General features: G+C 44.2%; 1 protein-coding gene and 1 long non-coding RNA gene across 2 annotated transcripts in view; one reads left to right on the plus strand and one right to left on the minus strand.

Moving 5' to 3' along the window:
- Nucleotides 1-47,446: 47,446 nt before the first annotated feature.
- On the plus strand, nucleotides 47,447-49,284 carry LOC148394785 (uncharacterized; the record flags this gene model as incomplete). Its single annotated transcript, XM_088381336.1, has 2 exons — nucleotides 47,447-47,633; nucleotides 47,842-49,284. Coding segments are annotated over 2 exons (1,179 nt in total), but the record flags the coding sequence as incomplete, so codon positions are not given.
- Nucleotides 49,285-66,238: 16,954 nt separating this feature from the next.
- The window catches only part of LOC148394786 (uncharacterized), a 9,588-nt gene continuing 3,737 nt past the window's right edge, over nucleotides 66,239-72,089 (minus strand). The window contains exon 3 of the long non-coding RNA XR_015859475.1: nucleotides 66,239-66,817. This is a non-coding gene — a long non-coding RNA (uncharacterized LOC148394786). The remainder of the gene's footprint in view (nucleotides 66,818-72,089) is intronic.

Raw genomic sequence — 72,089 nt, forward strand, 5'->3', positions numbered from 1 at the left:
GACAATTAGCGCCAATCACGCAGGTGCACACAATCGGGATCAGGGAATACAAGACAACCGAAAACAGAGGAAGGAAACACGAACTGAAACGGAAGGGATGACAAAATAAAACAGGAAGTGAAGTTACGACACAGACAAGACAGAAATCCGGAAAAATAAATGTGACCGCATGACATAACCCCAACCCCTAGGGCCGGATCCCAGACGGCCCAGGAGCCTCAGGGTGAGCTGCATAAAAGTTCTCAAACAACCCCGGGTCCAAAATAAAACTAGGCGGCACCCATTGCCGCTCCTCAGGCCCATAACCCTCCCAGTCCACTAGGTACTGCCAGCCCCGGCCCCTTCTGCGCACGTCCAACAGTTCTTTCACCGTGTAGGCCGTCCCACCTCCTACCGTCCGCGGAGGCGGGGGCGGCGCAGGATCTGGCACCAACGGACTGTCCACTACCGGCTTGACCTTCCCGACGTGAAAAGTGGGGTGGACTGCAAGGGACCTGGGCAAGCGGAGACGCACCGCGGCCGGGTGCACGACCTTGGCGATGGGGAATGGACCCACAAAGCGAGGCGCTAGCTTCCTGGAGTCCCCCCGGTGGGGAAGATCCTTGGCGGACAGCCAAACACGTTGACCCCGCTGGTACACGGGCGCCGGACGTCTCCTTCGGTCAGCCATCCGCTTGACCCGGTCCCCCTGGCGGACCAGCGTGGCCCGCGCCGCCGACCAGACACGACGACAGCGGCGCACCAAGGCGTGGGCCGAGGTCACCGTCACCTCCGGCTCACTGTCAGGGAAGACTGGGGGCTGGTAGCCATACACGCACTTGAACGGTGACATACCTGTAGCCGTGGTGGGCAGGGAGTTGTGGGCATACTCCACCCAGGTGAGGTTCTTGCTCCACGAGGAGGGGTTTTGGGAGACAAGGCAGCGGAGACCCGTCTCCAACTGTTGGTTGATGCGTTCTGTTTGCCCGTTCGCCTCCGGATGATAGCCCGATGTGAGACTCACGGTTGCCGCTATGAGCCTACAAAATTCCTTCCAAAACCTGGATATGAATTGGGGACCCCTATCCGAAACAATGTCCTTTGGGAAACCATGAATCCTGAATATGTGGTCCATCATTACTGTTGCCGTTCGTTTAGCGGACGGCAGCTTGGGCAAAGCGATAAAGTGAGCCATCTTCGAGAATCTGTCTACAACAGTAAGTATGGTTGTTCGCCCATTTGAGGGCGGAAGCCCTGTGACGAAGTCCATGGAGATCTCTGCCCACGGGCGCGATGGAATGGGGAGGGGATGCAGCAACCCCAAACGGGCGCCGTGGGAGTTCTTATTCCGGGCGCAGACGGGACAGGCTGAGACGTATTCTCTGACGTCTGCCCCCATGGAGGGCCACCAGAATCGCTGCTGGACGACATACAGGGTTCTGCGCATGCCCGGATGACAGGAGAGTCTGGAGGTGTGAGCCCAATGGACAACTTGGGACCGTAATTGATCGGGAACAAACAGTCTGTTCTCAGGGCACCCCCTAGGGGGTGGTTCGTTGCCATTGGCCTGCTGCACCAGGCCTTCGATAGGCCAGGTCACTGCTCTTACCATGCAATGAGGAGGCAGAATGGGTTCGGGCTTCTTAACCTCCGGACCTGGGCTGTAGACACGGGAGAGCGCGTCAGGCTTGGTGTTTTGGATCCCAGTCTGTAAGACAAAGTAAAGTTAGATAGATTGAAAAAGAGTGATCAGCGGGCTTGGCGAGAATTCAATCTCTTGGCCGTCTTAATGTACTCTAAATTTTTATGGTCTGTCCAGACCAGAAAGGGCTGCTGTGCTCCCTCCAACCAATGTCACCATTCCTCTAATGCCAGTTTTACCGCCAACAGTTCGCGATCTCCCACGTCGTAGTTCTGTTCAGCTGGAGTCAGCCGTCTGGACAGGAACGCGCACCGATGGAGCTTGTTGTCACTCTTGGCCCTCTGGGATAGAATGGCCCCTACCCCTCGATTGGAGGCATCAACCTCCACCACAAACTGTTGTGACGGGTCGGGAAGCGTGAGGATAGGAGCGGAGCTGAAGCGGTTCTTCAGCTCCTGGAAGGCCGCCTCCGCCGACCAGCAGAATGGAACCTTAGGGGACGTTAGCGCATGCAAGGGAGCCGCCGTAGCACTGAAGCCTTTTAATGAACCGCCTATAAAAATTGGCAAAGCCCAGGAATTGTTGCACCTTTTTGCGGGAGTCAGGGGTAGGCCATTCAGTTACCGCGCTAACTTTCGCCGGGTCCATTTTTACTTTGCCCGGGGCTATGATGAAACCGAGAAAAGATACTGTGTTTGTGTGGAATTCGCTTTTCTCGGCCTTCACGTACAGTTGGTGGTCAAGGAGGCGTCGCAGAACAGTCTCGACGTGAGACCTATGGGTCTCCAAATCCGGGGAATAAATCAAAATATCATCTAAATATACATACACAAATCGATCCAAACAGTCCCTCAGAACATCATTTATCATGGCCTGAAACACCGCAGGGGCATTGGTGAGTCCAAATGGCATTACTAAATATTCAAAGTGTCCTCTGTGTGTTAAAACCCGTCTTCCATTCGTCCCCCTCCCGGATGCGCACTAGGTGGTACGCGTTGCGCAGGTCTAACTTCGTGAACACCCGGGCTTGCTGTAATTGGTCGAACACGGTCGACATCAGGGGGAGAGGATACCGGTTTTTGATTGTGATCTGATCAAGGGGGCTGTAGTCAATACAGGGACGTAGGGTGCCATCCTTTTTGCCCACGAAAAAGAACCCCGCACCCGCAGGCGACGATGACGGTCGAATCAACCCTGCTTGAAGAGAGCAGTCTATATAATCGTTCAGGGCCTGCTTTTCGGGTCCCGAAAGGGAATAAAGCCTCCCCTTGGGTATGGTTGAGCCCGGCAGGAGTTCAATGGCGCAATCATATGGACGGTGGGGAGGTAGGGAGGTAGCCTTGGCCTTGCTGAATACCTCGGCCCATTGGTGGTAACACGCGGGAACCCCGGTCAAGTCTGGAGTTTGCGAGTCTAGAGCAGAAGGCACAGCGTGCGGGTTAGATTTGATACAGGAATCGTGACAGTTGGGCCCCCATCCCGTTATTTCCCCTGATCCCCAGTCTATAGCGGGGTTGTGGCGTTAAAGCCATGGATACCCGAGAATGAGGGGGTTCATTGGGGAGGTCACGACATGTAGTCGTATATTCTCATGGTGGGGCCCAAGAGACAGCGAGACAGGTAATGTTATGTGTGTTATCTCAAAAAGTGCCTGTCCATTGAGTGCCTTGGCGTTCACGGGAGTGTTCAGCAGGTCAGTTTTTATTCCCCATCGGCGAGCAAATGCCCAGTCTATCAAGCTTTCATCAGCTCCTGAGTCTATTAGCATGTCAAGTTCTATCTCTTTTCCCAGCTGTGTAATCCTGCCCTTGAGGAGAACTCGCCCCGGGGACAGAGCCGCAGAGAAGGCGCTTACCTTCAGGGTCCTCCTCACCGGGCAGGAGAGGAGGAGGTGTCCGAGCTCACCGCAGTAGTAGCATCTACCTTCCCGGCGTCGTCGTATCTTCTCCTCCTCTGTCAACTTTACTCTGCCCAACTGCATCGGTTCCGACTCCTGGTGCTGCCGATCCCCGTCCGGCCTGGGGTGGTTCGCGTCTAGGGCGGAAGGAACGGCTACTGGCACGAAGGCGGGGGCGTTCCTGCTTCCGCGGTGCTTCCTCCACTCTTGCAGCCGGTTGTCGGTGCGGATAGCCAGAGCGATGAGGGCGTCGAGATCGGTGGGAAGATCCAGGGGAATTAGCTGATCCTGTATGGATTCAGAAAGGCCTCGGAGGAAGATGTCATACAGCGCCGTCGCGTTCCAGCCGCATACCGCGGCCAGCGTGCGGAAACGGATGGCGTAATCTCCGACGGTCTCTTGTCCCTGGGATATCTGACAGAGTTGCCGAGCCTTCTCTCTGTCAGCGGAGATCGGGTCGAACACCGTACATAGAGCCCCGACAAAAGCGGGGAGAGAGCGACAGGAGATGGAATCCCTGGCCCATTCCGCCGTGGCCCACGTGCGGGCGCTTCCCGTCAGGTACGATACCATATAGGCCACCTTGGAGCGTTCGGTGGGGAAATCCGCCGGGGACCTCTCAAAATGCATCTCGCACTCAGTGATAAAGGCCCGGCTAAGGCCGGGTTCGCCGGAGTAGCGTTCTGGAGGAGCCAGTCTGGCACCGCCGGTCCTGGTAGCTAAGGCAAGGGGAGTCACGGGGGAAGCAGCGGGTGTGCTGGAGGTCGCTGCTGGTCCCACGTTTAAAAGCGAGAGCACGTCCTGCAGTTGTTGACCCAGCTTTCCTACCTGGGCGGCGACCGCCCCTCTGAAATCTGCTTGGCTCTTCGCGAGCCCTCGGATCTCCTCGCCCAAATTGCCCACTTCCCTCTGGTGCTGGGCGAGCTGTGAGGCGTGGGAGCGCACTGCGGCGCACAGGTGCTCCGACTCTGCCGAGTCCATGTCTGGCCAGTGTGTACTGTCAGGCAGGGAACAAGGCGGAGGACTCGGATGCAGAGTCTTTCTTTTCTCTGATTTATTCCAACAACTGAAGATCAAAAAATACAACTCAAGGCGCCTCTTGCGAGGGAAACACTCGGCAAAAAGTCCAAACAAAAAGCGTCGCACTCGGGCGAGACAAAAAGGGCTATGGGGAACAAGGCACTAACAAAAGGCGTCGCTCTGTGGCGAGACAAAACGGAGGAATCTTACTGGGAGTTCGGACGTCAAGGAATCGCTGGTGGTCGGGACGAGGCAAGACACACTGGCACAAGACAAGGGGAAGACACGGACTAAATACACACAAAAGGGCTGGGACGCAGGTGCTGACCATTTGCGCCAATCACGCAGGTGCACACAATCGGGATCAGGGAATACAAGACAACCGAAAACAGAGGAAGGAAACACGAACTGAAACGGAAGGGATGACAAAATAAAACAGGAAGTGAAGTTACGACACAGACAAGACAGAAATCCAGAAAAATAAACGTGACCGCATGACAGACATTTAGTGAACTATTATCAGGAATGTATGAAAGAAAAATCTATATGAAAATGGTCTATGTCTGTGGCGATTATAATATAGATCTATTGAACCCACTGACTCCAGTAACAGAATTTATAAACTTAATGTACAGTATGAGTCTCTACCCCGCAATAACCCGTCTGACTAGAATCACATCTCAGTGCCACAATAATTGATAATATAATTACAAATGTAATTGAAAAGAAAGTAAAAACTGGACTGATAATAAATTATTCAAGCAACCACCTGCCAGTGTTTGCAGTGATCCAGAACTGTACAAAGAAAAAAAAGGATGCTATAACTTTTAAAATGTGTAGAATGAACTCTGGTAATTCAGTTAATTCATTTAAAAATGATCTTGTAAAACAAGACTGGAAAAAAGTATAAGTGGGTGATATAAATTAAGCTTCTAACACACTCATGGCCATTGTATCTGAACTTTATGATAAAAACTGTTGTAAAGAAACTTGTTAAACAAAATTCAATGGAAAAACCATGGTTGACAAAGGGAATCTTAAATGCTTGCAAGAAGAAAAACCTATTATACAAAGATTTCTTAAAGATAAGAACAAAGGAAGCTGAATTAAAATATAAGACCTACAAAAATAAATTGATTAAAATAATGAGAAACAGTAAAAGGAACTACTATAGCAAAATATTGGAGGAAAACAAGAATAACATAATAATTACATGGAAAGTGTTAAATGAGATTATTAAAAACAGAACTGGAAAGCCAGGATATGCTTCTTACTTTCTAAACAGTAATAACATAACTATAAATGATCTTACTATGATTGCAGAGGAGTTTAATGATTACTATGTTGGTATTGGGCCTACTTTGGCAGAGGAAGTAGCAAAAAAAGGTAGTACAAGTGACCTAATTAAGGATGTACCCATAGCCGAAAGTATGGTTCTAAGGGAAACGAATAAGGAGGAAATAATAGAAATTGTTAGAGAATTTAAAGGTAAAAAGTCAACTGACTAATAGTATAGATATGTCAACTTGTTAAAAATATTATTGAATGTGTGGTGAAACCCCTTACACATATCTGCAACCAAACTTTGACAACTGGTGTTTTTCCGAGTGAAATGAAAACTGCTCAAATTATTCCGATATATAAAGCTGAGGACAAACACATATTCTCAAATTACAGGCCAATATCTCTACTCCCACAATTCTCCAAAATATTGGAAAAAATATTTTATAAAAGGCTTGATGATTTTATTACAAAACAAATTATTCTGTGTGACCAACAGTATGGATTTTGAAAAAATAGGACCACCACACTAGCTTTGTTAGATTTCGTAGCTGAAATAACAACATATTGAAAATAAACAATAGGTTGTAGGTGTTTTCTTGGATCTTAAGAAAGCTTTTGATACTGTACATTATGAAATATTGTTAACAAAACTTGAAAGATATGGGATACAAGGTATGTCACTCACTTGGTTAAACAGTTATCAAACAGGAACCAATATCAAAAGTCAAAAGTCAAAGTCAGCTTTATTGTCAATTTCTCCACAGGACAAAGACACACAAAGAAACCGAAATTCCGTTCCCCCCTATCCCACGGTGACAAGACATGGCCCACAATAGACAATCAAGTAAACAAGTAAACAACAGCGTGCTGAATAAATAATGAATTAATAACACAACAAATAAATAAATGAGCGGAGCAAAAAGGAGCAAGTGAGCGTACAGCAGACATTCCAGAAAATAGCACAACAGTGCCGCACGCTACGCAGAAGGGGGTAGCGAGTTCAGGGTCCTAACAGCCTGGAGAAAGAAGCTGTTGGCGAGTCTGGTGGTCCGGGAGCGCAGGCTCCTGTACCTCTTCCCAGAGGGCAGAAGGTCAAACAAAGAGTGAGCTGGGCGACTCACATCACTCGCAATCGAGGTTGCCTTGCGGGCGAGATGGGAGGTGTAAATGTCCTTCAGGGAGGGGAGCGAAGCACCAATAATCTTATCAGCCGTATTCGCTATGCGCTGCAGGGCCTTCAAGTTCTGTTCAGTGCAGTTACCACCCCAGACAGCGATGCAACTGGTGAGGACGCTCTCAATGGTGCCACGGTAGAATGTAGACAGGACTGCCTGAGGAGCACATGCACGCCTGAGCTTTCGCAGGAAGTACAGGTGGCGCTAAGCTTTCTTTGCCAGTGACGCGGTGTTTGCGGACCAGGAGAGGTCCTCACTGATGTGCACCCCCAGGAACTTGGTGCAGCTCACCCTCTCCACCACAGCACCGTCGATGATCAGCGGTAGGTGTTTTGTGTGACCCTTCCGGAAGTCAACAACGATTTCCTTGGTCTTGTTGACGTTCAGCAGGAGGTTGTTGTCCCTGCACCACGTGGTCAGAAGGTCAACTTCCGACCTGTACCGAGTCTTGTCGCCCTTCGTGATGAGACCCACCAGAGTCGTGTCGTCAGCAAACTTCACTATGCGGTTGTCGCTGTAGGTCGCAGTGCAGTCATGCGTCAGCAGGGTGAAGAGCAATGGACTGAGCACGCAGCCCTGGGGGGCCCCCATGCTCAGCGTGATGCTGGCGGAGATTTTGTCGCCAACACGCACCACCTGAGGCCTCTGACAGAGGAAGTCCAGTAGCCAGTTGCAGAGGGAGGTACTGAGCCCCAGCTCGTCGAGTTTGCAGATGAGTCGCTGCAGCACAATGGTGTTGAAGGCAGAGCTGAAGTCCACAAACAGCAACCTCACATATGAGTCCTTTCTCTCCAGGTGGGTGAGGGCCGAGTGGAGGGCAGAGCAGATGGCATCCTCAGAGAACCGTTTGGCACGGTACGCAAACTGGAAAGGGTCAATATGTGCAACTTATGGACTGTAAATCAAAACTAAAGCAGGTAAAGTGTGGGGTTCCTCAGGTCTCAATATTAGGCCCCTTGTTATTTATTTTGTATGTCAATGATATGTGCAAGGTCTCCAAGTTACTCAAGGCCGTAGTTTTTGCAGATGACACAAACCTGCTTTGCAGTGGGGATGACCTGGATCAACTACTGGATACTGTGGGTATTGAAATGAAAAAATTACAGGGTTGGTTTGACACAAACTTACACTAAATTTAAGTAAAACAAATTATATTATATTTGGAAACCGTCCGACTAACACAGACAAACTTCTACACAATAAATAATATAGAAATAGAAAGAGTAAATGAAATAAAATTTCTTGAAGTGCTTATAGATAATAAATTAAGTTGGAAACCACATATAATGTATATCAAATCAAAGATTTCAAAATCATTAGCAGTATTATATAAAGTAAAAGACCTTATAAATCAGTCATTGTTAGAGTTGTGCTCACTCTAACTTATTTTGCAAGAACCACACGGGAGACAAGCAAGTCCTTTTAGACACCTGCAGGTGGAGAGCTCACCCGTTGAAGGAATGAAGTCTAAACTCTCCCTCCTGCAAGAGCATATTTATTAAGAAAAACAGAGTGGGGGTAAGAGTGGACTGGATAGAGAAAGCCCTTGTCTTCTAGCCAAAACATATCAGGGCGTGTTTTACGACCTTGTGTAGGATGGGACAAGCTAGGTTATTTATTACCGGTTGCATTCCAACATAATCATACGATAAGGATAATCTGAAAAACCCTGACATCTCCCTCCTGTTTTGTCATATGATTATGCCACCCCAAACAACAGACAAGTAAAAAAAAACACATATATATATGTATAATGAAGAAAGAAGGATAAGCAAAAAACGTGCTGGCCAGATGTTATTAGCAGGAAAAGTCTCACACGCCTTAGGCGACCAGAATGCTATCAATAAAAAAAAGTAAAAAGAAAAACACAGAAACAGTACATCATTGTATCCATCACTTGCGAAGCATTTTCGATGGTCAAATCATCAAGTTTCCATAAAACATGCTCAACAGAACAGCATCGACGCAATCCATGTTTCATTATCGTCGTCACATTCGTCATCTCTAAGAAGCTGTATATGAACTTGGGCTACAGTAGAAGACACAAACCTCGTCACAGCAGACTTCAAACATGGGATAACGCAGGTCGTAAACAAGCACAACACCACCAGCACAACAAGCACAGAAGACAGCAATTTCAACAGCAGTTGCCACCAGTTGCCAGAGAATAGCTGTTAGAGATTTGTTCACTCAAACAATATCTTGCAAGAACCACACGGAGACAAGTAAGTCCTTTTTGACACCTGCAGGTGGAGAGTTCACTCACTCCAGAATGAAGTCTGAACCCTTGTTCCTGCGAGGGGATATTTATTAAGAGAAACAGAGTGGGGGTTGAGAGTGGGCAAATGGCCGAAGCCCCTGGCTGATCAAAGCACAGCAGGGGGTCCTTCACGATGTTGTGTGAACAAAACACTTTGGTTGCTTCCTCTGCAGCTAGTCAATCAGTTCAAAAGATCTTAGCACTTTGTTCTACTACTTTTGTTAAGACAGGACAAGCGAGTTTAATTATTACAGGTTACATTCCAACATAATCATAGGATAAAACTAACCAGAAAACCCTAACAATAGCCATGAAAAGAAATCAAACTGATGTGGGACCTTGTCATTAGAAATGGCCTGCTGTAAGTGCTTCAGTGAATTCATGGCGTCGTTGATGTGGGTGTCATTCTCTCCTGGTATGTACGTATGTGCAACAGGAAGATCCCAATGATGTGGCACACACCACCTTGTGCTGCCGTCAACAAGTCCAGAACCATCCTGTTTTGCAAGACCATCAGTCTAATAGCCTGAATCTCTCTATTTTGTCCATCGTTGACTTGCAGTGAGCGATTCACAAAGGATTGAAAACAATAGTTCAGTGTCTCGATGAAGAGTGATTGTTTCCCAATCCCAATTTGAGGAAAGAGCGCAAGGACAACTTTGTCTCCGACGGACCATACTTTATGGTCGTCTGGAACGTTCGCACCCCAGACAGGGTCATGAGGGTCAAAGGTTGCAACTGCCCTGCGTCGACGTCCAGAAGAGTTGTGTGCTTCTGTCAGCTGATGATGTCGTATCCTGTCGGTGTGGTCCGTCACCCACACTGGTGCACACACTCCTGTCCAGTTGGCGGGCAGCATCGGATAAACCTTGCGACCACAAAGCCACCAGCCATTCTGTATGAAGTATGTTCCGTTCGATGATGCAGCCATGTTGGTCGGAGAGCCCTCACCACCTGAAATGGCTCTTTTATCTTGACACTCGTCGGTGATGTCCAAAGCTCCCATCCAGTTTCCTCCTGGAGAGCAGTCATCGTTAATACAGACGTGGGTCACGTTACCTTGGATGTAACATGTGTAATTCACTACAGCTGGTCTCTCTGTGTAGGCCACTTGCGGTATTGTTCGTCCTTTAACAGTCACGTTGAGATTTGTCCAAAATAGCTGATCACAGGCACCGTCTGCAAGTCCAGGGCGGTAAGGGTTGGCATCCTTGACTGTGACAGCACGGTGCGGATATCCAACTACTCCCATGGATGCCGTACATTTCGCTTCAGTGACATTCATTGCTCTGGCCTCCAAGTGAACTTGCGTGGAGGAAGGGGGGTGTTTCGAACACACATAACACCCCTCCTGTGTGTGAGCTCCCACAGTGAACTTGACATACCGGTACCAAGTGTTGGTTTCGTATGGGTTTCTGGGGTCCCATGACCAGTCCTCAAAGTTCTCATCGTGCGACCATCGTTTTCCACGGTCAACATTGTCACTTGGTCTGTTCAGATGAGTCCATAGACCATAGCACGCTCCAACCACAACGCAGCAGAGGATCCATCTGGCATATGGAGCCCTGTTGCTACTAGGATGGCAGAGACACCGGGACATCCCCTCGCCTAGCGGAGTGGGGATCGTTGTTTGCTTCACCAACATTGAGACGCCCCACCCTAAAGGATGAGGCTTCTTTGTAGTCAGGCTTCCCCACCACTCCGAATTAGGGGTCCAGCACTCTCTGCAACTTGCAGTGGCTGAGGTGAATCCAGTTGGGCCGTTGAGAAATCTTTACTGCCGTGGGAGTACCAAGCAAAACTTGGAACGGTCCCTCCCACCGTGGGCTGGCCCAGTTCTTTCTTTTGATGGCCTTGATGTAGACCCAGTCTCCTGGATTGATAGGGTTGTCCACCTGTGAGGGGGAGAGATCAGGCGGCAGTAAATTTGCATTTGACACATCTTTCAGTTTGAGCGTCCTGATTAGATAATCTGCCAAGGTCTGTTCTTCATCTGCTTTTTGCAAATCTGCAGGGAACACTGGTAGTCTATATGGTCTCCCATGTATGATTTCAGAAGGTGTTAGTCCTTCTAAAGTGGGAGTAATTCTCATATAGAGCTTCACTAAGTCGAGGCACTCTGGCCAACGTCTGCCTGTTGTTTCCATGCATTTTTTCAACCTGCTTTTGATGGTGAAGTTTGCCCGTTCAACCACGCCAGCGCTCGAAGGATGTCAAGCGCAGTGTTTTTTTAACGTTATCCCAAGGCCATGTTCTGCACAACTTGGTTCACAAAGTGTGGACCATTGTCACTGTAAATGGTTTGGGGGATGCCATGAGTTGGTATGATGGTTTTGCACAAATGGCTTTTGCCACTGTTAAGGCATCTGCGCGTTTAGATGGAACTATTTCCACCCATTTGGAAAATGCATCAATCATCACTAGGCAGTATTTGTAAGGTCCACTTTGTGTGAGTTCAATAAAATCCATATGCATGATTTGAAATGGATAAGACGGTTTTGGAAATGAGCCTCTCTTAGGTCTCATGTTTCCTTGTGGATTATGTTTCACACAAACAGGACATGCTTTACAATTTTTTTTTAAGTAACTATCTAAACCAAAGGTAGTGAATTGTTGATGTATGATGGACTTCATCCCTCCTGTCGACACATGGCAAGGTCCATGCGTCGCAAGCGCTGCGGCGTTAAAAAGTGATTTTGGTAAAACAGGCTTGTCATCGGTGCGGTGGACATTATCTGTATCCACTATTGCACCTTTTGTCGTCCACATTCGTTTTTCCACCATTGGAGCATTGCCCTGCATATCTGTCAGTATAGTTTTATCTATGCGTTGCGTGTCCTCTGAATCCATTAAAAAAAATGCATGGCCATGTCTCCCTGCTGCTGCTTCTTTCGCAATTTTGTCTGCTCATCTGTTTCCATTTGAGACTTCATCTCTGTTAGGGTTTTCCAGGTTATTTTTATCATAGGATTATGTTGAAATGCAACAGGTAATAAATACCTTACCTTGTCCTCCTTATCACAAGGTCGTAAAACATCCCCTGACATGTTTAGACTAGAGGACAAGGGCTTTCTAGCCAGCCTACCCATACCCCCACTCTGTTTCTCTTAATAGATATCCTCTTGCAGGAAGGAGAGTCCAGAGCTCTATTCGAACATTGCTGCACGCACAGCGACGAATGGACTCTCCACCTGCAGGTGTCCAAAAGGACTTACTTGTCTCCCGTGTGGTTCTTGCAAAATAAGTTGGAGTGAGCAAATCTCTAACATTCTCTGCCTGTGGTGTGAGCAGCACATTTACACACAGCTAGTTTAGCAGGTAAAAGAATGGCTTGCTACAAGTCTTTTAACAAGGAGGCATGGGTAACCGGCTTACCGGTTGATGTTGTCATCCCTCTGCGCTCCCATTGTTTTGCAAAATAGAACAGAGTAGAAAACGCATGCTGTCTGTCTGTGTATACAGTGACTTCCTTATCTTCCGCTAATTGACAAGCTCTCGTTAGTGCGATTAGCTCAGCAGCCTGTGCTGACGTGTTGTTTGGAAGCTTCTCTGCTTCAACAATCTGGTTTGGCAATTTCACAATTGCATAACCACTTTGATTGTTTCCTTTAGGATCCTTTGAACATGATCCATCCACAAACCACTTTTCCCCTCTGTCAAGTGGCGTGTCACTTAAATCTTCTCTGGGCAGCTGTAGATGTTCTGTAGCATCCAAACAGTTATGTGGGGTTCCATCCCCTGGCAACGTGATCAACGTTGCTGGGTTAAGGATTTTGCATCTCTTTATTACGATGTGTGGTTGTGACAAAAGTATAGTAGTGTAGGACAGATCTCTGGCTGGTGACCAAAAGTTCATTTTGCTTTGCAGCAGCAACACATCTACAGCATGTGGAACTAGCAGCTCCATTTTGTCAAAGAGCACCACATCTGCAGATTGTCTCACTGCAAGTGCTGCCGCGCATACTGCTTGGACACAGTCTGGCAAAGACAGAGCCACTGGATCCAATGTTTTCGGATAAAATGCAATTGGTCTTAGTTTGCTGACATGACTCTGCAGCAACACTGAGGTCATAAAACCATTCCTGCAGTCTGCTGTTTGCACAAAGGTTTTATTGTAGTCTGGCAAGACAAGAGTTGTGGTTTCTATCAGAGCCTGTTTCAGCACTACAAAAGCATCATCCGCTACTGGTGTCCACATTATTTTTTCTGTCATTGCCATGGGGACTCCATGCACAATATCCAGCAGCGGTTGTGTTTTTTCTGTATAATGTGGGATCCATGCTCTGCAGTAATTGCAGTACCCCAAAAATGACTTGTTTTTTTGTTTAAGGTTTCGGTGCATCTGCAATAATCTGCTTTCTGGTTCTTTGTATCTGTCTTCCAGAACCCGACAAAGTGTGACCTAATTAGTATACTTCCTGTCTGACCCATTGTAACTTATTTTGGCTCACTTTATTCCCTGTTTTGCAGAGATAGTGTAACAATGCTAAGGAGTCTGCCTTGCAAGCAGCTTCAGTTTCAGAGGCTACCAGGAGATCATCTACATAAACTAGAAGTTGGCTTTTGTTTGACATCTGAAAATCAGCCAAACAGGCCATGATAGCTTGAGTGAAAATAGTCAGACTATCAGCAAATCCTTGTGGCAATCTGGTGTATGTATAGCTTTGTCCTTTAAAGGTAAAAGCGAACCAAAACTGTGAGTCTGGGTGAATTGGCACTGAGAAAAATGCATTGCTGAGATCAATTACTGTGAAAAACTTCTGATTAGGTTTCAAAGTGTTCAGAAGTGTGTGTGGGTCAGGCACATTGGGTGCTCTTGTCTGAACTGCATCATTCACTGCTCGTAAATCTTGTATCATTCGCCAGTTAATTTTGTTGTCCTTTTTGGACTGGAAAAATGGGAGTTTTCCAAGGAGAATCCGAGCACTCCCTAATGATTCCTCCTGTCAAAAGATCATTTATAACAGGGGCAATCCCATTCATTGCCTCCTGTTTTAAAGGATATTGCTTAACTCTTGGACGCCACTCTGATCTTGGTTTGATCTGTACTGGGGAAATGGACTTTAAAAGTCCTACATCAGATGGGCCCTTGATCCACAGTTTTTCAGGAAGCCCAGCCAATTCCCCCTCCTCCTTTTCATTCAAACAAATGTCAACTAGTCAGGGAAGCGCACAAGCGCCTGCTCTGCCTACAGCTACTTCACACACTGTTTGCTTCCACACGTCACAACTGGTACTGTAGCTCCACCCATCACCTTTGTCCTCATAATCAGTCACAGATCCAGCAAGTTTAATTCGGGAACCCACATCTGCCCACGTTATACTGTGAGGTTTAAACAATGAGATGTGGGGTACAGCCGACAACTTGTATGTGTCTTTCTGAGGAGCGGGCAGGAGCACAGCAGCAGCTGCAAATTACCTGCGATCAGTGCACAGAGCAGTGATTGTTAGTTACTTCTGTGTCGCTGAGAAAACTTCCAATATAGTCATCTTGTGGATCAGTGAGAATATTCATGGTGACATGTAATTCATTACAAGTCATTTCTGATTCAGGTTGGGACAATTGTTTTCGAGCTTCAGTCAGCAATTTGCTTGGTAGCTTAGGATTTCGTTCAGGAGGGATGGCATAGGAGCAGCAAATCTGTTCACCTGCTTGTGCAGCATATGAGTCCACATCTCTCACTCTACATGCTCGCATGCCAGCCTTTACTGGAATTATTGCAATTCCCAACCGAGTCATCAGATCTCGTCCCAGCAGGTTTATGGGACATTTTGGGGATAGGACAATCGAAACTGAAGCCATGCTTCCAGTTTCCTTATCTCTCACTTCAACTGGATTGGAGATACTCTCCTTGTGTACCTGCCCATCAGCAGATTTCACCCAAATAGTACTTTGGGAGGCCTTTAGATTTGGGACTTTAGTTTTTATTACGGTTTTACAAGCCCCGGTATCACACAAAAACTCGACATCACTGCCTCCAATGTTTAGAGTAACATACGTATGGTTTTTCTTTTAATGCACTCAGAATGTCCCATGCTGTATGGACATCTACTATTTCTTCCTCTGTAGGAGCACCAGAGGTCAAAGGAGGGGGATCTAGTCATGCTGAAAATTTGGCTTTTCCTCTGCCCCTTCCTGCACCCTTTGATTGATATTGTTTTGCCCGATGACACTCCCTTGCAAGGTGTCCTCGTCTCCCACAGTTCCAACAGTTTGAATCTGATGGGGGGTTTGAATTATATGGTGGCCTGCGACCTTGTTGGCCTCTACCTCCTCCTCTGCCTTGCTGGGACCCTTGGAAGAAGACTGTTGTATCCTCATCTAGTTCATCATCATTATCTAGATGAAATACATCAGAACTTTTGCCTTTTTTGATCACTTTTTCAGCATGTCTGGCCCATTGCATAATTGTCACACTTGCAATATCCACTTCTACCAAATGTTTCCTCACCCAGTTGCCTATTTCAGGGCGGAAATTAGTGAGGAACGCATTTTTAAGCTGTTGTTGATAAGCACTCTCAGGTGCATCATTGAATGGGATGCCACTATGCACCCTGAATTCTTTTTCAAATCTCAAACGAAAATCATCAGTATCTTCGCCAGGCTTCTGTTTTATTCCTGCCAAATGACCATAATTTGCTCGTCCTTGAAATATAGTTCGCACTCTTTGCACGAGATCATTCCATTGTGCTGCATACTCCCCTCCCAATTGATTTCCCTCAACGGGATAGGGAAAAGGCCCATGATTATTTCTACCTGTATAATTTCCTCTAACCTTTGCCCAGTCTATGCCCAAGGAAGACATTGTAGCTTCTCCTGCCTCAAGTCCATTCAGTCTATAGGAATATATGATTCCAGCCATGTCCTCTGCCCATTTATCTGGGTCTTCAGCAACAGGGGTAACCCCTTCAACTGCTTTTCTTGACTCTTCCAAAGTCCATGGCCAGAAAACATATGTATGTGGAGGTTGGCCTTCCCCTACAATAGGGTTTGGCATCTGTTTCATTGGGCACACATCAACATTGTCTAAATTTTGAGAAAATCTGGCAGCATTGGTCATACTTCTTGTTCGTACAGGACTTCTAATAATGTGACCCTGACTTTTTTTGCTGTTATATGGGGGGGGGCTGCAGGTCTCTTAAGCTTGGATACAAGTTTTGCGTATGAGCGGAAGGCCCCTCTTGCTCCTCTGCTTGAGCTGCGCCTTCAGCTTCGGCTGGAGCCGTGGCCGCGACAGTGCGCCTGTGCACTGTGGCCTCATTGTCTTCCGGCCTGACAAACATAGTCTCAGCCTCATCACCTTTCATCTTTCTATCTTTTGGATTTGTTCTCTTCTCTCTTGTGAAGCTTTCAACCACATTTTAGCACAATCCAATTCTCTCTCTTTTCTTTTCTTTTTCTGTCCATTCGTCTTTCTATCCACACTCTCTTCCAAAACATTAACTACTATCTTCCACACTTCAACTTTCAACTTCCCTTCTACTCCATACTTTTTCTTCCACTTCGGCATATATAGCATACAATTAAGAAACCTACTTGCCATGTACTTCTCATCTCCATCAAGAGGTAGAGATTTACCGTTTTTATTTCCCATCTTAATTTTAATTGTTTTAGGTTTTACAATTTCTTTTTCTCAAAAATATTATTATTATTATTATTATTATTATTATTTCTTATTTATTTCTTTGAGGATCCTCAATGCAGGTTTAAATTGACCTTTCAACAAATTACTAGCCTGTATTATTGTCGTGGATCAATGCTAGAACTGCTATTTAGTCAATTTATCCTACCAGTCACACACTCAATCACACAAACTCCAGCACTTTTTTTAGGCCTATCCAGGGATGGGTGTAAAACCCTCCCAAACAGCTTTGGAAAAACGGGCAAAGGAAAGAATCTACGCCCTTCTTCAATTAAGAAAGAGAAGCTCTGTTTTCCTTAGCCCGTTCCTTCCACTGGGACTTGAACTCAAGCTGTTCTTTGGCCGGAAATACATACAAAGAAAAATCTACGCCCTTCTTTGATTAAGAAAAAAGAAGCTCTGTGTTTCTTAGCACGTTCCCTCCACTGGGACTCTAACCCAAGCCAGATCCCTCAGCTCGGAAGAACAGACAAAGAACAGTCTACGCACCTCTTTGATGAATAAAAAAGAAGCTCTGCTTTTCTTAGCCTGTTCATTCCACTGGGACTTGAACCCAAGCTGGATCTCGTGCACCTCTGCGTTTTACGTGTTTCACAACAACACAATCACAGAACCTCAGGCCTTTAACTTACTTGTCCCCTGGCTCGTTGCACTGCCGGGTCCCGTCAATCCACCTCTGTCAGACGAAGGCAGACCTATGATGCTGGCCCAGCGAAGAATTTCCTTCCCAGGTCTTTTTTTACCAGGTCCAGCTAATGGATACTGGCCCGTCGACGGTGTACAGCGTGTCGTCCTCCGTCAGCCAGATGGTGGGTATGAGAGGTCCCGGGTTTCGGCACCAAAATATTAGAGTTGTGCTCACTCTAACTTATTTTGCAAGAAGCAAGAAGAGACAAGCAAGTTCTTTTAGACACCTGCAGGTGGAGAGCTCACCTGTTGAAGGAATGAAGTCTAAACTCTCCCTCCTGCAAGAGCATATTTATTAAGAAAAACAGAGTGGGGGTAAGAGTGGACTGAATAGAGAAAGCCCTTGTCCTCTAGCCAAAACATATCAGGGGGTGTTTTACGACCTTGTGTAGGATGGGACAAGCTAGGTTATTTATTACCGGTTGCATTCCAACATAATCATACGATAAGGATAATCTGAAAAATCATTATATTCTTTGTACATTCCTTCACACTCCCATACATTATTTACTGTGTGGAGGTGAGGGGCAATACATACAAAACAAACAGATCCAATCTTTATTCTTCAAAAAAAAGCAATACGACTTGTAAATAATGCTGATTATAGAGAACCATCTAATCCTCTCTTTATTAAACTGAACTCACTGAAATGCAACGACCTAGTCGACTTTAAAACCATCCAACTCGTACAAAAAAAAAAAAAATCAATTGCCAAACCGTATCCAGAGGTTGTTTGAGTGGAGTGAAAGTACCTATTATTTGAGAGGAACACTTTTGTTTAAAAGAGATTTGGTGAGAACAAACTTAAAGTTACATTGTATAACAGTTAAAGGTGTGGAATTATGGAACACCAGCAGTGAAGAACGAAAGAACTGTAGTACCTTACCTAAGTTTAAAAAAATGTATAAGGACAAAATATTGACGGGATACCGTAATATGCAGTGAAGTTGTTTAAGTTGCTTTTGTATTTATTTAAAAACATTTTTTTTATATATATATTTGACTATGGTCAAATCTTGACTGAATCAAAGGGAAACATATGAAGTTACAAGGGGTAGAGTCAGATAAGTTTAGGCTTCCTTCTAATCCCTTTTGAACAAATATGAATTTACTATAAAGGGAAAATTATAATGCAATATCATTTTTTTCTTTTTTTATGTTCTATTGTACTATGGAGTTATCATTTTCTGTAGTTTTTACTTTTTTTCTTGTATTTCTTTTAATGTTCGAAATAAACAAACAAACGAACAAACAAAAAAGAGCATAACCATCCGAGCCAACCCCCTATACAGTCCTCAGGCTCCCCAACAATAGCGGTAGCAGTTTGCATTATTTTATTGCAATGTTTTTCCTTATTCAGATTTGTTTCAAGACTACAGTTAGACTTCACTTTGATGGTTAATGCAGTTATTGCAATTTTGTTGTTTCATCACAGTATCACAGTTTATTTACATTTCAAAAACCAGAAGCCATTCATTTCAAAAGTCAAAGTCAAAGTCTGCTTTATTGTCAATTTCTTTACATGCCAAGACATACAAAGAGATCGAAATTACGTTTCCCACTATCCCACGGTGACAAGACATAGTACTCAATATACATACAAGTAAACAACACAAAAAGTAAAAACAAGAAGGCACAAACAATAAATAAATAAGAGTGATGAATAAATAAATAAACAAAGAACAATAAATAAGAGGAGAAAAAATGGAGCAAGTGTGCATACAGCAGACACTCAGAATATAGCGCAAAAGTACAGGACGTTACGCAGGAGGGGGGAGAGAGTTCAGGATCCTAACAGCCTGGAGTATGAAGCTGTTGGTGAGTCTGGTGGTGCGGGAGCGCAGGCTCCTGTACCTCTTCCCAGAGGACAGAAGATCAAACAAAGAGTGAGCGGGGTGACTCACATCACACACAATTGTGGTCGCCTTGCGGGTGAGATGGGAGGTGTAAATGTCCTTCAGGGAGGGGAGTGAAGCACCAATAATCTTGCCAGCTGTGGTCACTATGCGCTGCAGGGCCTTCATGTTGCATTCAGTGCAGCAACCACCCCACACAGCGATACAACTGGAGAGGACGCTCTCAATGGTGCCACGGTAGAATGAGGTCATGATGGCCAGAGGAGCACTTGCTCGCCTGAGTTTCCGCAGGAAGTACAGGCGGCACTGAGCTTTCTTCGCCAGTGAAATGTGATTACAAATGTGATTGCACTTTAGTTTACATATATAAATGTTCAGATATTAAGATGTGATAGACAGTTTGCATGATTTGAATGAGGCAAAATAACATGCTTTTTTTCTCGAATATATTGTTCTAATCATTTGTTTCAGATGTACTGTAATTATTTTCTGTATAAAAATTAAATTTGGTGTTCAAAAAGTCTTTTTTCAAACTTGAGTCTTGAAAAAGATGGGGTCGTCTTATAATCAGGGTCATCTTATATTCGGGCCAATACAGTAATAGCATGAAATATAGTGAAATAGCATGAAAGCGTGACGATGACTTGGGGTATGTGGTCCTCCTCAGTTGTTGTTTTGCAGGTCAATTGATATAGAATACGCCACAGGAACAGCCTCAGTTTGTTCATCACTTACCAAAGTCATACCACCACGCATCGTATGATAGTTGCGTACACTCATTGTTAGGATTGATAGATATATGTTGATCCTATGCTTATGTTGGAATGTGACCTGTAATAAATAACCTAGCTAGATTAGTTTATGCTTATGTTGGAATGTAACCTGTAATAAATAACCTAGCTTGTGTTGTCCTACATAATGTCGTAAAACACCCCCTGATATGCTTTGACCAGAGGTCAGGGGCTTCAACTCCATCCTGTCCACTCTCACCCCCACCCTGTTTCTCTCAATAAAAATGCTCTTGCAAGAGGCCTGAGTCAGACCTCATTCGATCATCGCTGTACGCGCAGCGACGAATGGCTCTCCATTTGCAAATGCTTAAAAAGGGCATACTGTCTCCCGTGTGGTTCTTGCAAAAATAAGTTAGAGTGAGCACCACTCTAACATTTATCCTTACTCGACTGAATGAAGTTGGATTAAACAGAATCAGACAGATAAAATGATGACACTTGTGTTTCTTAACATCACACATACTGATGATCAGTTCACAAGAGCTGAAGCATTAACATGTCAGTCAGTTAGGCAGTCACTCAGTCAATCATCCCCTAATATCATGTAAAACTTCTCTAAATTCTTCTTTCAGGGCTGCTTATTACAATACCCCAGAATCATCGAATATGTTGTCGTTTTACGTTGTTGCTTCTGTCATAATTAGAATCAATATATGTTAACAACTCAAATAAGTCAGCACCTTTCAACATTACATTTGTTAATAAAATCCTCACTGCCTTTGTTCCGAAATATCCATTTCCATTAATAATTTACAGGGAGAAAGTGAATGTGTAACACTGATCTAGCATACTCAACCAACCTATGCAGCATAAGTAATAAAATACCATACACTCAGACGACACAATAAAAGACTTGACGAGAGATGAGTCACTTGTTAAAAATGTAAGTAAGCAAAAGCCATCACACATCAAAGGGGAAGGCAGGAAGTCAGAAGATACAAAAACAGCATCTTAAATACCGTATTGGCCCGAATATAAGACGATGTTTTTTTGCATTGAAATAGGACTGAAAAAGTGGGGGTCGTCTTACATTCGGGGTCTAGACATTATACCCATTCACTTGTGTGCAGCGGTAAGTTAAAGGTTGCTGGTATCGACTGAGTATGTTGCTGTGATCGTGTGTGCGCCGTTTGACTGACAGCTCTGGCGCGCTCCTTTAAGTTTGCCACGCATCGTACGAGTAGCCGTTACGCAGCGGCACGGCGACTAACAGTCGCCAGTAAATGTTATTTTGTTGTCTCGATGACTTATGTTTGGTGTGTTGCCGAGAGTATAGTGATCCTTCGCTACTTCGCATTTCGTTCATCGCGGCTTCACTACATCGCGGATTTTTTTTCCAAATTAAAAAAAACACTAAACAGTCAAAATAAAACTTCTAAATTGAGTGTTGCGTTTTGTTCAAGATGTCCGTCGTTGAGCAAAGAAAACAAAGATGTGGAGTAATAGTTGGTTCTTTATTTGGAAGATCCTGGGTTGCTTCACAGCAGTCAGTACAAGTGCACTTCAGCAGATGAGAACAACGTCAGACTCCAGATCAGAAGGTTTTAAACTCTCCGCAACCAGGAATACGGAAGGGAAGAAAAGGGAGGGGAATGAAGGAAAAACATATCCTCATAAGAATGTCTTGTTATCTACTGAATGTTTTGTATCAATGTGTCATAACGTTAATGAGCTCTGCCTTATGTGTAATGCAAAAGTTACCAAGCTGTGTGTACCGTGTCTGTGCTCTGATGGAGCAACTATGTTTGTATAAATTAATATAGAATTAATATAGAATATTTAGACATTGCTGTTGCTCCCTCTTCAGTCCCTCTTTTGACCTCGACAGAGGTCAACCAAAAAACAAGGACAAACTAACAAAAAGTGTCATGAACATAGGAATATTGGAACATCTGATAAGCGGCCGGTCAATCTAACTCATGGCTCTCAATTACAGTAGTAATCAGTCCGTGTCACAAAGAGCGGAATCAAGGAATACAACAACATCCATAAATCGTGTAAAACGAACACAGATGATACACGTGCTCACGCCAGGGTTGGGGGAATAGTGGCGGCTGTAGGCATGAGAGTATCGATGTCCGTCCAAGTGTCATTAGAATGTGCGTCGGGAATTTGTACCAATTGCATGGGAGTTCGTAATTTGAGCCATATCAGTGGAGAAACGATAAAGAGAGCAAGAGCATAAATACCTAGCATTAAGAGATTAAATGAGGGAGGACAGGGTGGGGGTTGCAAAGGTTATACATGATCAAAAACTTGTCAGCAAGAAACCGCCGTGAGGAGGAAGTCTCGCCTCAATTCTCCTATTCAACTTGTGTGAGTGAAAAACCTGCGGCATGCTATAATACAGGAAAAGGCTCACATGGTCCCTTTGCCTTAGGCGACCAACATGTTATCAATAACATCAGTCCGAGATAACACTTGCTCGTAGTAGTTCAGCCGTTGGGGGCTTGGCACGCCCACTGGTGGAGGGTCAGCACAGTTCTTTCCCCCTTTGCAGCTCTGCTCCGTCTGGAAGGAACCTGAAAACGTCTGCTGTGCTGTCTTTGTCTTCAGTGGCTCACGGTAGACTACCTGGCCATGAAAGGGAAGAGGATTATTGTGCCCCTTTTTCAATTGGGGAGTGGGGATGCTGTCGATGGTGGATCTGGATCTTTGCAGGAATCCTTTACAGGGGCACACTGGGATAGATGATACCACATGTCTCCTTTGCCGGCCAGCCGGACGGCATGTGATGTGCGCTCCACCACTGCAAAGGGTCCAGTCCACCAAGGCTCTGTCCACTTTCTCTTCAGGACTTTCAGCCAGATAGTTGGGGTGATTTGAATCTCGACGGCCCCATCTGGGTCCGCTGCAGTGTGCTCAGCAAACCTGGAATCATAAAACTGGACAATTGGTCTAAGATGTGTGTGTGTACGCTTACCACCATCCGGATCAGCAACTGGAAGGGCCGTAATTGGTCCAGGAAAACAGCGACCTTTCTGCAACTCAAAATGGGTGTGCCCAGTTCGAGCATTAACAGACATATGCACACACATCAATGTGAGAGGGAGTGCTTGAACCCAATTCAAATTCAGTGTATCGGTGCCTGTTTCAGATAATTTTACATGTAACAAATATTTACTATCAAATTCCCACGGTCGTATCGTCCCACCGCGCTAATAAACATTTAAGAGATGATGTCAGGCCTAGAGAACACAATCTTACTCGCATTTCATTTAAAAATCCTCCGATAGATACGAACCCTGATCGACCGATTACACTTAAACTTGGTTTTATGAATATTAGATCGCTTTATACGAAAGCAGTTCTCGTTAATGACCTCATCACGGAACATAATCTAAACCTTTTTGGTCTTTGCGAGACCTCGTTAAAACCGAATGAACTGCTGCCGCTTAATGAGGCCTCGCCTCCAAATTTTGTGAGCTCGCATGTGGCGCATCCTCGAAAAAAGGGTGGGGGTGTTGACCTCATCTCAAATTCCGAGCTTAGATTTAGGCCTCGTTCGATTAACGTATTTAAAACATTTGAAGTTCTCACTGTCCGATCCACCGCTTTACCATCATTTTATCTTGCTGTTATTTACTGTCCACCCGGCGCTTACTCTGGCTTCCTGGATGAATTTTCTGAATTTGTGGCTGAACTAGTGACAAATGCGGATAATATAATAAAGTCAAAGTCAAAGTCAGCTTTATTGTCAATTTCTCCACATGCCAAAGACACACAAAGAAACCGAAATTTCGTTCCCCCCTATCCCACGGTGACAAGACATGGCTCACAACAGACAAACAAGTAAACAAGTATAACAAAAGCGTGCTGAATAAATAACGAATAAATAACACAACAATAAATAAATAAATAAGAGGAGTAGAAAAAAAAGGAGCAAGTGCGCGTACAGCAGACATTCCCGAAAATAGCGCAACAGTGCCGCACGCTACGCAGAAGGGGGTAGCGAGTTCAGGGCCCTAACAGCCTGGAGCAGCTGTTGGCGAGTCTGGTGGTGCGGGAGCGCAGGCTCCTGTACCTCTCCCCAGAGGGCAGAAGGTCAAACAAAGAGTGAGCCGGGTGACTCACATCCCTGGTAATCGAGGTCGCCTTGCGGGCGAGATGGGAGGTGTAAATGTCCTTCAGGGAGGAGAGCGAAGCACCAATAATCTTACCAGCCGTATTCACTATGCGCTGCAGGGCCTTCAAGTTCTGTTCAGTGCAGTTACCACCCCAGACAGCGATGCAACTGGTGAGGACGCTCTCAATGGTGCCACAGTAGAATGTAGACAGGACTGCCTGAGGAGCACATGCACGCCTGAGCTTCCGCAGGAAGTACAGGCGGCGCTGAGCTTTCTTTGCCATTGACGAGGTGTTTGCGGACCAGGAGAGGTCCTCACTGATGTGCACCCCCAGGAACTTGGTGCAGCTCACCCTCTCCACCACAGCACCGTCGATGATCAGCGGCAGGTGTGTTGTGTGACCCTTCCGGAAGTCAACAATGATTTCCTTGGTCTTATTGACGTTCAGCAGGAGGTTGTTGTCCCTGCACCACGTGGTCAGAAGGTCAACTTCCGACCTGTACCGAGTCTCGTCGCCCTTCGTGATGAGACCCACCAGAGTCGTGTCGTCAGCAAACTTCCCTATGCGGTTGTCGCTGTAGGTCGCAGTGCAGTCATGCGTCAGCAGGGTGAAGAGCAATGGACTGAGCACGCAGCCCTGGGGGGCCCCCGTGCTCAGCGTGATGCTGGCGGAGATTTTGTCGCCAACACGCACCACCTGAGGCCTCTGACAGAGGAAGTCCAGTAGCCAGTTGCAGAGGGAGGTACTGAGGCCCAGCTCGTCCAGTTTGCAGATGAGTCGCTGCGGCACAATGGTGTTGAAGGCAGAGCTGAAGTCCACAAACAGCAACCTCACATATGAGTCCTTTCTCTCCAGGTGGGTGAGGGCCGAGTGGAGGGCAGAGCAGATGGCATCCTCAGAGGACCGCTTGGCACGGTACGCAAACTGGAAAGGGTCAATGGTGTGGGGGAGAACGGACTTGATGTGCTCCATGACCAGCCGCTCAAAGCACTTCATGATGATGGGCGTCAGTGCCACAGGGCGGTAGTCATTGAAGCAGGACGGTGCAGGTTTCTCCGGCACAGGAATGATGGTGGCAGCCTTGAAACACGAGGGGACGATGGCCTGCTGCAGGGAAACGTTAAAGATGTCCGTGAAGACACCCGACAGCTCCCCAGCGCAGTCCTTCAGCGCTCGACCCGGGATGTTGTCAGGGCCCGCCGCCTTACGGGTGTCAATAGCGGCAAGCGCCCTCCTCACACCGTCGGCAGAGAGGCGCAGGGGCTGCTCGTGTGGGGGGGGGAGTGGTCTTCAGCGGGCAAGTGCTGTTCTGGGCGTCGAAGCGAGCAAAGAAGCGGTTCAGATCGTTCAGCAGACGGACGTCGCCCTCACAGCTCCTCGGCGCGGGCTTGTAGTCCGTGATGGTCTGAATGCCCCGCCAAAGGCTACGTGCGTCCTTGCTGTCCTTGAAGTGGGTGGAGACCTTGCACGAGAACGCCTTCTTCGCTTATATCATGGGCGATTTCAATATCCACATGAATTTACCGTCAGAGCTACTTACTTCGGCGTTTCAGACTTTAACCAGCTCAGTGGCCTAGTAGTAGAGTGTCCGCCCTGAGACTGGAAGGTTGTGGGTTCAAACCTCGGCCGGGTCATACCAAAGACTATAAAAATGGGACCCATTGCCTCCCTGCTTGGCACTCAGCATTTAAGGGTCGGAACTGGGGGGTTAGATCACCAAATGAGTCCCGAGCGCGTCACCGCTGCTGCTCACTGCTCCCCTCTCCCCCAGGGGATGGATCAAAATCACATGGGGATGGGTTAAATGCAGAGGACAAATTTCACCACACCCAGATGTGTGTGTGACGATGATCATTGGGACTTTAACTTTTAACTGATACGTTTGGTTTTACGCAAGCCGTACAGGCAGCAACGCATAAGAATGGAAATACCTTAGATCTGATATTATCCCGAGGACTTGCAACCTCAAATATAACAATACTGCCATACACTACTGTTTTGTCTGATCATTACTTAATAAAATTTGATATTTTAGTTCTTTGTCAAAGACAAGAGAGCAATCAGAATTATAGCAGCCGTAATATTAACTCCATGACTGCAACTGCAGTATCTGAGTTACTGTCGCCGGCAACTGCCATATTTCCCGCATATATCGGCTCTATTGATAATCTTACAAATGAATTCAATGTGACATTGTTAAATGCCATCGACTCTGTGGCGCCGCTACGTCTGAAAACTCGCCGTAGATTGCCTACTACGGAGTAGTTCACAGATGAAACACGTACGCTTAAGCAATTATGTAGAAAGCATGAGCGCAGATGGCGTTTAACCAAACTTGAGGTTTTCCATCAGGCATGGCATGACAGCCTCCTGAAATATAAAGATGCACTTATCTTAGCAAAAACTCGTTATTTTTCGCAAGTCATTCATCTCAATAAAAACAATCCTAAATACCTATTTGATACAGTGGCTAAGCTAACACTACGCCAGCCGCCCCCCGATAGCTCCTTCCACTCAGCTGACGAGTTCATAAGATGTTTTGCTCAAAAGATTGGATCCATTAGGGATGAGATTAAGAATACCATTCCAATCGCTCAGTCGAGACCGCCAGTTTTAAACCTCACATTCATAGCAAAACTTCTTGAAAAAGTAGTAGTGCAGCAGCTTATTGATTACATGGTCGCCAATAACCGATATGAATCTTTTCAGTCTGGTTTTAGAGCTAATCATTCCACTGAGACAGGACTTGCTAAAGTGACTAATGATCTCCTCATAGCTATGGATTCAAACACTTCATCGGTATTGTTATTACTCGATCTTAGTGCTGCCTTCGACACTGTAGATTTCGATATTTTATTAGAGCATCTTAAAAGTTGTGTTGGTATTTCAGGGTCAGCACGAGGCTGGTTCTATTCCTATCTATCAGACAGGACGCACCGAGTGGTCCATGGCAATACGTCCTCTGAGCTCTATAATGTTACGTGCGGTGTCCCACAGGGATCGGTACTGGGACCAATTCTATTTAATATGTATATGATTCCGCTTGGGGACATAATACATAAATATAATATTAGTTTTCAATGTTACGCGAATGACACCCAACTATATATGCCGTTTTTTGATGACAGATCCGCGGGACTGTTGTAATCTTGAGGCATGCCTTGCGGAGATCAAGCAATGGATGTCTCTCAACTTCCTTCGTCTTAACCCAGATACAACTGAGATGTTGATAATTGGTCCAACTCGTTATCAACACTTATTTAAGGAAACCACTATAACTATAGATAACCGTACTATCACTCAGAGCGATACTGTAACTAATCTCGGGGTAATATTTGACCAAACACTCTCCTTTCAAAAGCACATTAAGAATATAACCAGAATTGCGTTTTTTCACCTTCGTAATATTGCTAAGATTCGTCCAAGCTTCTCGACCGGTGATGCGGAAACTATTATACATGCGTTCATCATGTCGCGCCTGGACTACTGTAATGCATTATTCTCTGGTCTTCCTAAGTCTAGCATCAAAAGTCTACAGTTAGTACAAAATGCTGCTGCAAGGCTGCTTTCACGGACAACAAAATTTTATCACATTACCCCAATATTAGCCAACTTACATTGGCTCCCGGTCCATTTAAGATGTGACTTCAAGGTTTTTCTATTAACCTATAAATCACTGCATGGCTTAGCGCCTTCATATCTCGTCGACCTAGTTGTTCCTTATGTTCCGTCTTGTAACCTTCGTTCGCAAAACGCGAGTCTTTTAGTGACACCGAGGGCCAAGAAAATGTTTGCAGGGTCTCAAGCATTTTCTATTCGGGCTCCAGAGATTTGGAATGCCCTACCAATGGATATTAGAACTGCTACCTCACTAGAAACATTTAAGACACGTTTAAAGACACATTTCTATGATATGGCCTTTAATTAACCTGTCGTGGCCGATTCGGCTAGAGTTTGTTTTCGCTCCCTCTCCCCATCCCCCCCTTCCCCCACCCCTCCCCGGCTGGGGAGGTGGTTAGGTGGCACCCAAGCTGACAGCGGCTATCTGGACTCTCGTGGACCAATTCAGGATGAGGGAACTGCAGCTTACCCTTCTCGAAGACACTGCCAGGACAATCGAGGGCACCTCCGGCAGCTCTTCGCTTTGACTTGGACATCCATTTTTTCATTGATTTTCATATTATGTATTATTTGTGCCCTCTCTGCATCCATTGTAGCCCGGTGATCCTGAAAGGGGGATCCTTCCATCTGTGGTCCCTTCTCAAGTTTTCTCATTTTGCCCTGGTAGGGTTTTTTGGAGTTTTTCCTTGCCCTTTTGGGAGCTTAAGATCAGGGGATGCTTTGAGAAAAATTGTCAATTTTTTGTCTATGTGAAGCCCTTTGAGACTGCTTGTGATTTAGGGCTATACAAATAAACTTGACTTGATTCATCATTTTCCCACGATCAATCAAATCCTACGTGTCTTTCGCAGCATCCCACTGTCTCAAATTCTGCTCTAGTCGTCACAAAGCCAACCTGTCCAACACTCTTGATTGAGTCAATTTTCCAAAATGTCCATTTTCATCTTGTGAGCTCCTCCACCTCTCAACAGCTGTACTCATCTCTGAAGATGATGTTTTTCTTCCGGAAAACAGTGCTTGCCTCCCCCAAGCACAAAAACAGTCTTTCTTTGTTCTTGCAATGCTCAAAGCCAGGTTATCTTGTTGGTCAAGGCTGTAGGTAGAGTCTTGGGATCGAGTTCCAGGGCACTGGGAGAGACAGACTGGGATACCAAAGATTGTCTACAAATTTAGTTGCCATTCATTCCCAAATAACTTGTTTATCAAATTCCCCTAGTGACATTGATCTCTTTTGCATACTGTAAGTCTTGTAAACTCATTCTGTTTTCAAGCTACATTTTAGCTGACGGTTTTCTAGTCAATTAACTCATCTTGTGTCTGTGTTCCAAATGGAGTCTTAATTTGTTCTTTTCAACTCTTGACTGCTATTTCCAGATATCAATATGATAGATCAATTGGATTTGTGCTGCAATTCACGAGCTTGCTCCAACTCAGCTCATTGTCTAGCTCCAGAAAATTCCTTGAACTCCCAGCCGGAGCTGTAGCTCTTATCTGATTCCTCCTTTCCTCTCATATATTACTGTGTCAAAAGCTTATCTAACCGTCTTTTGGAAATTATTATTGTATTGCATTGTAAAAAAATATATATCATGTGGGCGCTCGTTAGGCCCACAGTTACACATAGTATTGCAATGATTAGTCCAAGCATGCTTCTTTCACACCTGTTGGCAAGCAGTTAAATGTTCATCTCTCTGGGCGGCGGTTTCAATAGTCAATGTCATGTATGAATTCTTTGCCCGTCATCATTCATTCTCCCATCATCTTGTCTTAGTCTCACTCGCCATCACACACGGTGTTAGAGATTTGCTCACTCCAACTTATTTTGCAAGAACCACACGGGAGACAAGTAAGTCCTTTTGGACACCTGCAGGTGGAGAGTTCACTCGCTCCAGAATGAAGTCTGAACCCTCCTTCCTGCGAGGGGATATTTATTAGGAGAAACAGAGTGGGGGTTTGGGTAAACTGGCTAAAGCCCTTGTCCTCTAGTCTAAACATGTCAGGGGATGTTTTACGACCTTGTGATAAGGAGGACAAGGTAAGGTATTTATTACCTGTTGCATTCCAACATAATCCTATGATAAAGATAACCTGGAAAACCCTAACATCTCCCTCCTGTTTTATCATATGATTATGCGACCCCAAATAACAAAGACAAGCAAGAAAAAAAAACACATATATATGTATAATGAAGAAAGAAGAATAGGAAAAATAAAAAAACAACAATGATAGCAACACTTTCCAGTGAAGATGAGGCATTACCTTAATACCCCAGATCAAACTTATTGTGTAAGCGAAAAACCTGCTGGCCAGATGTTATTAGCAGGAAAATTCTTACACAGTCCCTTTGGCCTAGGCGACCAGAATGCTATCAATAAAAAAGAAAAAGAAAAACAAAGAAACAGTACATCAGTGCATCCATTACTTGCGAAGCATATTTGATGGTCAAATCAACAAGTTTCCGTAATACATGCTCAACAGAACAGCATCTACGCAATCCACGTCTCATTATCATTATCACATCTGTCACGTCTAAGAAGTTGTATATGTGCTCGCGTTTTCGTCAGCTGATGATGTTCTAGTCTGTAGGTGAGGTCTGGCGCACACACTCGTGTCCAGTTGGCGGGCAGCATCGGATAAACCTTGTGACCACAAAACCATGATCCGTACTGAACAGGCACGTGCACTCATAGGATGCAGGTGAGGCAGTGCCTCTGAACTTCTGGATGAAGTAGGTTCCGTCCGATGGTGCAGCCATGTTGGTAGTAGAGCCCTTACACCTTGAAAACGGCTCTCTCATCCTGGCACACAGCGGTGATGTCCAAAGCTCCCATCCAGTTTCCTCCTGGAGAGCAGTCGTCGTTAATGCATTTGTGGGTGCTGCAACCTTGGATGCAACATGTGTAGTCAGCAAGACTTGGAATGGTCCCTCCCGTCGTGGCTGGCCCAGTTCCTTCTTTTGATGACCTCGATGCAGACCCAGTCTCCTGGATTGATGGGGTTGTCGACCTGTGAGGAGGAAAGATCAAGCGGCAGTAAATTTGTCTTTAACACAGTTTGAGCGTCCTGATCATATAATCTGCCAAGGACTGCTCTTCATCTGTTGTTTGCAACTCTCGTATTCAATTGTCGTGCCCATTTAACTGGCAAATGGGAATGTTTGCGGGAAGAGTTTGAACACTTCCTAATGATTCCCTTTAACCAAAAACTATTTATGACAGGGGCGTTCCCATTTATTGCCTCCTGGTTTAAAAGAGATTGTCTCACACATGCCTTCTTTCTCCTCACACGCTCGCACCCACACAGGGTGCGCACACACACACACACACACACACACACACACACACACACACACACACACACACACACACACACACACACACACACACACAGACAAAGGGATTATAATCCATCTCTCATGTAGCTTCTTTTGATAGAATCTCCTATCGGTAACTGTATAGCAGACGTTTTAGCATATAATCCCATACTCTGCTCTCTCGCTTCTACTTTTTCATGTCGGTGCAGTCGTAGGTGGCCCCTATTGCAGTCATCGACTTGTTAACTGTCGCCGTGTGACTCCTATGCATGATTGTGTGAATGTCAAAAATTGAACGTACCCAACTTTCTGACCATCTAACCTCCACTGTGGTACAAAAAACCTTACTATTGTATTGAGTAGGTACATTGAGCAACCTAGCTTCCTCCTGACTGCCAAATGTCCTGTTCTAAAATTTATATAACTCGACCTCTACGTCTTAAGGTTGATGAGCCAAAATATCAGATCTAGCTCTTGTTTCCTACCGTTTTAGCCTATTTGTTTTATCCAAATCCGTTCAATCTCTGATTATAATGCTTTTCTCTGTAGCCCTACGTATTTTTCAAATGTTTATTTATTTATTTATCAAATCTCCTCAGTTCTGTCAAACTCAGTGCACAATGAACCTCCCTTCCACTTTGAACCAAGCTTCACCAAATTTGGTAACGCCGTACCAAGGAGTGCGATTTGGTTGTCGGACACTCCAAGTCCATATCTTTTTGCTGCACTTCACCCTCTCAAGTTGGTGTTCTTTTGTTGTTGCTTCAGAGCGACCCCATCCATCACTCTTGAATGAGTCCATTGTTCAAATGAGTCAATTTTCATCATTGTGAGTTCCTCCGCTTTTCACTGTCTTTTCCGTCCCCGAGGATGTTGTCTGTCCTCCGGAGTGTACTTGTCCTTCTCCAAGCACAACAACAGTCTTTTCTTGTCCTTCGCCAAAGGTCAAAGGTGCTTCAGAGCCAGGCACCATTTTGTAGTTGTTCACGGCTGCAGGCGAAGTCTCGGATTGGGTTTCAGGGACCCTGACACTGAGAATGACAGGCTGGGACATCAAACTTGTAAGACTATCGCCAAATGTAGCTGCTTCCATCAATTTGCTGGTAACATTTGTTTACCAAACTTCAAATTCTTCTAATAACAGCGGTCTCGTTTTTATATCGTGAATCTTGCAACTCATCCTATTTTTGAGCTACATTTTATCTATAGTTCCAATTTAATCGGACAGTATGTTGTCTTCAGTATCATTATTGAAAATCAACTCATTGAGGTCTGCGTTCCACATCAAGCCCTGATCTGTATGTCTTGACTTCTCACATGTTATTGTCATGCTTGCTCAAAAATGTGACTTAGAGTATGGTGCTGTGAATTCTCAATCTCCCCAATGAAATTGGATCCCACCTCGTAGTTCTTATCGTTCTCATGTTCCTGTTAGCCTGCAATTGTCCAAATCAAAAATGTTTTCTTTTAACTGTCTTTCTTTTGAACCTCTAAATCTCTCGTGTTGCTAATCTATCTACACCAGAACAAAAACTTTACCACAGTATAACACCAAATGTATTCGAAAATTCATTGTCATAAAGTGTTGTATTCTTACTATCTTCCACTATCTGTCCTACTCACTCCCTCCTTTTGAGGCTTGGCAACGCCCATGCCTCACACCTTGACAAACTTTTTGGGCGAATGCGTTCTGTACTACATACGATTCCATCATCATTTAGTTTGACTTCCTTTCCAAAACGCTTCTCAATTTCTCAGTTCACACCTTCAACATGTGTTACTGGTTCTCCAGTTTTTTCTCTAGTTAATTATCAATCCAAAAGCTACGTGTTTCTTTCTAACATTCAACCTGCTCAAAATCACTCTTTCATCAAAGTCGCTCTACTAATTTTCTATAGTAGTCGCCAACGACTTCAACCATTCAACCTCTCATTCAGGCAATCATTCATCAATGCTCATCATATGCATCTCACACAGTCTCCAAAAAGGAGTCATACTATCACATTGGTCCCAATTCATCCAAGCTCACCACACAACATTCATATATCATTTTCAACTCATGTTTCCTGGTAGAACAATCCACCAATTCCAAAAAAACTTAACTAAAACAAACAACTGGCAAATTAATCTGAATTTTTCTCTTTGTTTTTAAATTTGAAGAACTCAATCTCTCAGATTTAGCTTGCATTTAGAATTTTGTATAATCTTATAACACAACCAATCAATTATTCCCATTAAATGTAGCATTGCAAAATCTTAAATTCACAATTTAGCTCCTTCCAATTCCTGAAAGCATGTTCTGTTTTCCCATGTGGGCTTGACACTTAACATGCACTAGTGTGGATTAGTTTCTGCTCGCAAACAGACTTCTCTCTTTTCCTCTCATTTTTTTTTTTCGTCAAATTGTTTCTGTTCTGCGGTGTAAATTGAATAGACAACAGTCTAGCAAATTTCTTTATACTAAAAGTTTAGCCAATCTTCATCAATTTGGGACTTTAACTTTAACTTTAACACATACGCACACACATGCACAGCTCTCGTGTGCGGAAGGTAGGTCTCAGCAACAATGATTCGTCACAGGCTGGCCATTTCCTGTGGTCGATCATGAGCTGGTCCCTCCCATGCGCACGAGGACAGCACATTCTAATTTTATTTATTTATCTTCTAGAAGCAAGTTGCATTTCTTTACCACTTGATTTGCATATTTTAACTTTAGTGTAACACAAATTGATCTCTAGTCATTTGTAATTTGCCACGTTATTATTATTATTATTATTATTATTATTATTATTATTATTAAACTCCTCTTGCCCCTCGCTTGAGCCGCGGCTTGAGCTGCGGCCTTGCACCCGCTCACAGGGGCCTTATTGTCTCCTGGTCTGACAAACACTTGTGACCTCATCAGTTTTCATCTTTCTTGCTTTTGTCTCTTGAATTTGTTCTCATCTCTTTGTGAAGATTTCAACCACACTCTAGCACTTCTACTACTTCTTCCACATTTCAAATTTCCTTGTATTCCATACATATTCTTTCACTTCAGCATGTATTGCATACAATTAAGAAATCTACTTGCCATGAACTTCTCATCTCAAAGAAGAGCAGAGCAAGAGATTTACCGTTCTTATTTCCCATCTTAATTTTAGTAGTTTAAGGTTTTACAATTTTTTTTTTTTCATTTTTTTTTTCTTTGAGGATCCTCAATGCAGGTTTAAATTGACCTTTCAACAGATTGCTAGCCTGTTTTATTGCCGTGGATCAACGCTAGAACTGCTTTTTAGTCAATTTATCCTACCAGTTACACACTCAATCACACAAACTCCAGCGCTTTTTTAGGCCTATTCAGGGATGGGTGTAAAACCCTCCCAAACAGCTTTGGAAAAACGGACAAAAGAAAAAATCTACGCCCTTCTTCAATTAAGAAAAAGAAGCTCTGTTTTTCTTAGCCCGTTTGATTCCACTGGGACTTGAACCCAAGCTATTCTTTGGCTTGGAAAAACATACAAAGAAAAATCTACGCCCTTCTTTGATTAACAAAAAAGAAGCTCTGTGTTTCTTAGCACGTTCCTTCCACTGGGACTCTAACCCAAGCCAGATCCCTCAGCTCGGAAAAACAGACAAAGAAGAGTCTACACACTTCTTCGATGAACGAAAAAGAAGCTCTGCTTTTCTTAGCCTGTTTCTTCCACTGGGACTCGAACCCAAGCTGGCTCTTGTGCACCTCTACGTGTTACGCGTTTAACAACACAACACAACTTCAGGCCTTTAACTTACTCGTCACCTGGTTCGTTGCACTGCCGGGTCCCGTCAATCCACCTCTGTCAGACGAAGGCAGACCTAAGATGCTGGCCCAGCGAAGAATTCTCTTCCCAGGACTTTCTTCTCCAGGTCCTCCTAATGGACACTGGCTTGTCGACAATGCAGCACGTCCTCCTTCGTCAGCCAGATAGCGGGTATGAGAGATCCCGGGTTTCGGCACCAAAATGTTAGAGATTTGCTCACTCCAACTTATTTTGCAAGAACCACACGGGAGACAAGTAAGTCCTTTTGGACACCTGCAGGTGGAGAGTTCACTCGCTCCAGAATGAAGTCTTAACCCTCGTTCCTGCGAGGGGATATTTATTAAGAGAAACAGAGTGGGGGTTTGGGTAAACTGGCTAAAGCCCTTGTCCTCTAGTCTAAACATGTCAGGGGATTTTTTACGACCTTGTGATAAGGAGGACAAGGTAAGGTATTTATTACCTGTTGCATTCCAACATAATCCTATGATAAAGATAACCTGGAAAACCCTAACACACGGCCCCTGAAGCGGGCACATCCCGACCCCGCGCGCAGCCACAGCCCCGCTCGAGCGAGAGAGGGCCCGGCATTGCAACATCGATACGTCACAGGTTGGCCACCCCTGTAGCGATCATGCCGCCGGCCCCCACCCGCACGCGCACAGCATACGACCACGCGCAGAGACCAGGCCACACGCCCTGGGAGGAGCGCATGCATACACATCAGTCTCCCACTCTCAAAGGGCAGGCCAACTTTGCTGTTGCGCCCTTCGTCATGTTCACATTCGGCATCTTTCACTGTCTTCTACACAACATTTGTTGTCTCTTATTCTCGTACTATCTAGCCACCGTTCTTGTCACTTTCTGCCACACACGTCTTATTTTCTCTACCGCCAAACCTTGCTCATCTTAGTTTCTCTAACCAACATAAACACACCATTGTCCACTTCTCAATTTCCCTATTATCGCTCAACAGCCTCCTGAACATTCTCCATTACTGATTTCTTCCATAGAAAACACATCTCACTCACACACACTCATATACACACTCACTCATTAGGATCCTCTGCGCGCACAAACACATAAAACAACAGACTGACATTAAAATTTCATAGACATCATGCACAAACATAGCAGCAGTCAATTGTTCCAATCTGACAACCAATTTAGCTTCAGTTTTTTGTAACAATGCCACACATCAGTTTTGTGATCATCAGTAAGGAAGTCTCCAGATCTTTGAAAGTTCTTAATCCAATCAGTCATTTATTTTCGTTTTTCATCGCGCTCTTTTGGCGGAATGTTTTCCACTTGAATTGCAACAGTGGCAATAGTTGATCTCTCACACTCTTATCTGCCAATGGTAGTGCTTTCAGATCAAACCAATCCTTCTCTCGATCAAATTCACCTTCCATTTTTACAATTAATCCAAATTAATACTACTAATAATATGTAATAATAAAAACAACTCCCGTATTTTTCGGACTAAAAGTCGCTCCAGAATATACGTCGCATTAGCCATAAAATGCACAATAACGTGAAAAAAAACATATATAAGTCGCTCCGGAGTATAAGTCGCATTTTGGGGGAAAATTTATTCGACAAAATCAAAGTCAAAGTCAAAGTCAGCTTTATTGTCAATTTCTCCACATGCCAAAGACACACAAAGAAACCGAAATTTCGTTCCCCCCTATCCCACGGTGACAAGACATGGCTCACAACAGACAAACAAGTAAACAAGTATAACAAAAGGGTGCTGAATAAATAATGAATAAATAACACAACAAATAAATAAATAAATAAATAAGAGGAGCAAAAAAAAAGGAGCAAGTGCGCGTACAGCAGACATTCCCGAAAATAGCGCAACAGTGCCGCACGCTACGCAGAAGGGGGTAGCGAGTTCAGGGCCCTAACAGCCTGGAGAAAGAAGCTGTTGGCGAGTCTGGTGGTGCGGGAGCACAGGCTCCTGTACCTCTTCCCAGAGGGCAGAAGGTCAAACAAAGAGTGAGCCGGGTGACTCACATCTCTGGCAATCGAGGTTGCCTTGCGGGCGAGATGGGAGGGGTAAATGTCCTTCAGGGAGGGGAGCGAAGCGCCAATAATCTTACCAGCCGTATTCACTATGCGCTGCAGGGCCTTCAGGTTCTGTTCAGTGCAGTTACCACCCCAGACAGCATTGCAACTGGTGAGGACGCTCTCAATGGTGCCACAGTAGAATGTAGACAGGACTCCCTGAGGAGCACATGCACGCCTGAGCTTCCGGAGGAAGTACAGGCGGCGCTGAGCTTTCTTAGCCAGTGACGAGGTGTTTGCGGACCAGGAGAGGTCCTCACTGATGTGAAGTATATATAAAATAACTATCATATAAACAACAATATTATCAAACCATCTGTGTCACTCCAAATCATTAAATCCATCGATCAAATTCCTCGTCCTTTGTCAACAACGCCGCGCGTGCACCCTGACGTCAGCCCCGTCGTTATTCCACAGATCTACCGTAATTTCCGGACTATAAATCGCGTTTTTTTTTCATAGTTTGGGGGGGGGGGGGGGCGACTTATACTCAGAAGCCACTTATATATGTTTTTTTTCACAAACTATTACTTGATCATAAGACATCACTTACTTACAAGTATAGTTGACCACTTCCCATGTTATTTTTAGTATAGTTGATCACTTCACATGCTTTTATGTCTTTATCTTGAACATATTCAAAACATAAAAAATAGAGAAAACATCAAATAAAGCAATTAACACTTTAAAGCACCTTATCCAAGTCCACTGTCTGCTGTATGTACACTTGCTCCATTTTTGCTCCTCTTGTATTTATTATTATTATTTATTATTATTTGTTTATTTATCATTTATTCAACACTCTTATTTATTCATTGTTTGTGCCTGCTTGGGATTTTTGTGTTGCTTGTATGCATATGTGTACTATCTCACCGAGGGATAGTGGGAACGTAATTTCAATCTCTTTGTGTGTCTTAGTATATGAAAAAAAAATCGACGACGAAGCAGACTTTGATAAAACAACCAAATAAACAAAACAAAAAACTACATCTGAAAAAAAATATATTTTCAGATGAAACTGGATGAGGGCGCTCTAAATTTCACCGTTGGCCGTGACTCATCAACTGGGTGGGCTTAAGAAAAATGGCACCAAAAAGAAACTCATATTTTGCAGGTTACAAACTTCAAGTTGTAAAATATGCAGCTGAAAACAGTAATCGAGCAGCAGAAAGAAAATTTGGAGAACCGTGATGTACCAATGGATTACTATTTCAAGTGACGTCAGTGGAACGGAGCGGCGCGGCGGACATAAAGGACAAACGTACCAACGTAAGGACTACCGGCATCATTAGCGGTGATCATTTCTAAGTGACACGGAGGACAAAGAGTTTGAAGGAATTAAGGATTTGGAGTGACATAGAAGGTTTGAAAAACTATTATGGCTTTTACGCACGCCCGGTCCTACTCTACTGAGTCGGGGGCCGCCGCTTGGCCGAGTGGCTGTCCGCGAACGTCGCATGGGGCTCGGACATGGCCATTACGGACGCCCGGTCCTATGCCATGGAGCTCTCGTGTCTGGAAGTCCACGCCGTCACATGCTTGGAAGTTTGTTTTGTTTAATAAAGAGCCGTTTACCAAACCCACATCTATCCTTGTACTTTGTTAACGCTACAATATAGTTATATACTAGATCTGTGGAATAAAGACGAGGCTGACGTCAGGGCGCACGCGCGGCGATGTTGACAAAAGACGAGGAATTTGATCAATGGATTTAATGGATTTAAAGTGCACGGATGGTTTGATAATATTATTGGCTTATGTTATAGTTATTTGAAATATAGTTTATCTATCGTTATATGAGCCTGTGGAATATTTTGAAGTGCAGGCGCACTCAGCCGCGCGCACCCATTGTTGACAAAGAACGATCGATGGATTTAATGAATTGGAGTGACACCGATGGTTTTATAAACATGTTATTTATGTAATAGTTGTCCTTAATCACTCTATATGTTACGGCAGGCCCGTTCTCAGCTCTTTGTTTGTGTTTGTCACGTTAGCATACCTATCGTTTAGCCTGTTGTTGCTATTTAATGAATTGGAGTGACACCGATGGGTTTATAAACATGTTATTCATGTAATAGTTGTCCTTAATCACTCTATATGTTACGTCAGGGCCGTTCTCAGCTCTTTCTTTGTCACGTTAGCATACCTATCGTTTAGCCTGTTGTTGCTATCGTTTAGCCTGTTGTTGCTCGTTCATGACTGTTTTTGGTGTGGGATTTTGTCGAATAAATTGCCCCCAAAATGCGACTTATACTCCGGAGCGACTTATATATGTTTTTTTTCACTTTTTGGGGCATTTTATGGCTGGTGCGCCTTATACTCCGGAGCGACTTATAGTCCGGAAAATACGGTAGCGTTAAAGTACCAGGAATGACGTGGGTTTGGTAAACGGCTCTTTATTTAACAAAACAAGAGTTCAACGAGCCAACAACTACTGAACTGTAACGATAAAAACATATACAAGTTGCTACACGAAATAAAATATATCAAATAACTATAACATAAATAGTTCACCGCCACACGGCTCCAAGCACTGGCGTGTGGCGGCGTGGACTTCCATCCCCGGAGGTGGCACTTCCAGCCAGAAGAGAGCTCCGTAGAGTAGGACCGGGTGTGCGTAAAAGCCATGTCCAAGCCCCATCCACCGTCCCCGGATAGCCACCCGGCCTAGCACCGGCCCCCGACTTCCATCCACTGAGGTGAAAGAGAGATCTGTAGAGTAGGACCGGGCGTGCGTAAAAGCAATAACAGTTTTTCAAACCTTCTGTGTCACTCCAAATCATTAAATCCTTCAAACTCTTCGTGTCACTTCCAAACAAAGCCGCTCATGATGCCGGTAGTACGTGGGGCCCTTCGTCATCCCGTGATCGAATCTTTGTCCTTTATGTAAACAACTGCCGCGCCACGCCACTGACGTCACTTGAAATTCAAATTACAGTAATCCCTTGTTACATCGCGGTTCGTTTATCGTGGTTTCACTTTTTTTTTCTGAATTTTGAAAATTTGTGAAAAAATTCACATATAAGTCGTTTCTCAGTTTAAATCGCCCCCCCCACCCGAACTATGAAAAAAACGCGACTTATCCTCCGAAAAGTACGGTATTGTAACAATTATGAATAAAAACTGCAACAATATTACAACCAGACATTCAAGGGCCAACGCCCTAAATATGTCTGCTCTGCTTTATAGCAACAGAGCCAACACCCTATCGCCCTCCACAATACAAACAAGACAATACACGAGCACAACAGCACAAAAACACTCACAAATGACATAACATAAAAGAAAACCCCGGATTCCCCCTCGGAGGTTTTAACACAATATAAAGAAAACTCCGGATTCCCCCTCTGAAGTTTTAACACAATATAAAGAAAACTCCGGATTCCTCCTCGGAAGTTTTAACACAATATAAAGAAAACTCCGGATTCCCCCTCGGACGTTTTAACACATTAGAAAGAAAACTCCGGATTCCCCCTCGGAAGTTTTAACACATTAGAAAGAAAACTCCGGATTCCCCCTCGGAAGTTTTAACACATTAAAAAGAAAACTCCGGATTCCCCCTCGGAAGTTTTAACACATTAGAAACAAAACTCCGGATTCCCCCTCTGAAGTTTTAACACAAAAGAAAGAAAACTCCGGATTCCTACACTACACACACCTGCTCTCACATCCTTACCTAAGGGTATAAGGGTGTGCTTATACCCTTTTGCCAGTTTGCCTGTATGCCCCTATGACCCACAGTGCCTGTTACTTTTTTGCCAATAATTCAGTAAAGCAATCAAAATTGAACCACGTCTTCCCTCCTGTGTTCTGACGGACACCCGGAGGAGAAAAGAGCATAACCATCCGAGCCAACCCACAGGCTACCTACAGTCCTCAGGCTCCCCAACAATAGCAGTAGCATTATTTTATTGCAGTGTTTTTCCATATTCAGATTTTTTTCAAGAATACAGTTACAGTTAGACTTCACTTTGATGGTTAATGCAGTTATAGCAATTTTGTTGTTTTATCACAGGAGATGGGTTTATTTACATTTCAAAAACCAGAAGCTATTCATTTACAAATGTGATTGCACTTTAGTTTACATATTTAAATGTTCAGATATTAAGATGTGATAGACAGTTTTTCCATGATTTGAATGAGGCTAAATAACATGCTTTTTCTCTCGAATATATTGTTATAATCATTCGTTTCATTTTCTGCATAAAAATTAAATTTGGTGTTCAAAAAAGTTTTTTTCAAACTTGAGTCTTGAAAAAGAGGGGGTCGTCTTATAATCAGGGTCGTTTCATATTTGGGCCAATACGGTAATGGGTTAATAAATAAAACGGGCCAATTTCAGCTAGTAGATCACCATGCCCACCTGGTCCATAGAGGGCACCTTTCTAAGCAGAGCCCGAGTTGTGATGTGTCCACAATGCAGTAATGTTTTACTAATTGGGATTTGCACCCATTGCATAAAAAAAAAAGATAATTTAGTTCGTTTCAAGACTTCTAGTCTAGCCAAGACTTCACTGTCAAACACTCACATTATTTTCTTCTCAATACCTACACAACAAATAAGAAAGGTGATATTGTGTGTTCTAAAGTAAATTTTGGTCAACCAGAGAATCACTTGATCACAGGGTGACAGGGGTCAAACTTATTTTGGAACTTTTACTCCTTCCTAAGGAGTGAAAGCATGCAGTCACAATCATATGTGTTGACTAGTACAATTCTAACCAACTAGTTTGTGGAAAGGGAATAGCTTGGAGTAACGTTTTTTTTATTTTACATTTTCAAAGGGTGGCTTTTCTGAGGTATTAGATCCATGAACTGGTAATGCTGTATTGAATATTTTATTGACTGTCTGCTTGCCCCTGCTGACCTGCCTGACATGCTAAGTTCCCATCTCGCTGGAGACGCCACGTCGCTTTTCATCAGGCCACCCACCCGTGAGGCTCCCCTGCATTTCTTGTGAATAAACTCACACACAGTGGGGGAGAAAGAAAGGCCAGGACACAGGGGCACTGGGTCTGATGAGGAGAAAATAGAAGTGCAATCACACACATGCACACATTCTTTCTATGATGACCAGCATCTACACAACTTTTGTTGTAAATGTGAGTGTGAATACCTGGCATTTATATGCGCATACTTAGAGTTAAGTCAATTTGATTTCCCTGAAATCATATTTTCGAATTACAGTTTGCCGTAGATGCTCTCAGTGACCTTATTTACACCACAAAGACCATAATGTTAAAAAAAGTTTTTAAATACCTAAAATACCTCAAATACCTAAAATGACTTCATTCTGTGTGAGTCTGTCAATTGTAGTGCTGCAATAATACTGGAATTTCGCAGACTTACTGGAGTTGTGTAGTGTGTGCAGATTTTGCTGCATGCTAAGTTTGCAAATGATATTGCAATTGAAGCAATAACACCCTAATTACACATTTCTTATCGCAATTGCCTTTTTGAACACGTAAGAAACATTTGTACAACAACAGTTTGAGAATGATAGTTTTGTGAGTAATGCTTTGAAGCACTCTCCCACCAATGATCACCCCCATCTGACATCCTTCTGTCTACGGCTCATTACAAGCATCAGGGATTCCTAATGTGTTAAAACTCAGTGGGGTGGAAACGTCAGCTAACGGACTTAAGGTCCCCAACGGTTTTAACTTATTCATGCACGTGTTGGCCTCTTCTAAAGACAGTTTAGCGCTGACTCTAGGACAACAGGGTCTAGAAAAAATGACTGAAACAGGGTCACTTTTATGTCATTTATAAGTAAGCCAGTTGTAGCATCACTGAAACAAATGAATGGGGTTACTGACGTATTTTTTCTCTGATACATTTTCAGCTCTGTGTCTTTAAACATACATTTTTTTGCACAAACATCTGCCTTGTGTTACTGTAATGGTGGCACTAAAATCTGGGGAAAAGAAATCCCAAAGTGTTTGCTGAGTCTTTCAATAGAATCAGTTCCTCCATTTTGCTGTACAGTTGTTTTTGGAATTGTTTTATACTGATTAAAAGTAATGACAAGTGCTGTGCATTAAATAGCACAGTAATTGTCAGGATTGAATTGAGCCAGGGCGACCAAATGCAGCTTGAACCAGGATTTATTGAAGGGAAGGGGGAAGGTGAACAAAGGAATCGTCAGAAAGAGGCTCACGGACAGCGAGCGGGAAACGGGATTCCCCTCGTACCAAGCGCAGACTAGGAAGAGGTTCTGACCGTGAGCCGACACACGAGACCCGGCGAAGACACAGCAGGCGTGGACACAAACGGGAAGAAACAGGAGACACAGACGGAGAGGAAACACACGGACAGGGTTTAAATACATCAGGGAGCAGGTGACAGTCATTGCGGTAATGAAGGGGTGTGGCTGAGGGAAGTTGCCGGCTGAACGTCCTCTCTCACGGGCGTGACAGTACCCCCAATTGTGTGGGCACTCCTTGGCCTCTGCTGGCGTGTGGGCAAGTTTTGTGCCATAATTCCTCAATTTAGAAGTTTTATTTTGACTTTTAAATGTTTTTTTAATTTGGAAAAAAAAACCTGCGATGTAGTGAAACCGCGATAAACGAACCGCGATGTAGGGAGGGATTACTGTATTATGTTTCCATGCTTTTAAAAACAACCTGCTGTGTAGGCTATTGTTATGAATATATTCATAGGTCATGTTCATATAGTTTTATTAGACTCTACTGTTGGATTTTGTCCACAATTTAGGAAGCACGTTATCTGCGCCTCACGGCAAAAGCCATTGCCAATCACCTGTTATCCAATTTACTCACTGCGTGCTCGTTTGATTTCTTCACATTTAGGAAAATGCTAAGACACTGAAGCACAAATAAGACTTACACAGGTTGGTTGAGTTCAATCACAATTCTTGTTCAGACAGCTCTGTTTTCAGGAAAGTACAATACAGCACTGGGCCCTTCAAGAGCGGAAAGTCTTGTTGGATTCTGTCCACAATTTAGGGAGCGCGTTATCTGCGCCTCACGGCAAAAGCCTTTGCCAATCACCTGTTATCCAATTTACTCACTGCGTGCTCGTTTGATTTCTTCAGATTTAGGAAAATGCAAAGACACTGAAGCAGAAATTAGACTTACACAGGTTGGTTGAGTTCAATCACAATTCTTGTTCAAAAAGCTCTGTTTTCAGGAAAGTGCAATACAGCGCTGGGCCCTTCAAGAGCGGAAAGTCTCCATTCAGAAAAGGCAAAGTCCAAGGTTGTTAGATCAGTTTTATATTCAGTAGCACATTGTGGGCTGGGATTGATGGGCGATGAGTCTTCGGGGTGGGGCAAGTTCGAAGGAGAGTCTGCTTCCATGGGAGTGGTGCTGGTTATGGGCGATTCGGTGTGTTGGTGGGGGGCTGTTGGTGTGTGTGTGTGGAGGGGGCTGTTGTCTTCCATCCCGTCTCTCGGCCTTGGCGATCATCTTTGGCCGAGTTCTCGGGTGGCTCCTTCTGGCACCCACTGGTTTTATCTCCACGTGACCTTCCTGTGAACATTCTTCTCCAATCTTGGACATACACTGTCGTACCGCATTCAACCGTATCTTTGCTTTGTTAGGCAAACTATTTCCCTCTGTGCAGAGCGTTCAGTAGTAATCAAAAACCGGCGTCTAGCATTAGTCAAAACATAAGATGCAATCAAGTACTGAACGGTCAAGACGACTCTGGCCGTGTCCATGATTCAGAGAAAAAACATCAGGCATGCATTCCACAATTCCTTAAGGGTCATTAAGGTATTTAGGCAATATATCAAAAGTCATTTGTTATTTCAAAGTCCTCAGAAATATATATATCAGATCATAAAGTTATAAAAACCTTTCTCATCACCACTTATCAAAAATGTCTAGTTATGTCTTCTTTATTGATTTGGTGTGTAGGTATAATTATATGCTTCATATGTTTCTTTTATTTATTTAATATGTGAATATACTTGTCTGCTTATGTACTTTATTCAATGAGGTTTGAGCATATCTGTTTTTGTAGCTAGGCAGGACTTTTTGTATTTCGACCTCATTCCTTCAGTCTCCATTCAGAAAAGGCAATGTTCAAGGTTCTTTGATCAGCTTATATTAAGTTGCGCATTGTGGGCCGAGATTGATGGGTGATGAGTCTATGGGGTGGGGCAAGTTCGCCATGGGAGTGGGTGCTGGTTATAGGCGATTCGGTGTGTGTGGGGGCTGTTGTCTTCCATCCCGTCTTTCGGCCTTGGCGATCATCTTTGGCCGAGTCCTTGGCTGGCTCCCTCTGGCGCCTGCTGGTTTTATCTCCATGTGACCTTCCTGTGAACATTCTTCTCCAATCTTGGACATACACTGTCGTACCTCATTCTTTCAATTTTGTCATTTTGCATGAAATTATGTTAGCTTTTGGCTGTGACATCATTAATCTATTGCTGTTCTTTTGATACTTAATGTCTTTGCTTATTCTTAGGTTAATCATGCTTCCAACCGTATCTTTTCTTTGTTCGGCAAAATATTTCCCTCTGTGCAGAGCGTTCAGTAGTAATCAAAAACTGGGGTCTAGCATTAGTCAAAACATAAGATACAATCAAGTACTGAACGGTCAAGACGACTCTGGCCGAGTCCATGATTTAGAGACAAAACATCAGGCATGCATTACACAGTTCCTTAAGGGTCATTAAGCTATTTAGGCAATATATCAAAAGTCATTTGTTATTTCAAAGTGCTCAGAAATATATATCAGATCATAAAGTTATAAAAAACTATTTCTTATTACCATTTATCAAAAATGTCTAGTTATGTCTTCTTTATTGATTTGGTGTGTAGGTATAATTATAAGCTTAAAGTGTTTCTTTTATTGATTTAATATGTGAATATCCTTTTCTGCTTATGTACTTTATTCAATGAGGTTTGAGCATATCTGTTTTTGTAGCTAGGTAGGACTTTTTGTATTTCGACCCTATTCCTTCACTACATATATAACTACTTCTTGTGGATCGCTCTCACACTCACTTGAAATATGCATTTTTTAGTGCGACTTTCATTAGGGTAATGAGGCATAGTAACATGCTTATACTGGCCTCACTAAACGTGTAAGGTATTCAGCTATCCAGCATGTGTAAACAGCGAGGTGAGGAGAACAAAGGGAATGGCGCACGATCCTCTGATTTTTCCTCTCCTTTATTTTACACAAATGTGCATAACAGAAAGCTGTAAAACAGCATTGCCCTCGTGGGGAATCACAACTGTGAAGCTTTCGAACAAACTTAACTTTTTCTCGTTGAGCTAACCGCTAGCTTCAACTCCTCGTAACGTCTCACTTTCTCGCTGAGCTAACCGCCAGCTTCAACTGCCTCGTGACGTCTCACTGAACTCTCGTTCCAAACGGGAAAAGAACCGTAAATATAGAGGATATGCACGTGACGTCACAGACCGGCTGACGGTTTGTTTGGGTGGCAAAAAGCGGCGGATGCTGGGTGGTGCTAATAGGGCCAAGGCTGGATTGAGCTTTAGAGATACGTGTACTGGGGCATTTTTTTAGCATTTTATCGGTGGCAGGTCGTGGCAGAGTTGTTACGGTGCAACTTTGACCATGGTGAAGAGTTGTTGTGCCATTGGATGTGCCTAGCGTTTCCAAAAAGGTGATACCAACATGCGGAACATGGCCGCAACAGCTCCAAGCTTTGGAAGCCAACTATCCATTCTTACATCTGCTCAGATCACTTTGTGGGAGGTACGTAATTTTGTTTTATTGACGTCAACATTCATCTGTGAGGTATTGCTCGGATATTCCCTTTTTCTTGCTGCTACTCGGCCATGACCTAAGGAATGCATAATTACACAGCTTCATTACAGTATGTTTGTCCAATTGCTAGTTTCTAATAATTTGATTGTTCACATATCTACAATTATAAGTCAGAATTGTTAGAGATTTGCTAACTCCAACTTATTTTGGAAGAACCACACGGGAGACAAGTAAGTCCTTTTTGACACCTGCAGGTGGAGAGTCCATTCGTCGCTGTGCCTGCAGCGATGTTCGAATAGAGCTCTGGGCTCTCCTTCCTGCAAGAGGATATTTATTAAGAGAAACAGAGTGGGGGTATGAGTGGGCTGAATAGAAAGCCCTTGTCCTCTAGTCTAAACATCTCAGGGGATGTTTTACGATCTTGTGATAAGGAGGACAAGGTAAGGTATTTATTACCTGTTGCATTCCAACATAATCCTATGATAAAGATAACCTGGAAAACCCTAACAAGAATCATCCATTGTCACTGGCGGATACAGGGTACAGCCACAGCCGGATACACCCAAAGATCAGTTTGGCCCCACCTCAAACACCAAACTGGATTCGCCAGTTTCCATTTTTATTTCAAGTTCGTCTGAAAAACAATATTTACTGTTTCAGGTGCAAAGAGTGATGACCCTCTTAATCCTGCCTCCGTGCCAACTTTGTTCTCGTTCACATCTTCTGAGAAGAAGAAGAGGAAGGAGGCATCACTGCACCGCCACAAACGCACCGAGAGGCTTGATGTAAGGAGGACACCAGCGCAGGATGCAAGCGTAAGCATCCCATCAGAATGTTGTAAATATACCATTCTATATGAATCTTGAACATAGCTGTTTAGATGTATTTTCATTTTTTGCGCTACAGATAAAGATAACTCATTTTTCATAATTGATCTTCCTTCTATTGTTTGAATGGACATCAACATCAACATAAAGTAAAGATGTTAGTACATACTACATAGTAATTTAGTATGTCAACTATTAACATTTTTACGTCTTCCCAGATGTTGAACCGGATGGCAAGCCAGGCGTGTCAACACAGACAGACGTGGAAGTGAGGCACATCAATGCAAAAGAAACAGAGATTGATGCTCTCCGAGCTGAGGTGGAGGCACTGAAGAAAAAGACGTGTCTGCTAGATCAGCACACATTTGAGAATGATGATAAGGCAGTCGTATTCTACACTGGTCTCCCCAACTATGCAACACTCATGCACTTGTTCAACTTCCTCCTTCCTCATGTACAGCGCTCCGTTCGGAATGTTCTTTCTCCCTTCCAGGACATGCTCATTTTTCTCATGAAGCTTCGTCTGAACCTGTTCATGCAGGACCTTGGATACTGTTTCAACATCTCCCAGTCAACTGTCTCCAGGATATTTTGTAAATGGCTAGATGTTGCGCATGATAGGCTGGCTTGGCTCATCAAGTGGCCAGACCGGGATGGGCTTAGGAATATCATGCTAGAAGTCTTTAGAACCGGTTTTCCTAAGCGTCTGGCTGTCATTGATTGTTTTGAAATCTCAATAGAACGAAGTGTCGACTTCAATGGTCATGCTTCCTCTTGGAGCAACTACAAACAAAAGAACACTGTGAAATACCTTGTTACAATAACACCGCAGGGCAGCATCAGTTTCATTAGTTCAGGCTATGGAGGGCGTGCTTCAGACAAGCAGATCACAGAGGAAAGTGGCCTCCTGGATTTTCTTTTACCGGGTGACCAGGTCCTAGCAGATAGAGGATTCACAGTGCAAGTCTCAGCTGGCATCAGATATGCAGAGGTAGTTATGCCAGAGTTCACTAGGGGTAAGAAGCAGCTGCAGGGGAGGGGTGTGGAGCAAAGTAGGAAGGTGTCGCATGTGAGGATTCATGTGGAGAGGGTCATTGGCTTGCTTCGGCAGAAATATGTGATTCTGGAGGGAAAATGGCATAAACTGGCATTGCTCGGAAGTGAGCAGGATAAGGTGGATAAGATCATCACAGTATGCTGCTCTTTGTAACATGTGTCCATCTGTCGTCCCACAGTGGGGTGAGTAAATGGCCAGTGAAAGAGGCTCAAAGTACAGAGATATGGCTGTCAAACTGTGACTATGTGTCGCTTGTTAGAGCTGGGATGCAATTGTGTCCAGTCGTCACATTGTCTTGTATTCGGTTGACACATTCACGATGCGACATATGTGTACTTGTGAATGGTGTTTATGTGATGCTTGATGCTGTGCTTCAGTGCCATCAGTTGTAATACACCCATTTTCGCTGTTCACTCGTGTTTTTCGTCAGGTATGGCAGGTAAATATCATTGGACTGGAAGACTGTTCGCCTGAAGTATTAATTCCATTGATGTTTCCTTGCTTTTATACTGTTTTTATATTTAATCATGTATGCTATTTTATCTCTGTACGGCGTCCTTGAGTGCCTTGAAAGGTGCCTTACAAATAAAATTTATTATTATTATTATTGCCGTAATTTTATTCCGTCCAATACTGACAAGGGACACACAATCATTTATTTCCCAAGGCATTGCTGAACACTGCCAGCTGTCACCATCAGAATCTATTTGCATACATTTTATTGCAATCAAAAACTGCATTTCAGAGACACTGGAACACACATGCTTGACATACATGACCTACATGACACACGTGACCTGCATCATGATCGTTCTCATCTCACGATGTCTAGAACTATCTAGAATTTATTACTGCCACTGACCATCGACGGTGCTGTGGTGGAGAGAGTGAGCAGCACCAGATTCCTGGGGGTGCACATCAGTGAGGACCTCTCCTGGACCACCAACACTGCATCACTGGCGAAGAAAGCTCAACGCCGCCTGTACTTCCTACGGAAACTCAGGGGAGCAAGTGCTTCTCCGGCCATCATGACCACATTCTACCTTGGCACCATTGAGAGCGTCCTCTCCAGTTGTATCGCTGTGTGGGGTGGTAGCTGCACTGAATACAACATGAGGGCCCTGCAGCACATAGTGAACACAGCTGGTAAGATTATTGGTGCTTCACTCCCCTCCCTGAAGGACATTTACACCTCCCATCTCACCCGCAAGGCGACCACGATTGTGTGTGATGTGAGTCACCCCGTTCACTCTTTGTTTGATCTTTTGCCCTCTGGGTAGAGGTACGGAAGCCTGCGCTCCCGCACCTCCAGACTCACCAAGAGCTTCATACTCCAGGCTGTTAGGATCCTAAACTCTCTCCCCCCTCAGCTGCATAACGTCCTGTACTTTTGCGCAATATTCTGACTGTCTGCTGTATGCACACTTGCTCCATTTTTGCTCCTCTTATTTATTTATTTATGTTATTTGTTTATTCATTATTTATTCATCACTCTTATTTGTTCATTGTTTGTGCCTTCTTGTTTTTACTTTTTGTGCTGTTTACTTGTATGGACATTGTGTAATATGTCTTGTCACCGTGGGATAGTGGGAAACGTAATTTCGATCTTTTTGTGTGTCTTGACGTGAAGAAATTGACAATAAAGCAAACTTTGACTTTTCAACACATGAGCGAGAATCTGAGACAGAGCGACCTTCACCATGATGCTGCTCTAAAAAAGCTCAGTCCTGTGCCACTCACCACCAAGAGAAACTTTTCAGCATACGCGACAAAGTCGCAGTAGAGGCGGTTGCACACATACATTTGAAGCTGCACCTGATAGTGATACTCATGAGTCAGTATCCAAGGTCCTGCATTAACTTCAGGTGAGGCCGCTCATCTGAACCTACTGCCAGACTGCTGGGTCGTTCAGGAACTCATCCAGGGATGAGTCTCTGGCTTTGTAAGGGCACTTCACCTCCACCACCCCTTCCCCACAACAATCACAGTGCACAAGATGGTCCGGACTGGTGGCTATATACGGCACCTCAGTAGACACTACAAGGGCGGTCTTGATTGATTGATAGAACTTTATTCATCCCACAGCGGGGAAATTCACTTGTCACAGCAGCACATATGAGCGCAAGAATAATGAGTGCAAGAATAAAACAAGTGCCAAAATTTCAAAAAAGGGTAAATAACAGACAAGGACAAACACAAGTGCCGCTAGTAGAGACGAAACACATTCATTTTATCAGGTGCCACGCATGTTGTAAAGTCTGACAGCAGGGGGAATAAAGGACCTGCGGAACCATTCCTTCCTACACCGAGGGTGCAAAAATCTGCCGCTAAAGGAGCTGCTCAGGGACCGCACAATCTCATGGAGGGGGTGAGAGGTATTGTCCATGATGGAATTAAGCTTAATCAACATCCTCCTTTCACCCACAACCTCAATGGAGTCCAGGGGACAGCCCAGGACAGAGCTCGCTCTTCTGACCATCTTATTCAGTCTCCCCCTGTCCCGGGCAGTACAGCCTGAGGGTGGGCCCCTGCAGATCACAGCCCAGAGGATGGCTTACCCAACACCACATGCCTGTGGCTCTTCTCCACTGTGGCTTTGTATTCAGAAAGCGTTGTCGTCTCTTTCTGTCGCCCCCAGCTTATAGCTGGTGTGCGAAGTGGGGATGGCTCACTAGTGCATGTTGAATGCACCACTGACTTCGAGGGTGCATCCACATTTGTCGCCACCACAGCTTTGAAATTGGATGCCGTCACTCTACCCGCCGTTTGTGCCACAGTCTGGAGGCACCCTGCTTCCTTGAGAGGCGAGCAGCATTCTCAGAAGCTTCTACTGAGCATGACATCCCTTCCAGAACCTCCTCTGCCCTTCTCTCCAGCTCCTCTCTCGGCTCACCCACCAAGGCAGTATCATACAGCCTAGAGAGCAGCTGAGGTGGTGGCTGGTATCCAGGAGGAATCCTGAGAGCTGCAGCGTCAGGACAGGCATCTCCCAGTCCCCTCAGGAATGCCTCCTGCTCCAGTTCGCTGGGAGGGTTGGCTGGCTTCAGCCGCTTGGAGTCGCTTCCTGTGAAAGAGGAAACAGAAGGAAATCATTGATGTGAATTGCAGTGCGGGTTGCTAAGTAAAGCATGCGTGACACATGTTGGGTTGACAACATTTAACAGAAATCAATCTCAGAGGCGGTAGGTCTTTTTGGCTTGGCGTTTTCTTCTGCGCAGAAGGACGCACCACAGACACACAGCAAGTGTGGCAGTGATTCGCAGTCTGCTCTGAGTTTCGGCCGTGCCATTTATTGAGAGAGAAACAAAGGGGCAAGTGTACATGGTCGAGTAGGTTTCCAGACAGGAAAAACATTCCATAGTTATATCCCATTCCCACAGAACAAAGGGGATACTCTTATGGACGGGGCAGTATGGACGTCTCATGACCATTAGCTTAACAAAGACGTAGGGAATACATCGCTAGGGAATACATCGCTGTGTCGTACTCATGACTTCATCTTAAATAAGACCTTTGTCTGCTTCAGCCATCCCATGACAATCTCATGATCTGTACATGTCTAGCTAACTGTGGGGCTTATTGTATAGCGCGGCTAATGACTGCCATATGCCCCCAAGTCATTTTCACGAGGCCAGATACTGCGGAGAATCTTGCACACAAAAGTTTTTACATAGAATCCAATGATAAAAAGTATATAATTTCCAACATTCCCCCCTGTTTATCATTGGAATTCATGGGAAAACAAAACATCAACTAATAAGTACATATGTGTATACATGAGTATATGCTTACACAATATAGTATAGCACCATCGAAAAACATGAAAGTTTACATTCCAGAGTTTATCAGAACTACAGCCCTTCATCTGGCTTTGGCTATGTTCGTTATAATGGAATGTATTTTGTTCTGGATCGTCAAGAAAAATAGACAGGTAGGCGATTTACGCAAGGCGATCCCACTCATCTTGTTCACGCTGGGCCAACCTGATATTCTGGACAGCAGACGCTGATGTGAACCTTTTAGTCATGTGACAAATTAAATTAATGCCACATGTGGTCATTTGATAAAGTAATGAAGGACATAATATTGACACAATATCACAGCATACTGCAAAGTTGAAATGCTCTTAGTTTTGCCCCCCTTGCATATGTATGTGACTGTCGATGCAAAGTCCAGTCCACTGTATGTTCAGTCGTGAATTGCTCTGGGATCACTGCCCAGGGCCTGCTGTCCATCCAAGATCTTTATGTCCACTTCACCGTCCTCAGAGTCTCTTCCCAGGCCCCGGTCAGCGTTCAGGAGTTCCCTAGTAAACGACATCTCCATAACCAGTCGTCAGCAAACAATTCTTCTCCTTTGGGGTTGTTCGGGGCACGGGGATGATTGGTGGTTGTCGTCTCATCGGAGTGTTCAATAGAACCTCCGAGCGTCCCTGCATCTACTCCTATGATCCAGAAGCCCGCGTGAACCTAAGACAAACAAACAAACAAACAACACTCCCCCCAGGAGTTATGAATTATCTCCCTTATCTCTCATCATGCTGTCAGTCTCGCACGATTTCTCTTGTAGCAGAGTAACTGCTAGCCGTTCAAGTTAGCCTTTCCTGCTCCAGCTGTCACTGTCTGAAGTCCTGTCAATCACGTCTCAGCAATCACTCTTTCCCAGTCCAAATACTAATTTTCTCTCCAAATTTCTTCTTTGATTTAGGTTTTTTTTCTCAATATCGTCAAATTGGTACCAGTCTCGTCAGTTTTGTCCAACCAATTTGTGTATGTACCTTATCTTCGTCGAAATGTGTTCTCAAATACTTTCCCTTTAATAGCAGCTTCAATGCATTCATGTGTTAAGAAATTTTCCCTATTCCTTGTTTCTGATCCAATTTCCTATTTTATTTAATTACCTTTCAAACATTTGTTGTCTATTGTGCTGCAGTCTAATCCCTATTAGCTTTATGATTTGTCATCATTCATGCTTTTCCGTTGATAGACCTTAACCCTTACTGTCGCTAGATTGTTACCACGCTTTGCTTCCATTCCAGATTGTTATCTCCCATTAACTTTGCTTTCGAGATGCTTCTTCTGCTCCTTCCATCACTGCCTGTTGAATTCTGGCATGTCCTGTTAAAGCCTCAAAAACAAGTGAATCCGAAAAACATTGAATGTCACAATTAAATTTTATATCTACTTACTCATTCAAACGTAACCCCACCCCCCTTTGACACATTCACCCAATGTGTCATTAGGCATCCAAAAAGGAACCAGCAAATGTCCTACCACATCATCATATGTCTTGCAGCCAGTCCTGTCGAACCTTGCACTCATCCAGGACCGTCATCCCCAAGTTCCTGAAAATTGACTGTGCGCCTCACACTCGGCAATACCAACAACGGACACTTGTACTCACAAAACCACACAGGCAACGAGTATCTACTAAATGAAAATAGACACACAATGAATCATGGCGCACGAGGATTCCGTCCTGAAACTTCTCAATCATCATAAAAATCAATAGGGTTAGGGTTAACATTTTCACGTGAATTCAACATAATCTTTCCAAGACTGCAATCGACAACCTGCAAAAGTAATGCAAGTTAAAAAAACAACCAGCAATCTGCTCCTCGGCTGGCGGTTGATGCTGCAATAAGTCAAGTGGCACACAGAAACAAAGCAAAGCTCGCACTTGCCACAAGCAAGCTTAATGGTTAATATGTATGGTTGTCATCTACATAGTCTGTCACCTTGTCGGGTGAGTCCAGGTTCGTCATGTCATATGTCCATCGTCCTAGTGTTCGATATCAGTCCTGTCTTGTCCATCCGTGTTGCTGAATTCGGCCTTCTCCATGAACTATTTTTGTTGTTCATGTTGCCTTTGATTAACCATCGGCTGTTAGTCATCACTCTTGGGTGTTCCCGTCTCAGGTGAGAGGAATCTTACCCTCAACTGTGACCCTTTCATACCAACTCCAAAATATTTTGGCCTTTCATACTGCCCTCAACACACACACATGTTCCTAACCACACAAGCACCAATCCATTTGCATCTATCACTCATACAACAACAAACAAATTTAGTATGTGTAAGTGAACGGGCAATCAGCGAATATTGACGGTAAATCCTTCATTTCTGGATGTTCTTCCCAAGTGAATATTTCGTACATTCGTACCGGACCTTTACCGTAAAATTGCCAATTAAATGCCTAAAAATTCAGTTATTTGTTCTGCTGAGCATGTTCATGGATGAGCATGGGGAAAGAAGCAGCCTCAGCAGGTCCTTAAATAATCTTGTCCTACTCCATCGTTCTGATCGAGCACCTGGGTAGAGATACTCAAAAGTCTTCCTCCAACAGTCTACTCTACTACATTATTTTCACTTTGCCATGTTAAGGCATTTGTTTTCCGAGTCCTATCACATTTGTCATCGCGTTCACTGTCACTTGGTGTGAGTCTTATGCAGTGTTATTCTTAACTGTCAAAAGTTTTCATGGCTGTTATTCCTTGATCTTATCAGACTTTTTGTTTTGACACCAGAATTTTCCTGTGAGGTGTGATTAACTTCTACTTTATTAATTACCTCCATTGAACAATCTAATCACCTTTTGACTGCATCCTAGTAGATCCTAATGCCCTATTTCCCTTCTCCAAACTGTCAATGACTAAATGTCTAATTGTTAAGCTGGATGGGCTAAATGTGATTCTACTCTTATTTCTTGCAATTTTAGCCTATCTGTTTTATCCAAATTTATCCTCTGATTATGATACTTTTTCTTTCTTCGTAACACTACACACTTTGTTCCTTATTTATTTATTTATCTTTTAGCACGACTCCTCAGTTGTGTCAAACTCAGTGCCCAAGCAAGCTTCCATCCACTCTGACCCAAGCTCCACCAAGTTTGATAACGTCTCAGCAGCTTGATGCATCTTTCAGGTCTTGTGTGTCTTTCGCCGCACCTCATTGTCAGGTTGTTGTTATCTTTGGTTGTAGTCTCAGAGTCAACTCATCCCTCACTCTTGGATGAGTCCATTTTCAACTGAGTCCATTCTCATCTTGTGAGTTCCTTCGTTCTTTGTACTCCGCCTCCGAGGATGCCGTTCTCCTCCAGGGCGTTGTGCTTCCCCCCCAAGCACAAATATAGTCCTTCTTTGCTCTTGCAAAGGTCAAAGGTGCCTTAGAGCCATGCACCATTTTTCTTGATGTTCTCAGCTGTCGGTGGAGTCTCGGGATCGAGTTTCAGAGTCACTGATGGATACTGAAAAAGACAGACTGGGATACCAAACTTAAATATCATCTTCCAATTTGACATAAATTTCATAGTGCCTTCTGTTAATCAAACTTCAAATTCTACTATTATCAATAATCTAATCTACTTGAGAAGGACAGCGCTTTTCCTTCATGAGCGCTCGGATGTATTGCGATGGACCTCATTTGAACCATTTTAAATTGACAGATTACCCTAAACTTAAATTGCAAGCCTTAACTGTGATTTCTCTCAATTATACTGTAATTTCTAGAAGCTCCTCCTATTTTCAGGCTACTATCTATCTTTGTTTTCCTAACTTTGATTTCTTGCAATTCTCTCTATTACCTTTCCACCTTTCCTGATTTGAGCCTTCAATTTCTGATAAAGTTTCCAAATTTTGCCTAGTATCATCTCTATTTTGACCTCAGTATTAATGGTGTTATGCTCACTTTACAGATATTACTGAACTGTCCTGAATTTATAATTCACTGCCACTACATCGAAGGCCATTTCTCAGCTGTTCACTTTTTCCATGTTCCTGTTAGGCTCCACTATTCGAATCTAGGATGTGATTTTCATATAGAGTCTCTTTTAGGTTCCTATGTGGATCATGTTTCACACAAACAGGACATGCTTGAATTAAATTATTTTTTTCAAGAATCTAAACCAAAGGTAACTAATAGGTAACTAATAACTCATCTCCCCCGTGTTGTCACATAAGTGACACAACAGGCGTTGCCTTAAAAGTCATTTTGGCAAAACAGTTTTGTTATTGACATCGTCAATAACACCTTATCCATTATCACACCCTTTGTTGTTTGAACTAATATCATTTTCAATCTTGTCAATCCTTCTGCTTTTGGTATCCACGCGAATGTATCTTTGACTGCTAACGGCTGTCCATGAGCCACTCCTGTTAGTGGCTTAGCAATTTCAGCATAGCGTGGAGCCCAAGCTCTGCAGTAATGACAGAGAAAAAACATCAGTTGTTCTTCGTGACAGGTCGTGGTGTGTCTAATATAACCTGTTCCCTGCTCTCCCTTTCGCTGAGAGTAAACCAAGATAGTTTACTTCTGGTTTTTACGCATCCTAACTTCTGTTACTTGACTTCACTTCCTCTCTGGCCTAGATGGTGCATGAGGAGAAAGGAATCTCATCCTTACACTTCCTTTGTTTCAAAAGCAATTATCATCATTGTAGACGAAAACTTGAATTTTTATCTATTCGAAGCCCTTTGAGACTGTTTGTGGTTTAGGGCTATACAAATAAACTTGAGTTGACTTTTAGATGAAAGCGTAAAACGGGCCATTCAATTCATGATAATCAGTCAACCACTGTGAAATAAGCCTATTTTCTTTTCTTAGCATTAAATATGCTCAAAATCACTCTTTCTTCAAAGTTGTTCTACTACTTTTCACATAGTAGTCTCCAACAACGTCAACCATTCAACCTGTATCTTGTCATTCATTCCTGCTCATTTGCATCTCACACACGCGCACACACACAGGCACGCAGGCACTGGTCTCACTCTCCTCAAGCTCTCTTCAAGCTGTCCACACAGTCATACTACATCATTTTTAATTCATAGTCCTCATTTGAATCTGTCCTATCTCAAGTTTCTTGATAAAACAACCCTCTCATTCCGATTTTGACATATTCCAAAAATTCACTCAAGAGATGCTTGCATTCAATTAATTCCATAAGCTCTTCATTTCCACAAAATTTGCAAATTTAGGGCAATTTTCCTTCCACTCATTCTTAAAGGCAAATTCTACATTACACCTTTACATTGTCCCAGTTTGAAATTCACATCATTCAGCCCATTCAAATCACACTGGGAAAGTTTTTCAACATTCCCGAAATTGCAGAATTAAAAAAGTCATGTTTTCACGTTAAATTATTACTTCTTCGTATGGCATGCTCAAACTTGGCCAATAAAAGATTGATCAAAATTTCTGCAAAATTTTACAAAATTCATATTTCACCTCTAAGTTCTACACGTTTCAACTGATTCAATTCTGCTCGAACATCATCCTGTTGCATCTCCTAAGTATTTATTCATCTTTTTCGCCTGTCTTTACACCAATTTCTCCAAAAAATGCATTTTCCAGTTTCAATGTCTCCTTCTTTTTCTTGCGGTGCAAATCAAATAGATCCCAGTCTAGTAACTTTCCTTGCACATTATTTTAGCCAATTTCAAAATTTTAACACATAGACACTCATAAACACGCAGAGAACACAGGGACAAAACAAAGGCCCACAACAAAAACACAGTGCACAAACAACATCAACAAACAATGCTGCGCAAACGTCTTCCTCTATTTGATGTTTTGGTTTTACTATTTTTATTTATTTTTTTCTCACATTAGTGGCCTTCCAATAAGGTTTGACAACTGTATCATTCACATACATCAGCGTCATTTATACTTTGGGGAAATTTAACAGCCTTGGTCATGCTTCTTGTTTGTACAGGAGTTCTTATTGACTGACCATGACATATTTCGCTATTATATGGGGGGGGTTTCAGGTCTTTTAAATTAGATGCATGTTCTGCATAGGAGCAGAAGGAGCTTCTGCCTCAGGCTCCTCTTCTTGAGCCACGCCTAACAGTGCCTACGCACTATGGCTTCATTGTCTGACAATCATACTTGCAGCCTCAAGTTTGGTAACTTATTTAACGTATACTTCTCATCCCCTGATACATTGTCAGTAACACTTTGACGGCCCCCCATTTTAATCAATTTAGTTTTAAATCATAGGGTATTCTAAAGATGGAATGTTTCTTTAGTGCGATAACAACTTTCTGTGGTAATTCCTGCTTCGACCAGTTTTCTGGTGAGGAATTCCACAGAAATTTGCCATTTCTTCCCACCATGTTACATGCAGCACAATAGCGAGTGATACGTGCTACCATTCACACACACATTCACACCGCGGAATTTTCTTAACACAACGAGGTGTATTTCCGTCTACAAGTTCCATCTGTAGACCGAATTCCTATCACTTGGAATTCACAACAAGGACTCCGCCGTCCTTACTCGGGTACCCTTTTCCAGGGGACTAAAATACCCCAACCACGCGGCCAACAAAGAGGTCTCACCGAGTCTCTGAGAGATTTCTTTTGAAGATTCCGTCAATCATCGCTGCCGAGAGATGCTGAACTGGACGCCGGCCTGGTGGATGAACATTGCTCCCCAGGGCTTTCCTTCAGGCGTCCTGTGACCTCTGCCGTGCATGGATTCGGCGTCTTCAACACTCCTCGGATCAGCGAGCAGATTTTCAGGAAATCCCGGACGAGCCCCCAAAAATGTTGGGTTGACAACATTTAACAGAAATCAATCTCAGAGGCGGTAGGTCTTTTTGGCTTGGCGTTTTCTTCTGCGCAGAAGGACGCACCACAGACACACAGCAAGTGTGGCAGTGATTCGCAGTCTGCTCTGAGTTTCGGCCGTGCCATTTATTGAGAGAGAAACAAAGGGGCAAGTGTACATGGTCGAGTAGGTTTCCAGACAGGAAAAACATTCCATAGTTATATCCCATTCCCACAGAACAAAGGGGATACTCTTATGGACGGGGCAGTATGGACGTCTCATGACCATTAGCTTAACAAAGACGTAGGGAATACATCGCTAGGGAATACATCGCTGTGTCGTACTCATGACTTCATCTTAAATAAGACCTTTGTCTGCTTCAGCCATCCCATGACAATCTCATGATCTGTACATGTCTAGCTAACTGTGGGGCTTATTGTATAGCGCGGCTAATGACTGCCATATGCCCCCAAGTCATTTTCACGAGGCCAGATACTGCGGAGAATCTTGCACACAAAAGTTTTTACATAGAATCCAATGATAAAAAGTATATAATTTCCAACAACACACTGTTATAAATGACTGGACTGTTCATATCTTAACTAATGCATAGTTTCTGTTATGATTTTGAATACGTGTGATAATGTGACAACATTTCGACCCGGGATAATTCAACATATAAAATTTGTGCCATTTTCAAGGAACAACCTCATTATGTATCTGAACATTCAACATGCAGGCACCAGGTGCAGAGTAATTGTTATTATGTCCTGAAATCATCAGAAGCAGCTCTCACCTTATTTGAATGTGATGTCCTTGATTGGTTTTGCCAGGGAACGTTTTCCTGTGCATGGCATGGAGGTGCATGCTACGCCTTCTCGCTCCTCCTTGCATGCCTTGAGATAAAAGAGCAGTGCAGCGATGTGTGCTTCTCCGAGGCCCGCCATACATGTGCAATGGGCTGTATGGATACAGCCATCTTCATCCCCCAGAACCCATGGTTCCAGAGGTGGTGCACTCTGCTTCCGGCCATGGTCTACCTGTAAACTGAATGTTTGTAAATATAATTGGAATGAATGAAGTGGCATTTGGCACAAGCAATGATAAGTACCCATGATAATGATCACTATTATTGATCTGATGCCTGTTTTAATTGATGAAATTGTCACATAAACTTTTGATAATACTTGAAAACCTGTCATTAAAACCAGAAACTGACAAACCTCAGAATAAGCTTCCCTTCCCACGGATGACTCTTTTTTTCTGTCTTCTTGCCTACACTGCCGTGGCTGGCATCCTCTCCGTTTCGCTCCACTGGCTGTGACTCAACGGAATGGACATAACCAGCAGTCAGGTAGCGATATCCTTGCAAACTCTTGTAGGCTCTGAGGTCTTCCTTGGTATATGGACTTGAACAATCCATCATCATAATCATCATCAGGTGTCTTGCCTGGAACAGGCATTGATGGCCATGGCCCTCCATTCTTCTCTGTCATCCGAAGCTTTCATCTTCGATTTAAGCATTGAATGTCTTTCCATGGCTTTCTTTCCAATTTTACAGAGTAGGTTGCAATTACTTTCTGTCCGAGCAGTGCCCATACTGGGCGGCTGTCCTGACCATTGTACCTAAGGGTATCCTCTGCTCAGAACAACGAAGTCCAAAACCAGTAACAAAGATATTCTCTGCCTTCAAACTTCATCCACCACCTGCTTCCCGTGGCTTCATCGTGACCCTGACAAGGGGGTGCTAACTGGGTACTCAGTCTTGCCCAAGGACCTCCCATAGGCTAGCGGAGGGAAGGAGCGCCTTACACTTCCTTTGTCAAAGCAAGCTCTGACCCACCACCCCAGAACAATCTATCAAATCAAAGTCAAAGTCAAAGTCAGCTTTATTGTCAATTTCTCCACATGCCAAAGACACACAAAGAAACCGAAATTTCGTTCCCCCCTATCCCACGGTGACAAGACATGGCTCACAACAGACAAACAAGTAAACAAGTATAACAAAAGCGTGCTGAATAAATAATGAGTAAATAACACAACAATAAATAAATAAATAAGAGGAGCAGAAAAAAAAAGGAGCAAGTGCGCGTACAGCAGACATTCCCGAAAATAGCGCAACAGTGGCGCACGCTACGCAGAAGGGGGTAGCGAGTTCAGGGCCCTAACAGCCAGGAGAAAGAAGCTGTTGGCGAGTCTGGTGGTGCGGGAGCGCAGGCTCCTGTACCCCTTCCCAGAGTGCAGAAGGTCAAACAAAGAGTGAGCCGGGTGACTCACATCTCTGGCAATCGAGGTTGCCTTGCGGGCGAGATGGGAGGTGTAAATGTCGTTCAGGGAGGGGAGCGAAGCACCAATAATCTTACCAGCCGTATTCACTATGCGCTGCAGCGCCTTCAAGTTCTGTTCAGTGCAGTTACCACCCCAGACAGCGATGCAACTGGTGAGGACGCTCTCAATGGTGCCACGGTAGAATGTAGACAGGACTGCCTGAGGAGCACATGCACGCCTGAGCTTCCGCAGGAAGTACAGGCGGCGCTGAGCTTTCTTTGCCAGTGACGAGGTGTTTGCGGACCAGGAGAGGTCCTCACTGATGTGCACCCCCAGGAACTTGGTGCAGCTCACCCTCTCCACCACAGCACCGTCGATGATCAGCGGCAGGTGTGTTGTGTGACCCTTCCGGAAGTCAACAATGACTTCCTTGGTCTTATTGACGTTCAGCAGGAGGTTGTTGTCCCTGCACCACGTGGTCAGAAGGTCAACTTCCGACCTGTACCGAGTCTCATCGCCCTTCGTGATGAGACCCACCAGAGTCGTGTCGTCAGCAAACTTCACTATGCGGTTGTCGCTGTAGGTCGCAGTGCAGTCATGCGTCAGCAGGGTGAAGAGCAATGGACTGAGCACGCAGCCCTGGGGGGCCCCCGTGCTCAGCGTGATGCTGGCGGAGATTTTGTCGCCAACACGCACCACCTGAGGCCTCTGACAGAGGAAGTCCAGTATCCAGTTGCAGAGGGAGGTACTGAGGCCCAGCTCGTCGAGTTTGCAGATGAGTCGCTGCGGCACAATGGTGTTGAAGGCAGAGCTGAAGTCCACAAACAGCAACCTCACATATGAGTCCTTTCTCTCCAGGTGGGTGAGGGCCGAGTGGAGGGCAGAGCAGATGGCATCCTCAGAGGACCGCTTGGCACGGTACGCAAACTGGAAAGGGTCAATTGTGGGGGGGAGAACGGACTTGATGCGCTCCATGACCAGCCTCTCAAAGCACTTCATGGTGATGGGCGTCAGTGCCACAGGGCGGTAGTCATTGAAGCAGGACGGTGCAGGTTTCTTCGGCACAGGAACGATGGTGGCAGCCTTGAAACACGAGGGGACGATGGCCTGCTGCAGGGAAACGTTAAAGATGTCCGTGAAGACACCCGACAGCTCCCCAGCGCAGTCCTTCAGCGCTCGACCTGGGATGTTGTCAGGGCCCGCCGCCTTACGGGTGTCAATAGCGGCAAGCGCCCTCCTCACACCGTTGGCAGAGAGGCGCAGGGGCTGCTCGTGTTGGGGGGGAGTGGTCTTCAGCGGGCAAGTGCTGTTCTGGGCGTCGAAGCGAGCAAAGAAGCGGTTCAGATCGTTCAGCAGACGGACGTCGCCCTCACAGCTCCTCGGCGCGGGCTTGTAGTCCATGATGGTCTGAATGCCCCGCCAAAGGCTACGTGCGTCCTTGCTGTCCTTGAAGTGGGTGGAGACCTTGCACGAGAACGCCTTCTTCGCTTCTTTGATGCCTCGGGACAGGTCGGCCCTCGCTGTCCTCAAGCCAGCCTCATCCCCCGCTCTGAAAGCCTTGTCCCTGGCCCTCAACAGTCTGAGGACAGCCCCCATCAGCCACGGCTTCCAGTTCGCGCGAGTGACGACGGATTTCGAGCAAGTCACATCATCGATGCACTTCGTGATGTAAGAGGTAACAGAGTCAGTATATTCCTATATGTCCGTCCAATCGTTGTAGGTGGCTGCCTGCTTAAACAAGTCCCAGTCAGTGGTGTCGAAGCAGTCACGAAGTGCATCGGAGGCACCCTCAGGCCACACTCGAACCCGCCTCCGAACCGGCCTGGATGCCTTTACCAATTGTCTGTATGCGGGCAAAAGCAAAACGGTGAGATGGTCAGAAAGCCCCAGATGGGGGAGGGGGGTGGCTTTGAAAGCTCCCTTTTGCGCCGAGTAGACCAGGTCCAGGAAGCTGTCTCCACGTGTCGGAAAAGGAACATGCTGGTGAAGCCTCGGGAAAACAGACTTCAGGTTGGCATGATTGAAGTCTCCAGCGAAGATGGTGAAACCGTCAGGGTGCGCCGTTTGCTGTTCACTGACAGCCTGGTACAGTTCACCAGGCGCCGCGATCCTGTCTCCTTCGATGTTGGAAGGCGGGATGTATACCGTGACTAGCAGAATCGCGGTAAATTCCCTCGGCAAATAAAAAGGACGGCACTTAATGATCACAAACTCCACAAGCGGCGAGCAGTGCTTACATACCACCACAGAGTCCCGGCACCATTCTTCTCGGATGTAGACGCATATTCCACCTCCTTGCGACTTTCCCCCTCGTACAATGGCACGGTCCGCCCGATAGCACGCTAGCCGCTCCAGATGCACTGCAGAGTCCGGAATGTTGTCACTCAACCAGGTCTCGGTGAACACGATTACACAGCAGTTCCGCACCGTCCGGTTCGTAGACCTCAGCAGGCGAACATAATCCATTTTGTTGTCCAGCGATCGAACATTCGCCAGAAGAATGGAGGGCACCGCCGGTCGCGCTGGGTTGGCCGCCAGCCTGGCCCGGACGCCTCTGCGCTTGCCCCTCTTCTGCTTCCTCGCACACCGTTTCCGACGGCTCCCAAACGGGGGAGGAATAGCGGGTGAAGTCGGCGACGGATCAGGACGTAGCAGTCCGAGCGCCTTTAATGTCGACGCTTCAAAGTCCAGAACGCCGCAAAACCCACTTCTGCCGATGTCAAGCAGAACCTGCCTGCTGTACTTGTAGCACGGACGGGACGAACACACAAGACTGTCGGACGAACACTCATTAGACGAACAAATCACCGTACTGACGGGACAGAGAGTGGCCGCTGCGTGTGCACGCGCCGCCATCTTGAAAGCAAATAGTTGTAAATGTCTGGATATGTTACTGCCGGAAAAGTCGCCTTATCAGAGGACCAAGCGCTTGCTGTCCCAGCTCCTGCTACGCTTGAGCTGGTGGCGTTCTTACTTGGTTTCCAAAGCGGATCAACACGAATGTTGTATTTTTTCAACTTTTCAATGTATCTCTTGCGGCTTTCTTGGTCCAACTGGACGAAATAATCACTCACGACACCCACCCAGGCCGCCATCCTCACGAGTCCAGTGGCAGGGAACGAGGCTTTTTGCCACCCAAACAAAAATGGCCGCCCCGATCTGTGACGTCAGTGCATATCCTCTATATTCGCCAACATGTAAACCAAAAGTGGCCAATAGATGTCACTAACGCACCTCAAATGACTCAAGGGAAACCCTAAATCAGTGGTCCCCAACCTTTTTTGCGCCACGGACCAGTTACGTGTCAGAAATATTTACGGAGACCGGCCTTTATATAAATAAATAATACATTTAAATAAATAATATTTATAATAAATATATAAATACGATGAAATAAAATGATACGACTGACATAAAAACAAGTATAAACAACAAAAATAAAACTCACCATTACGTTGAATTAGTAGGAGAACTGAGCTTGTTTCTCAGAAACGAGCCGATCCCATCAAGGCGTAATTGGAGACAATGACACCCGAAGTGGTTAAGGTTTGTCTTTTAATACAGGATGCTTGGTCTCCATGTGTCGAAGCAGTTTTGAAGGCTTCATTGCCTCGTTAGCTAGCCTGTGGCCACATATTATGCAGAATGGACTTGGCGCATCAGTCACCTGTGGCAATAAAGCCATATTTTGAGTAGGACGCCAGAAATTTTCTTTTAAATGCAGCTTTCCTTTTCTTAGAAGTCGTACCCTCTTCTTCTTCCGTCTCCTCATTGCGCTTTTTTCCCTTTCTGAAGAAGCTTTCCAAACATCTCTGTTTCTTGCTCATTTTTGCTTGCTTTGCGGGCTCGACTGACGTGACCGAGACGAGCGTCTTGACCTGAAACGACGGATGTAATTGGGAGAGAATCGCCTATTTTTTTTATATTTTTCAAAATAAATTCTTACTCATTTTTGCTAGCTTTGTGGGCTCGACTGGGGAAACATGTCATGTGACTGGGAGGAGCGTCTTGACCTGAATAAATTGATCGTCAATTAAAAAAAAATAATAATATAGATAGATAGATAGATAGATAGATAGATAGATAGATAGATAGATAGATAGATAGATAGATAGATAGATAGATAGATAGATAGATAGATAGATATTTTCCTGTGCGGCTTGGTACCAAGTGACCCACGGACCGGTACCAGTCCGCGGACCGGGGGTTGAGGACCCCTGCCCTAAATGAACGAATGGTCGTAGGACCAGAACAATGCTATACATTGTAAAAAAATGTAACCTTGCTCTACTCATTTTAATCTGTGCAACAATTTACACTCAAAAATATTGAGTAGACCTGAAAGCAATACAACCGTTTATATTTACATTATGAACTAAGTAAATGTCTCTGAAAAAATTAAATAGTTGCTACTCAACTACATTGAGTACCATGTAACAATTTAGACTCAAAAATATTGAGTAGACCTGAAAGCAATAAAATCATTTATATTTACATAATGAACTAAGTAAATGTAACTGAAAAAATTGGGTAGATGCTACTCAGCTACATTGAGTACCATGAAATATAAAATTTTGTTGATTTACTTAAAATTTTAAGTCAATGCAATAGTAAACCCAGGTTCAAACCACAACAAAAATTAACATACTGGACTATCACATATCAAAATAAATATGTTACATTTACTTAATTTTTAAAACTGAATGTACTTTTTATTCTAGGAGCATTTTGGGTCAATAAAGCAATTTTACACACATCATTTTAATTCAATATTTGGCTGATTTGACAATTGTGAAACATCCACAGCTTCTTTGCAAATGACAAAAATATTCATGCAATAAAAACAGCTGAATTTAATTCTTAATAAGGGGTTTCTCAAAACTGGGTGCAATGCACCTTGAACAACATATAGCCTCCTCCTGAAATGGACTGTAAACAGTGATATTTCACTTTAAAGCATCACAAAAGCTAACAATACCAGTCCAACAACTAATGGAAACCTAATTTATCTAAACATTAAGGCACAACTTTAGATTTACCAATGAACATTTCTCTGAACAGTAGCCAGCAACTACATACTCAGTTAATTCTTGAGTCCTTGAACCTTATTGGAAAGGTTTCCAGAATTTGACTAGCGCAGATCAAATGCGTAGGTCAATCCCAACAGATAGCAGCAAGCTCTGCTAAGATCTCCAAGACAATAATGCCTTCAATCACAATACCAACATCGACTGACCCCCATCTTTGTTTTGCAGCATGTACATTTTCATGAACTCCCCTGCCAACTCCACTTCAACATTGGCAGATCCAACAGCAACATCCTGCAGACATTGTAAAGATAAAAAATGTTTAGAATTTACCTTCAACCTTTATGTCAAGACAAATACCACCTCATAACATAAAAGAGGACATTAAAGGGTACCTTTGGTCATTAGCCATATTAACATTTTTCTATTCTACGAATATGGCTTAATCAAATCCCTTAAGTTTATTAAAAAAAAGCAACTCATGTAGGAAATAAATGGCTTTTAGTAAGTGTGACATGAAAATACTGGGAGCATCCATGTTGCTTAGTTTGTGGCCCGGATCAGGCAGCTGCGTGGCGTCAGCAAGTTGATAGCATCTTGGCTGGCTCCAATCTCGTCCCCAGCGTTGGTGCAGTGCCAACAATTTTTGCCCATTAAAGGAAAATGTGTTTTTGGGAGTTTGCAAACATATTTTTTAAGGTTGTGTTAAACTTATAATCATATTAATATCTAGTATTGAAGTGCTCGTGTGGATTGGTGGGGGCCGAGGAATGTGCAGGCAAACTGCATGAACTTGTTTTCTTGGAAGTGTTGTGTATAGGCCCAGGCAGGGAGTACCGGACGAGATAATCTCAAGGTCGGTGAGGATCGAGAACAACAGCACATCTATGGGACTGGGCATCGAGGGGAAAACCCAACCGCCTGACCTCAGCGACACCTGGACGGGGAGGAGATGGCCATCCACCAATCATCTCACAATATTTTGCATGCTTTAATATTCATATTGTGTTTCTTTAAAACTGGGCAACCCGGAAGAATGTGTCGTCTTTTGGTGGTCACAAAAACGCACGAGTTTTAGTGTGAGGGACCCGGGACCCAGGCCTGTATTAGTGCGCTTTGTCAGGAATAAATAATTGGTAAATTTGGTCTGATTGATCTACTGGTCTTCTCTTTGACAGAACGAACTCGCAAAATTGTTAGGTGCACCAGTGTGTGGATTAGGACATAGCAATTTATGTGTTAAGTGTTGATCGCAATTTGGAGTCAGATCAATAACTAGAATCCGTAACCTAACAATTTCTTGGTGACCGCGGACGTGATGTCAAGAGAAGGGTAATTGACAACTCGTGGTCTTTAGCCAAGACACCGGACAGTGTCAGGGACACTGTCTCCCGGTCGGCGAACCGTTTGGAATAAGCGCACAACGTTGAGCTGGTACGACGTCTCCTAAACCCTGAGCTCATCACCGATAAGGTAAGCAGAATACCTGTTACTATAAGTCGAAATGCTGCAAATTGAAAGAGGAAATTTAAGAGGAGACTGTCGTTCAGATCAAATAAGGAGTGCATGAAGTTAAGATACATACGGTGAATAAGTTTGGAACTTACGTGTGTAACGTGTACGGTAAAGTCAGGGACTTACGCGTACTAAGGATAGGTCAGGGACCTAGTGCTTCGTCGTGGCGGACAAGGGTGCGGTGACGATCGTATTCAAATAGCTGGGGTTAATAAAGAGATCCCCGAGGGGAAGTGAGGCCTCCTCAAAAAATATCCGGTGGTAACAGTTCCTCCTGTGAGAGATCAGACCGCTAAAATATCCAAAATGAACCAAATTGGGGGGAGAGTGTGTGTGCGCGCAGAGGATCCTCATGAGTGGGTGTGTATATCAGTGTGTGTGAGTGAGATGTGTGTTCTATGGAAGAAATCAGTAATGGAGAATGTTTAGGAGGCTTTTGAGCGATAATAGGGAAATTGAGAAGTGTACAATGGTGTGTTTAAGTTGGTTAGAGAAACTAAGATGAGCAAGGTGTGGCAGTAGAGAAAATAGGGCGTGTGTGCAATAGAGAAAATAAGACGTGTGTGGCAGAAAGTTACTAGAACGGTGGCTTGATAGGATGAGAATAAGAGACAACAAATGTTGTGTAGAAGACATTGAAAGATGTCGAATGTGAACATGATGAAGGGCGCAACAGCAAAGTTGGCCTGCCCTTTGAGAAGTTGAGACTGATGAGCGTGCCTGCACTCGCGCGTAGTCGCGGGTCTGGGCTGTGCGCGTGGGCCTGTGCTATGCTCGTGCGGGCGGTGGGCCGGCATCATGATTGTTGCAGGAAATGGCCAGCCTGTAACCGGTCAACATTGATGCCGCGACCCCCCCCCCTCGCACGGGGGGGTGCTATGGCCCGGGCGGGGCAGGGACAGTGTGAGTTTCTCAGTGAATGTTTGAAGCAGTGAGATTGAAGGAATGTATATGCTGATGTGGAAGCGCAAATTGTGAATGGTATTGACCGATAGAAAGTGGCAAAGAAGCTACATGAGAGATGGATTGTGCGTGCGTGCGTGCGTGCGTGCGTGCGTGCGTGCGTGCGTGCGTGCGTGCGTGCGTGTGGATGCGTGTGTGTGTGTGTACGTGCGATTGTGTGCGCGCTCGGTGTGTGCGTTTATGTGCACACCCTGTGTGGGTGCAGGCGTGTGAGGAGGAAGACTGCATGGATCAGAGAATGTTCAAGTAAGGGGGGGGCTAACTCGTAAATAATGAGGAGCTATTGGGAGTAACCTGTTTGTCCTTTCTTTTAGGTTAGGTTAAGTTAGCAACATGAGCGATTTAGAGGTTCAAAAGAAAGACAATTAAAAGAAAATAACATTTTTGATTTGGACAATTGCAGGCTAACAGGAGCATAGATTGTTTTTGTTTGTTTTTAAAGATATATTTAACAGTTTATCTCGGTGCAGTAAGGATATAGCAATTTTGAAAGACTTAAAATTAAAAGCAAAATTACATTTTAATTCTGACACATGCCAGCTAACATGAGGATGGCAAATAAATGAATAAATACTCGCTCAAATGCGGCATGTGTTTTAAATTGGGCGATAAGACATTCACTTTCAAGCACTATCATTTAGCGCTGCTGACAACAATAATTTATGAGATGGTAAACCAAGGAGGAGTGTCATAGTTGGAACACAGGCGCTGTATGACCTATAGATTGAACAATAACATTCACCGCATATACAACCATGTTGGTAGATTGTTAAATTACATTACAGTTTATTATAAAGGATTTCGGAACTTTATTTGATGATAAACACTGGAACGAGGATTTTAGCCGTGTTAATGGGTAGGGTGGATGGATTACTCAAAAAAAAAAAAAACATTTGATAAGGGCGGCTTGATAGTAAGATGATGAGTGTGCGCAACTGATAGGATACAAAATGTTAATAGGAAGATTTGGGGTGTAAGGAACAAATACTACACATGAAGACTGATAACACGAAGATAGTTTTGTGAAATTTGTGTCCCAGTGTGTTCTGCCCTAGCGCATGGCACAAGTCCTGAACTGAGTCCTTGTACTCTACTGGCTGCCTCAAAATCAACAGAGGACTGTCCCTGGTCATGAGACACCTTTGACCTTTGGGAGAACAACAGGAACTATTATCATGCTTAAAGGGGGCAAGCACGGCTCTTCACAGGACAAGAACCATACAGTTGGTGGAATACACACAGTCGCAGATAAAAAAAAATAGACTGAAAGAACAAAGACAAGATGGATGCATTTGAGAATGGCGGACGGTCCAGCCCTGAATCATCATCATGAGAATCTAAGAGGAGAGGCTGCTAAAGACTTGCACGAGTCACATGAAGTCAAACTGGACACATTGCTAAAGACTGCTGAAGCATTACAAAGTTGGTGGAGTATGGGACAAAAGGGATGGAAGTGTGTTTGGGTGCTGGGGCAGACATAACTGAGGAGTTTTGATAAAAGAGGGAATAATAAGGATGCTTATTGACACTGAAACGGGGATAAAAAACAAAATACATAGATATGGTCAGTGAAGATGCACTGACAAATTATACGACAGCGTGATCAGAAACTTTGCAAAGTGGACATTGATCAATAGAAATTAAATAATTTGAATCATACATTTCTATATGTAACTTAGCATTTCGAATACATAATTAATCTAACTGAAATGATGAAATTTTATAATTGGACCAGTGAAAATTTGGATTCGGGCAACAGAAGGCTGAATTGCTAAACTTAATAGACCTTTATCAAAGCAACAGAATTTAATTACACATCAACTGCGACTGATTTATAGGATGCATATTTCAGCTTGAAGGGGTGAGGGGCCATAAGAAAGTTGGAATTCTGGATAGTCAGCAAAATAGTAATAAAGGGCACTACTTAATTAAAAAAAAAGAATACAGTAGGGCTTTAAATAACGAATACATTGACATGACCCTTGCGACAATTGATTTAAATGGCAATTTATGATAGGCATTTGGGGTTAGGATTAACAATCCATCCATCCATCCATTACTGTTGCGGCTTGTCCTTACGAGGGCCACGGATGATTAACAATAATAACTAGAATTATTAATTTCCGTAGAAATTGCGTGTGAAGGCGAAGAGGCTGAATAAAAATTCGGGGAAAGCCACAAGATTATGTTTAAATTTGGAACGTGTTGAATTGGTCAGAAAATTGATAAAAATATAGAAAGAATTTTGTAAAATTGGGCGTGAATTTTAAAGTTGAAAATTTGAGAGGGGGGAGTGAGACTCGCCAAGAGGGGCAATAAAGTGAAGCAGACTGAGAAACATATTTGAGCTAGACAACAGGAAAAAGGGGGAGAGCCAAATGATGACGTAAAAATCCAGAGGGAATAGTCGGACCCATCTTTATTGAATTTAATTAGGATAAGTAATAGAGACCGAGTTTGTAGGAGCAATCTGAGGTTATGGAGGCTCCCCTGACACGCGAGTCCCACAGTCGGCCCCCCCAGATAGACATATATGACAATTTGCGATGAATCTGATGGGCGAGTTTATGGAAAATTGAATTGGAGATTTTACAATAGGTCATGTTGACAACTATGTCCAAATGTGAAGAGTTACTATTAGGAGTCAATGTTTGCCTGCACACTAACATACTATCTTTGAGTGTGTGTGCGCAGTATGATTGGCCAGAGAGGTCTGAAGTTGGGGTGATGTGTTTGCAATTGAGGATAAAATTCCTCTCACCTGAAGGGGTGGTACAGACTGGAGGGTCTGGAACTGGTAAGTGATGAGTTCTGACCGGAACCATGGCTCAATGATCAATCAGGGGCACCATCGACAACAAAACGGTGTGATGGAGAAGGCCCATTTCAGTGATATGGTCAGACAAGACAGAACTAGTATCGAACAGCAAGACTTTGGACGATTTGACGTGTGACGACTTTGAGCTCACCCGACGGGGTGACGGACTAGGTGGACAGTGACCAATTGTTTGACGCTTGAACGTGTTTGCGACAATAGCACGCTCTGCTTTGTTTTTCTGTGTGACTTGATTTTTTTTTTTTTTTTGCA

Source organism: Syngnathus floridae, chromosome 7 (assembly GCF_059516105.1).
Source record: "Syngnathus floridae isolate MCC-2025c chromosome 7, RoL_Sflo_1.0, whole genome shotgun sequence".
Classification (NCBI taxonomy): Eukaryota; Metazoa; Chordata; class Actinopteri; order Syngnathiformes; family Syngnathidae; genus Syngnathus; species Syngnathus floridae.